This window comes from Lynx rufus, unplaced genomic scaffold (assembly GCF_022079265.1).
Source record: "Lynx rufus isolate CCGP_SWC_20201006 ecotype Redwood Valley unplaced genomic scaffold, mLynRuf1.p SCAF_23, whole genome shotgun sequence".
Classification (NCBI taxonomy): Eukaryota; Metazoa; Chordata; class Mammalia; order Carnivora; family Felidae; genus Lynx; species Lynx rufus.
This window is the reverse complement of record NW_025814838.1, coordinates 8,907,210-8,979,298: the sequence shown is the minus strand read 5'-3', so window position 1 is coordinate 8,979,298 and position 72,089 is coordinate 8,907,210. Positions and strand designations below refer to the sequence as shown.

The 72,089-nt window shown below is 41.7% G+C and overlaps 1 protein-coding gene across 1 annotated transcript; it reads left to right on the top strand.

Moving 5' to 3' along the window:
• Positions 1-12,125: 12,125 nt before the first annotated feature.
• Positions 12,126-58,171, top strand: LOC124517964 (acyl-coenzyme A synthetase ACSM1, mitochondrial-like). Its single transcript, XM_047087735.1, has 13 exons — positions 12,126-12,317; positions 33,077-33,287; positions 34,572-34,779; positions 36,508-36,648; positions 38,667-38,826; positions 42,572-42,651; positions 45,178-45,301; positions 47,508-47,588; positions 48,139-48,240; positions 53,882-54,009; positions 55,524-55,623; positions 56,486-56,605; positions 58,085-58,171. The coding sequence occupies exons 1-13, from the start codon at positions 12,126-12,128 to the stop codon at positions 58,169-58,171; spliced, it is 1,734 nt and encodes a 577-aa protein (XP_046943691.1).
• The last annotated feature ends 13,918 nt before the right edge of the window (positions 58,172-72,089 follow it).

The following is a 72,089-nucleotide window of genomic DNA, read 5'->3' as shown; positions in this document are numbered from 1 at the left end:
TCACTCTCAATCTAAAGGTGTCCTCAGGTCTAAAATGAGTCTCTTGTAGACAGCAAATAGATGGGTCTTGTTTTTTTATCCATTCTGATACCCTATGTCTTTTGGTTGGTGCATTTAGTCAATTTACATTCAGTGATATTATAGAAAGATATGGGTTTAGAGTCATTGTGATGTCTATATGTTTTATGCTTGTAGCGATGTCTCTGGTCCTTTGTCTCACAGGATTCCCCTTAGGATCTCTTGTAGGGCTGGTTTAGTGGTGACGAATTCCTTCAGTTTTTGTTTGTTTGGGAAGACCTTTATCTTTCCTTCTATTCTGAATGACAGACTTGCTGGATAAAGGATTCTTGGCTGCATATTTTTTCTGTTCATCACATTGAAGGTCTCCTGCCATTCCTTTCTGGCCTGCCAAGTTTCAGTAGAGAGATCGGTCACGAGTCTTATAGGTCTCCCTTTATATGTTAGAGCACATCTATCTCTAGCTGCTTTCCACATTTTCTCTTTATCCTTGTATTTTGCCAGTTTCACTATGATATGTCATGCAGAAGATCGATTCAAGTTACATCTAAAGGGAATTCTGTGTGCCTCTTGGATTTCAATGCCTTTTTCCTTCCCCAGATCCGGGAAGTTCTCAGCTATGATTTCTTCAAGTACACCTTCAGCACCTTTCCCTCTCTCTTCCTCCTCTGGGATACCAATTATGCATATATTATTTCTTTTTAGTGTATCAGTTAGTTCTCTAATTTTCCCCTCATACTCCTGGATTTTTTTATCTCTCTTTTTCTCAGCTTCCTCTTTTTCCATAATTTTATCTTCTAGTTCACCTATTCTCTCCTCTGCCTCTTCAATCTGAGCCATGGACGTTTCCATTTTATTTTGCATCTCATTTAAAGCGGTTTTCACCTCCTCCTGACTGTTCCTTAGTCCCTTGATATCTGTAGTAAGAGATTCTCTGCTGTCCTGTATACTGTTTTCAAACCCAGCGATTAATTTTATGACTATTATTCTAAATTCACTTTCTGTTATATCATTTAAATCCTTTTTGATCAGTTCGTTAGCTGTTGTTATTTCCTGGACTTTTTTTGAGGGGTATTCTTCCGTTTGGTCATTTTGGATAGTCCCTGGAGTGGTGCGGACCTGCAGGGCACTTCCTCTGTGCTGTGGTGTATAACTGGAGTTGGTGGGCGGGGCCGCAGTCAGACCTGATGTCTGCCCCCAGCCCACCGCTGGGGCCACAGTCAGACTGGTGTGTGCCTTCTCTTCCCCTCTCCTAGGGGCGGGATTCACTGTGGGGTGGCGTGGCCTGTCTGGGCTGCTTGCACACTGGCAGGCTTGTGGTTCTGGGGATCTGGCGTATTAGCTGCGGTGGGTAGGCAAGGTGCACGGGGGCAGGAGGGGCAGGCTTAGCTTGCTTCTCCTTAGGTGATCCACTTCAGGAGGGGCCCTGTAGCAGCGGGAGGGAGTCAGACCCGCTGCCAGAGGGGTGGCTCCGCAGAAGCACAGCATTGGGTGTTTGCTTGGAGCGAGCAAGTTCCCTGGCAGGAACTGGTTCCCTTTGGGATTTTGGCTGGGGGATGGGCGAGGGAGATGGCGCTGGCGAGCGCCTTTGTTCCCCGCCAAACTGAGCTCTGTCATCCTGGGGCTCAGCAACTCTCCCTCCCTTTGTCCTCCAGCCTTCCCTCTTTCTGAGCAGAGCTGTTTACTTATGACCTCCCAGATGCTAAGTTCCGCTTGCTGTCGGAACACACTCCATCCAGCCCCTCCGCTTTTGCAAGCCAGACTCGGGGCTCTGCTTGGCCGGAGGGCCGCCCCTCCGCCCCGGCTCCCTCCCGCCAGTCCGTGGAGCGTGCACCGCCTCGCCGCCCTTCCTACCCTCTTCAGTGGGCCTCTCGTCTGCGCTTGGCTCTGGAGACTCCGTTCTGCTAATCCTCTGGCGGTTTTCTGGGTTATTTAGGCAGGTGTAGGTGGAATCTGAGTGATCAGCAGGACGTGCGGTGAGCCCAGCGTCCTCCTATGCCGCCATCTTCCTAGTAACCAAAAGGTCATGATTTTAAATGTGGTTTAGGAAATTACCCAGACAGAGGAAGAATGAGATGGAAAGTTCATAGGGAATGAGAGGAGCTATTTGCTGAGGATGGGTCCTTGGATAACAAGAATATCTAAAGAGAAGAAATAGAAAGGGGGCCCTGTGGACAATATTGACAAAGGAGACTCAGAAAAGACAGGATGTGATAACATAAACAAGAGAGCAATTGAAGAGTTTCTTGACATCACCCAGAATGGCCATGAGTCAGAACTGAAAAGGACCTATTGCATTTGGTAGCAAGCACATTAGAAAACATGTTTCCAGAAAACAAACAATAAACAAACAAAACCCAAACAGTTTTGGTGAATGATTAAGTGAGAAAAAATTAGCTTTGGATTATCAGTGACAGATAAAAAAGATGGAAACAGCTAATGTAGTCTACTATATCCAATAAACATTAATTGGAAGGGGAAGGAACAGAAGAAAAGATACAGAATCAAAGAAGCAACTTTTGGAGGAGGGAGGGACTTCAACAAGTGTGGCCAACATCGCTTTTCTCCTGCTGTTATGGGCTGAATTGTGTCCCCCAAATTTTGTATGCTGAAGCCCTAGCCCCCATTACCTCAGAAGGTGACTGTATTTGGAGATAAGACATTGAAAGAGGCAGTTAAGGGGTGCTTGGAGTGCTCAGTCAGTTGAGTGTCTGACTCCTGATTTCAGCTCAGGTCACAATTCCAGGGCCTTGTGATTGAGCCCTGCATCAGGCTCTGTGCTGAGCATGGAGCCTGCATAAGATTCTCTCTCTCCATCTGCTTCTCTCCCTGGCTCATGTTCTCTTTCTCTCTCAAATTAAAAAAAAATTAAAGATGCAATTAAGTTAAAAGGAGGGCATTAGAGAGTGCCCTCATGCAACTTGATTGGTGTCTTCAAAAGAAGAGCAGGTTAGGGGACATAGAAAGGTACCAGAAGTGCATGCATAGACAGATGACCATGTGAAGAGGTAGCAAGAGTCTGGCCATCTGCAAGCCAAGAGGAATCCAACCCTGCCAGCACCATGATCTTGGACATCCAGCCTCCAGAATTGTGAGAAAATAAATGTCTGTTGTTTAACCCACCCAGTGTGTAGGGTTTTGTTACAGCAGCCATAGCGGGCTAATCGACCCACTCAGTGGCCTTCCGCACAGTCACCTCTACACCACCTTGTTCCTTGCTAAAGGAACCCTGATTTTGTCCAGAACCAGAGTGAGCTCACCCTGTCCATTTCTTTTCAATTAACTCAACTAGAAGGTCTCAGTTACATGAAAAGATGTTCAACATTGCTCATCATCAGGAAAATGCAAATCAAAACCACAATGAGATACCAGCTCACACTGGTCAGCATTGCTAAAATTAACAACTCAGGAAACAACAGATGCTGGCGAGGATGCGGAGAAAGAGGATGTCTTTTGCACTGTTGGAGAGAATGCAAACTGGTGCAGCCATTCTGGAAAACTGGAGGTTCCTCAAAAAAAAAAAAAAAATAGAACTACCCAAGGACCCAGCAATTCTGCTAACAAGAATTTATCCAAAGGATACAAAAATGCTGTTTCGAAGGGGCACATACACCCCAATGTTTATAGCAGCACTATCAACAATAGCCAAATTATGGAAAGAGCTCAAATTTTCATCAACTGATGAATAGATAAAGAAGCTGTGGTATACATATACAATGGAATACTACTTGGTGGTGAAAAAGAATGAAATCTTGCTATTTGCAATAATGTGGATGGAACTGGAAGGTATTATGCTAAGCAAAACAAGTCAGTCAGAGAAAGACATTATATGACTTCACTCATATGTGTAATTTGAGAAATTTAACAGATGATCATAGGGGAAGGAAAGGAAAAATAAGATAAAAACAGAGAGGGTGGCAAACCACAGAGACTCTTAAATACAGAGAACAAACTGAAGGTTGATGGGGTGGGGGAAATGGGTGATGGGCATTAAGGAGGGAACTTATTGAGATGAGCACTGGGTGTTATATGTAAGTGATGAATCACTGGGTTCTACTCCTAAAGCCAAGAATACACTGTATGTCAACTAAACTGAGAATAAAAAAAATAAATAAATAACAAAAAATAAAAGACATAGAAAGATTTTTAAAATTAATTAATTAATTAAAAAAAAGAGAAAGTCTCAGTTTGCTACTTCTCTGTCCTCTACTCTATGGTGGTAGAATAGATTTATTATTCACCGAATATTCACTCTCTGCTCACTCCCTACTCCCACACAACGTATTCAGGAAGGAATATGGTTCTCTGCTTGATGAGGTTGAGCTTGGTCCTGTGGCTTGCTTTGGTCAATGGAACATTAACAGAAATGATGCAAACAGAAGTTTTAAATGCGCTTACAGGGTTTGGCTTGATTTTGGGGTGCTTCTGCTATCCACTATAAAAAGAGCCACTGGTCTGAGACTAGAGAGAAAGCAGTAAATGTGTGTTAAATAAATGTGTGCCACTGTTTATTATGTAATATTATCGTAGCAATAAATAACTGATCAAACCTTAATTTCTCCCTTTTCTAACAAAAGAGAACAAGACTGGTCTCAAATATTTGGCAGGGAACTGTACTGGAATTGGGGCTTAATAACAGCAACAATTTTTGCTTTCATTGTATTCATTTTTAGTTTCCTGCCTGTGACAAGTAAAATAATTGCTTAATTATAGTAGTGGTACAGAGTTTTGTTTGGATTACTCTGGGCTTTTTCTTGTTCACTTAATTTTTAAAGGGAATTGATGTAAAGAAAAATACTGAATAAATAAGAATAGAGGTAATAGTGCATGGTTGTAGTAAACAAGAAGGAAGGAAGAAAGGAGGGAAGGAAGGAAAGAAACAAAGAAGTAAAGAAAGAGAGAAGAAAGGAAGGCAAGGTATGGCTAAGTCTGAGATACAGTAAGAATGGGGCAGGATTGCAGAGAAGAAGAAAAGGATGAGACCAAAATGAAAACCTGAGAGAAAAGGCAAGTAGTGTCACCTACCTACAAGGAAGTAGCTAGCCAAGGATTGGTGGGGAAAAGAGCCAAGTTTTCTTTTTTTTTTCTATTTAAAGAATATATATTTTTAAGTTTTTAAAATTTAAATTCCAGTTACTTAACATACATTGTAATATTAGTTGCAGGTGTACAATTTAGCGATTCATTATTTAAATATAACATCAGGTTCTCCTCACAAGGGCCCTCCTTAATCCCCATTTATCTATTTCACCCTTCACCCACTCTCACCAAGAAATGGACTTAACTATAGAGAACTAACTGATGGTTACCAGAAAGGAGCCAACCTTTAGAGTTGAAGGCACCATGAGTACAATAGAGATCCGCGGAGATGAGGCCTGTGGAGGCACCTGGTGGGGTTCAGGCAAACCACTAGGAGAGGTGCAGTGTGAGGGGCAGAGTGGGTGCCAAGAGAATAAATGCTGTCTTAGCAATCAGAGGCGCAGTCAGCCTGGGCATGGCAAACCGGCTCTGAGAGTTCGGATCAGAAGTAACCTCTTACTTAATTTTAGTTACCCTTCAATTAAACCTGCAGGTGGCCAACAGAGCCAGTCAGCCACAGAAGGAGGGATAGAGGAGAAGGACTGAGCCTGAGCAGGAAGGGGGTGTTTGCTTAGAAAAACAGGGGTTTAATTTACAGAAACTAAGATCCAGCTTTTTGATGCCCTCATGATTTTTGTTTTTTCTTTTTCAGTCGTTCTTCTCTACACACGTGTGGGTAACATTCCATCTCTCGCATGCCTCCAGGGTCTGGTTACTCTGAAAAGAAGAGGATCCTGGGGTAAGAGATACAGAGACCCCTGGGGGTGTGAGCTGGATGCGGAGCCTATCTCACAATTGGTTTGGGAGGTCCAGAAATCCCAGCAAACTGTACAGAGAGGTAAGAGAATGTGGTATCTAAAAGCTGTAATGCAGAATGGGCCCGACAGAGAATGAGGCTGATAGTGTCTCTTGACATATTTTGATGTTATTATCTCTACACGGGGTTTCCGGGACTACTGAGTCAGGGGAAGAGAATATAGAGAACTTCCTAGACCAGACGTGACTAGTGTCTGCCTAGTGTTCATTGTCCAAGACCTGAAATTCAATGGCCTTATTCTGACTGTGAGAGAGGCTTCAAAATGAAAAGAGAAGTGTGCATGGAATCTTTAGAGAATTCCCCTATCTGTACCATCGACCCGTTGTTGCAGATTTGCAAACTAAGGCAAATGGGGATAGGAAAGCTGGTTAGTGTCACAGAACTGGTAACTGGTAAAGCAGTACCAAAACCCAGGCTGCCGGGCTCCAGAGTTGGTCTTCTTGACCACAACACCAGTGTTACATTTCCATACAGGAGATCCACTGAGATCCAGAGTGTGTAGTGTGGACTTTTCCTCCTGTCCCCACCATCTTCCCAAAAGTGACTGCATCTTCTGCTTGAATATCAAGGTCTTTTATGCTCTGATACTTTGGCTGTTTAATTTTTAATCTATGCCCAGTCAACTATCACTGCCTTCTCATCCACTCTTCTCTGTAGAAAAGCCTATCTTGAGCTGAGAATTCATCATGAGTGAATCAGCCAGGAGGAGGACAACTCACCTTTTAGAAACCAGGCTTGCCTGTCAGCCCTGGCAGGGATATTCTGTGTGTCTCCAGCAATCTTTGTTGTGACTTCAAGCAGAGGTATTTTTGTCCTTGGTTCATTGGAGGGTGGGAGGGTAAAAAAGGGTCTGGGAAATTTGGGTCAAGGTTCTGGAGATCCCCATCCCCCCACAACACCCCAAAAATGTCTCTAGTAGAAAACTAACAGTGCAAGCCACTTCATGCAGCAATTTGGGCTTATTCAATGCAGCATCAATATCAATCCAGCATCTACATACCTCAGCCAAGTGCTGTACAAACTTTACCAGGTGCAGTCCTTTCAAAGATCTCAAGGGACAAATCTGATTAGCAACCCACTCCTCTGTTTTTCAGATGAGAACGTCAAGGGTTAGAAGAAGCAAATGACTTGTCCATCAGCCATTTTGTAAGAGGTTGATCCAGAATTTCAGCTCAGGCCTTGGGATTCCAAAGACCCTGCATTTTGCTAGTACACCAAAGTATTTCTCTCCAAATCCCAAATTAATAAAAACAGCCACAATTGATTATGCCAAACACTGTGTTACATGCTCATCATAAATTATTCTCTAATCCTAACAAAGGCAACAAAGACAAGACGACCCTAAGAGACAGGTATCCTTATTATCATTCCCATTTTGTACATAAGGAAACAAGGGTAGATAAAGGAGGTCAGTGAAAGTCAAAGAGATGGTAGGTGGCAGACTGGAGACTTAAACTCAGACCTTTCTGCTTCTAGAGCACAGTCTTTGTGCCACTTGGCTGTCACTTAAATGTGAGCATTGGAGGTACAGGGTTGGGACAGAGAGCAGGTTAGCCACAGAGAGCTAGTGAGAGTTCTCCATTTGACTTTATTTATTTATTCACACCGCAGGTCATCATCCCATAAGAACTGGGATGACTTCAAATACTTTCTTTACCCAACTGATTATCTCCCATGGAGGACTGTGATTGTTTTCTGCCCTTTTCTATCTGAGCATCTCCTCCTATTTCTAAATCATCCAATTCTTGCCAAGTTCTCCGCCCCAGAGGTGGAAAGTTCTTTTATGTGTACAGTGTTGGGGACTTTTCTGATCAGAGAGAACTGAATATGCCAAGTTCCCATTTCTACACTAGTCCAGGACCAAGCCCACCTCTTGCCCAGAGAGTACCAGGTAAGACGGGTGAACGATAGCATCTTTGTGAGGTGTGTGTTTGTGTGTGTGTGTGTGTGTGTGTGTGTGTGTGTGTGTGTGTCTATGTACGTAGGACAGGAAAGTATTTGCATAGTTTAAAATATGAAGACCAAATTTCAAGTTCTGACTGTGTCATTTATAGGTTGGCTGACTTTGGGCAAGGCTCTTAACTCTTTTCACATTTAATTTCCTTAATTGCAAAAAGAGAATGGGGGTATCGTGAGAAGGATAAAGGAGATTATACATGTGATAGGCCAAGTGCAATGGCTGGCATAGAGTGTGATCTGTTTCATGTTAGGCAGATCTGAATGTGATGGGCTGTGAAGGAGGGTACATAGAGAAGTAAGAATGACCCAGAAAGTGAACAAGTGAAAGAAAATTTCACTATGCAGAAGTTAGTTCATATTATATAAAGTGAATGTCTTTCATTTAAAAAATATTTTTAATATCTAATGGGGAGTTGGCTTCAGAATTTGCTGGGAATTAGCACTTCAATATTTATTTAGCCCTTATTGTATATTAGGCACAATGCTGGCAAGATAATGTATACATATTATATCACTAATCCTTGTAATAGGTAACCCCAAGGTAGATATTACTAGTGTGCCCTTAATTCCAGAGACATAAAAACAGTGGCCAAGTTTACTGAGCTGGTAGCCAGTGGAACTAAACTTGGCTCTGTAACTCCAGGATTTCCTTTGCCATGCTAAGTGTGTTGCCTCATAAAATAAATAGCTTTTTCAGTCCAAAATCTTGTGAAATCAAAGCTCAGTTCCAGGAACTCTTCAAGCACTGTGTACCTAGGCAAATAATGGTGGGCTTAGCCACCTTTCAAAGCCACAATTCCATAGTGACTTCAAAATATACTTTAAAGCACTTCTTTTTTTTATGGATAGATTTGACCTTTATTCAATTTTTATTTTTTTAAATACGAAATTTGTTGTCAAATTGGTTTCCATACAACATCCAGTGCTCATCCTAACAGGTGCCCTCCTCAATGCCCATCACCAACCCTCCTCCCCCTCCCACCCCCCATCAACCCTCAGTTTGTTCTCAGTTTTTAAGAGTCTCTTATGGTTTGGCTCCCTCCCTCTCTAACTTTTTTTTCCTTCCCCTCCCCCATGGTCTTTTGTTAAGTTTCTCAGGATCCACATAAGAGTGAAAACATATGGTATCTGTCTTTCTCTATATGACTTATTTCACTTAGCATAACACTCTCCAGTTCCATCCACGTTGCTACAAAAGGCCATATTTCATTCTGTATCATTGCCACGTAGTATTCCATTGTGTATATAAACCACAATTTCTTTATCCATTCATCAGTTGATGGACATTTAGGCTCTTTCCATAATTTGGCTATTGTTGAGAGTGCTGCTATAAACATTGGGATACAAGTGCCCCTATGTGTCAGCACTCCTGTATCCCTTGGGTAAATTCCTAGCAGGCTATTGCTGGGTCATAGGGTAGATCTATTTTAATTTTTGCAGGAACCTCCACACTGTTTTCCAGAGTGGCTGCACCAGTTTGCATTCCCACCAACAGTGCAAGAGGGTTCCCGTTTCTCCACATCCTCTCCAGCATCTATAGTCTCCTGATTTGTTCATTTACTTTAAAGCACTTCAAAAGATTGTTCATTAATTTATTCCTGTTCCTTCTCTTTAGACTCTAATTCCAAAGATTAAGCACGTGAGAGTTTCCCCAGAGAAAGTGACAACTAATAATAGCTCCTGATTCCGGAGCACTCATCTGCACTGAGTCCATGCCTAAATGCTTTAGGTGGGATGTCAGCCATTCACCACCACAAGTGTAGGAAACAGGTGCTGCCAGTATTTCCATATTTTAGACAGAGGTTAAGAAAATTGCCCATTTACCTAGGCGGTGAGTGAAGTGGCTGGAATTTGAAGCTATGATGTTTGACTCCTAAGGGCACACTCTTGGCTACCACAGTCCTCACTGGGCACTGTGTTTGGTCTTCTCGTGGAGATTAAATTAGAGTTGCAAACACATTTATAAGATGATGCCAACGTAATTTCTTTTTATTTGATTAAGAGAGGTGTGTTCATTTGCTGGGACTGCCATAACAAAGTACCATAGACTGTGGGGGCTCCAGACACAAATGTCTTTTCTCGTAGTTCTGGAGGTGAGAAGCCTGAGATCAAGCTGTCTGAGGGTTGGTTTTTCTGAGGCCTCACTCCTTGGGTTTTGGATACCTATTTTCATGTTTGCATGTCATTTTCCTTGCTGTGTGTGTCTGTGTCCTAATCTCCTCTTCTTTTAATGCCACCAGTCATACTGGATTTGAGTCCATCTACTGGCCTCATTTTAGCTTAATCAGCTCTGAAAAGATTCTGTCTCCAAATACAGTCACATTCTGAGGTACTGGGAGCTCAGGACTTCAACATATGAATTTTAAGGAGATGCAATTTAACCCCTAATAAAGGATGAATTAATTTCCTCCTTATTTCTCTTGCTTTTGTTGTTGTCTTTAGCCACTAACTCAGGGGTCATTTGCACTGACCCTGAGCATTTTAAGGAAGATTCCTGAGGCCATTTATATAACCATGCATAAAAATCACAGATGAGTCTTGTATTCCTGCTCTGAATCAGTTCACATTTGTGGAGGCAGGTATGTGTTGGACAAAAGAACATGAAAGGCATGTTTCTAGAACCAGCTCTGCTACCGCACTTGCCTTGCAACCTTGGGGAAATCCCTGTCCCTTTGGAGATGTTGGCCCAAATGAATGATTTTAAGCTCAAATATGCACAGAGGCTTGACAGGTACAGTAAGTGGAGAAGCGAGCTGGTGCGGGAAAAAAAAGTCATGGTGAAAACCATGTCAAATTGGAGAACATTCCATGTAAATTAAGCATACAATTCTCAGCTTCAGTCAGTTAGTGCCAGTTTGAAATAAAGGCCCAGTATTGCCAGACCTCCTACATTTTCAAGAGAAACCTTCTGGGCTTTTAAATGAAACCTCCCAAGGTTTAAATGTTGACCATTTAAAATTTCCCTCCAGGGACGCTTAGTCAGTTAAGCATCTAGATCTTGGTTTCAGCTCAGGTCATGCTCTCACAGCTCATGAGTCCAAGCCCCATGTTGGATTCTGTGCTGGCAGTGTAGAGCCTGCTTGGAATTCTCTCTCTCTCTCCCTCTCTCTCTGCCCCTTCGCCACTCAAACTCATTCATTCTCTCCTCTTTCTCTCTCCCCCCCCCCAAATTAATAAATAAGTAAACTTTAAAAAAACTTCTAAATTTCCCTACAAAGACCAAGAGCCAGCAGGAGTATGTCTAAGGGCCAGGTCTGGCTCAGCTGATATCTTAGGGTCTTTCTAGCCCAAAAGTGCTCTGATAAAACAAAAGATGGTACTGTTGATTGACAGGAGGTAAAAAGAAAGGGGCATACTTTATTTAGTTCATGTGGCCCAAGGATCCATGCTGACAAGCAAACTCTAAGTGATGAACTTTTCAAGTATCCTATTTTATGCAGACATTCACTCTATCGCATATATAGCAGTGCCTCCCCAACTAGGAATTCAAAGTGGGGCTCTGGGGGCAGCCTCAAAATTGGGGTTAGATTATTATTGGTCTAAAGCACCTGAAAGTAAATTGAGCCAGGTTTTATCCATCTATTCTGTGGTCTGTCATCATGATTGCTGAATCCAAGGGGGAGGAGACTTTATTGTTTGCAGACATAAAGTGCTTGGATGGCAAAACTGCTTGCGAAATGGTTTCCTTCAGCCAGCATTCTCATGGAAAGATAGTTCTAGCTTAAGGCAGTTTTTCACAGTCATCAATAATAATAAATGAAGTTTCTGCTTCCATGTGAAGGGTCTTTGTTGGGATCTGGAGTGGCAAAAAGTTTCATTTCATGGGTCAACTCTGATGGGTTGGTGATAGCTGCCTGGAATGATGTCCTGGGAAAGTTCCCTGCCCCCCCGTCTGGCCAGATATCAGTCCACTAGCACAGGTGTTGTGATATTAGCCTCATCATTCCTGAGTATGGTGCTGTATATTTGTCAATATTCTTATAGTCTCAAGTGACAGAAATGCAATCTCAGGCAGGAAAAATTGTTGGCTCACAGAATCCGGGAGAAAATATTAACAAGAGAGGGGTAGCGATGCAGATGGGTCTTGTGTCGTCCACATTCTGGTGATCTGAAACAAAGCTATTCTCTCACAAAGCTATTGCCTTCATTTTGTGGAGGAAATTACTATTCCATGGTCAATCTAGTACTATCTCTTCCCAAGGCAGGTGTTGACCTGAGAATTCTGTGTCGGCTTCCTGAGGCCTCTTCTACCATGCAGAGGCTGATGAGGCTCCAAGTCCTCTGGGGCATCCGCAAATCCTACCATGGCTTTCACCCTGCCCCTTGGTACCTTTGCTGCCGGTCTTTATCAGGAGCTGGAACCCTGAGATGGAAGGACTACGATAGACCTAAGGAATTTAACTTTGCAAGTGATGTCCTGGACTATTGGACTCAAATGGAGCAGGTAAGGAGGCACTCATGATGGGAGGTGAGAACAAGAATGGCCTCATTGACCTTATCATGATCCTAGTAGACTGAGGGGCACAGAACCAGAAATGGCTTCTGCCTCAGCTTAGAAGTGTTGTGGGAAAAGCTTACATTTGGGGGTTCAATTCTCAGCCTAGTCACGTTCTCAATCCTCTGAGCCTCAGTGGTTTTATCTATGAAATGGTGATAATCTCATTTTGGAAACAAGATAGCAGGTGAAAATATCTGGTACACAGTCACATAATTGTGACCAAAGTTTCTAAGGTCGGTAAGTTGACCTTAGTCTGAATTCTTACCTTCAACTAATGAGACTATGAGCCTAATAGGAATTTGTCTCATTACACTTGGTCTTCACTTCAGGCTACACTCAGAGGGAAGGGACAGATCACCTGACTGTACACATGAGCATCTGACACATGTAGCTAGGTCATGTCATCTGTCATTCTTTGAGGATGGCATATGTAACTGGATTCCTCCCTATCAACTACCTACTTGAGTGTGTCTTTAGGGTATGTATAGGGAAAATAGTCCATATGGCCTCTAGAGATTACACATGTCCACAGAAAAACCCAACTGTTCAGTTTATCTCTCTCCAAGAGACAGACCAAGAGAGGTGAAGTAGGGACATTAGGAGTTGAGATAGACAGTTCATGGGGCTCCAGCTACTAAGTCCCAGCTGGTGATGTCCACAGTGAGAAAACTCACCCAACACTGTCTTTGGACAGAATTTACCTGAGATGGAGTCAGAGAGTTAATATAATTTTTAAATTTCCCATGCACCTGCATTATATGTTAGTATTCAACTAACATGTGGGCTTCTTCCCCACCTCCTTCTTTTTCCTTTTTCTGAACTTCCATAATAATGCCAAGGGAGGGCATAGGCACTTTTTAAAGTGCACTTGGCATTTAATACTATGAGTAGGTGAGCATTTTCATCACCCCCATTTTCTAGATGAGGGAACTGAGGTGTCAAGGGTTTAAATAACACACAGAAACCAGCACATGCCTAATAAGGGAAAGAACAGGATTTGGGTCCAGGCTATCTAATTCTGTAATACATTATTTAACCTGGTATCACAATTTGATGATGCCAAACATCTCTTCCCTCAGATTCTAAGCTGACTTTCATCACTGCCCTGACCAGTAATCTAGTTAAGAACTTTTGACCCATGAGATGGGCTGGAGAGGGAGGAGGTGGAGAGAGCAAGAAGTGATGCCTTCACTTTCCCCTTGATTTATAGTCCTTATAGGTAGTTAACACATCAACCCATGGAGAGAACCACCAAGTAAATATGACCTCAGGATGCCTCATCTTTGTTGCGTTTTATATCATCCTTGTTGAACCTTGCCCATTTATCCATGTCTCCAAGTTCTCCCCACCCCCAGCGTCCTCATCCCAATAATATTTATTCTGCCAACACTTCTCATCTGTCTGTTGCCACTTTGCTAATTGCCTTGATCTTGGTCATTGTGTCTCTAGTGATGCATGGGGCCTCTCCCCTAGCTTTCCCTCAACTGAGCCACCCAGTGCCCTGGCAAAGAATTGGTTATAAAACAAAAGAAAGTACCTGGTAAGCCAGACAACCTATGTCCAGAGGTGGGATACAGGCCACCAACTTATAACCCCTGACTCATGTTAGAAATTAAACGTTTTGGGGGCGCCTGGGTGGCGCAGTCGGTTAAGCGTCCGACTTCAGCCAGGTCATGATCTCGCGGTCCGTGAGTTCGAGCCCCGCGTCGGGCTCTGGGCTGATGGCTCAGAGCCTGGAGCCTGTTTCCGATTCTGTGTCTCCCTCTCTCTCTGCCCCTCCCCCATTCATGCTCTGTCTCTCTCTGTCCCAAAAATAAATAAACGTTGAAAAAAAAATTAAAAAAAAAAAAGAAATTAAACGTTTTGTTACTCTAGACTCCTAACATATTACACACAACTTGATTTGATTCCTAGAGAAGCCTCCCAAATCTGTTCATGAGAGGTTTCATTCTGTCCAAATTCATTCATTCTCTCCCTTTGATACTACATCCATCCATCCATCCATCCATCCATCCATTCTGCTAAAACTTAGTGAGCCCCTAACATGTGCCAATTACTATTCTAGGTAATGGAGATAGGAAAGTAGATAAAATGTGCAGCTCTTCATTTTTCCTCTATAGACAGTGTGATTCCCCACTTCATGTCCTAGGAGAGGTGAATACAGTGTCAGCAACCTTACGTTTTGTTTGTTTTGGTGAAACTCATGACAAACAATTTCTTCCTACCAACCCCTGATGCAATTTTATATTAAACATTGCTTAATACATATAGTCAAATATATATTAATTGTAAACTCTGGATCTGGTGTTCTTTCTTATCCATCAAGAAAGCGGGACACAGGATTAAAAATGCGAGAGTGGCTAATGTCCGGGGGAGGACAAGAGTCCCGAGTAAGGATCCTCGTTCTGTTTTTATTAGGATCAGAAGGCTTACAAACATGGTGATGGGTGTGCACAAAAAGACAATGAAATCATGAACATTAATTCATGGATGTGAGGGAAATGGGATTTTGAAGATATGCGGTGTTAGGGGTTTGGGTTAACACAAAACAGAATCCTGGTGCTGGGCTGAAGGTTGTTTATAGCAGACCTGAGGCACCACCTCTGTTTACCTAAACTGGTCTAGGGGACAAGAAAGACAGAGCATTCTACCTCAGGGTCAACAAGGCACCTTTCTTTTGCTAATTAGCTCCACTTGGGGCAACTTTGCAGTGGTCTGTAGCCTTATTTACCTATTTATCTAATTTGGTCCTTCCTTCCTGTGGAAGCAGCTTTCTGCTATAGTACTAAGTTGGGGGACATTTCCACCCTGAATACCTAATCTTGTTTACCTCATCTGGGATGTTTTCATCCTGAGATTCCCTATTCCTATACCTTTGTTCTATACTGGGACTTTTGCCCCACTTTACCTAATCTTATTTATCTACTCAAGTTTACCTAAACTTGGGTGTGTACATGCTATAGCTTTCTAATTCTTCATGCCATCAGTGCAGACTCAGAGAATTCCTAAGCTGATTCCTCACAGTTAATCACAAAGCATAAAAAACAACAACAGCTGAATGCCCTTGCCCCACATTGCCTGGCTCTTTGTCCCATAATATTTGCCCAAATAAATTATGTGCTGCCAAACATTCCAAGTTCCTTAACATTTAACAGTCAGATCTGCTGAGATTTCTCTGAGTCAGCGAGTCTGTGTTTAGTGGCTCCTGAATTTAATTCTGTACTTTTACTTAAGAAATTAATAACAATCCGAGGACTGGTACAGTTTAAAAGGGTCTTTGTGTTCTTTTTAAACTATTAGACTTTTGTCCCAGCATCCCATAAAGGAATCCTTCATGATATTCACAAAAAGTGTTTATCTTTTATAATTCTAATACACATATAGTGTCTTTGGCACTGGAATGTCAGTTCCATGAGCTAGGGGAATTTTTACTGTTATGTTAACTGTTGTATCCCCAGCATGTAGAACATGCTGGTACATTCAACTAGTTGTTGAATGAATTTGAATGCATGCACCCTGAGCAGCAGCACAACCAGCACAAGGTCAGCAATGTTGGTGGCCATAACTTGGTTGTATTTTAGCAATGAACCATTAACTTTCTCGTGGATGTGTTGTAAATATGTACATGGGAAGAAGGGAGGCTTTGGCACAGGGTGGCTTCATGTGGAGAAATCCAGAGTACAGAAACCAGAATCAGTCTTTGGCGCTTCTTTTGTAAAGTCATTTCTCATAATACTAAACAAGACTTCCTCTACAGCAGCAGTCGGAAGAGTTGAATGGTTGCTCTCTGTTGAGAGACTCATGGCTCTCCAGTTTACCCCAGAGGAACATGGCAGGCTTCTCTCATTTATTTTACTTGCGTGTCCCCTGTAACCTCTGAGTTTACAACCGCTGGTATAAAAACAAGATTATCCCAACTTATCTAAAAGCATCCGTTTTTCAAGTCAAATTCTTAACACACTAGAATGCATACCAAAACTTTTAGGCATAAAATATGGGGTTTTCATTGTAGGGAAGCTCTTAGTAATGGATTTAATTTCTTTAATAGATACAAGGTTATTAAGGTTTTGATTCTAGGGGCACGTGGGTGACTCAGTCAGTTAAGTGTCCGACTTAAGCTCAGGTCATGGTCTTGCAGTTCATGAGTTTGGACCCCACATCATGCTCTCTGCTGTCAGCACAGAACCTGCTTTAGATCCTCTGTCCTTCTCTCTCTCTCTCTGCCCCACTCCCACTCACATACTCTCTCTCAGAAAATAAACTTTAAAAATAACATTTTGATCAAAGAGGTTTTTGCCTGCTTTCTGCTCGAGGATTTTGATGGCTTCCTGTCTTACATTTAGATCTTTCATTCATTTTGAGTTTATTTTTTGTGTATGGTGTAAGAAAGTGGTCCAGGTTCATTCTTCTGCATGTCTCTGTCCAGTTTTCCCAGCACCACTTGCTGTAGAGACTGTCTTTATTCCATTGGATACTCTTTCCTGCTTTGGCAAAGATTAGTTGGCCATACGTTTGTGGGTCCTTTTCTGGGTTCTCTATTCTGTTCCATTGATCTGAGTGTCTGTTTTTGTGCCAGTACCATACTGTCTTGATGGTTACAGCTTTTAGTATAGCTTGAAGTCTGGGATTGTGATGCCTCTTGCTTTGGTTTTCTTTTTCAAGATTACTTTGGCTATTTGGGGTCTTTTCTGGTTCCATACAAATTTGAGGATTATTTGTTCTAGCTCTGTGAAGAATACTGGTGTTATTTTGATAGGGATTGCATTGAATATGTAGATTGCTTTGGGTAGTATTGACATCTTAATAATATTTGTTCTTCCTATCCAGGAGCATGGAATCTTTTTTCATTTTTTTGTGTCTTCTTCACTTTCTTTCATAAGCTTTCTATAGTTTTCAGCATATAGACTTTTTACCTCTTTGGTTAGATTTATTCTGGGGTGCCTGGGTGGCTCTGTCCGTTAAGCTCCAACTTCAGCTCAGGTCATGATCTCATAGTTGGTGAGTTCGAGCCCCACATTGGGCTCTGTGCTGACAGCTTGGAGCCTGGAGCCTGCTTTGGATTCTGTGTCTCCTTCTCTCTCTGCCCCTCCCCAACTTGTGCTCTCTCTATGTCTCTCACAAATTAAATAAGTGTAAAAAAATTTTTTTAAAAAGATTTATTCCTAGGTATTATATGGTTTTTTGATCCTGGCCACAGCAACTTCTTACTCAGCACATCTCCAGAGGCAAGGGAGACAAAAGCAAAAATGAACTACTGGGACTTCATCAAAATATAAAGCTTCTGGGGTGCCTGGGTGGCTCAGTTGGTTAAGCGTCCAACTTCAGCTCAAGTCATGATCTCACAGTCCATGAGTTCGAGCCCCGTGTCGGGCTGTGTGCTGGCAGCTCAGAGCCTAGAGCCTGCTTCAGATTCTGTCTCTCCCTCTCTCTCTGCCCCTCCCCTGATCATGCTCTGTCTCTCTCTGTCTCAAAAATAAATAAAAACATTTAAAATAAATAAATAAATAAAAATAAAAACCTTCTGCACAGCAAAGGAACAATCAGCAATACTCAAAGGCAACCAACAGAATGGGAGAAGATATTTGCAAATGACATATCAGATAAAGGGTTAGTATCCAAAATCTATAAAGAACTTATCAAACTCAACACCCAAAAAACAAATAATCCAGTGAAGAAATGGGCAGAAGACATGAACAGACACTTTTCCAAAGAAGACATCCAGATGGCCAGCAGACACATGAAAAAATGCTCAACATCACTCATCATCAGGGTAATACAAATCAAAACCACAATGAAATACCACCTTACACCTGTTAGAATGGCTAACATTAACAATTCAGGCAACAACAGATGTTGGTGAGGTTGTGGAGAAAGAGGATCTCTTTTGCATTGTTGGTGGGAATGCAAACTGGTGCACCCACTCTGGAGAACAGTATGGAGGTTCCTCAAAAAACTGAAAATAGAACTACCCTATGACCCAGCTGTTGCACTACTAGGCATTTATCCTCAGGATACAGGTGTGCTGTTTTGAAGGGACACATGCAACCCCATGTTTATAGCAGCACTATCAACAATAACCAAAGTATGGAAAGAGCCCAAATGTCCATCGATGAATGAATGGATAAAGAAAATGTGGTATATATATACAATGGAGTATTCCTCGGCAATCAAAAAGAATGAAATCTTGCCATTTGCAACTATGTGGATGGAACTGGAGGGTATTATGCTAAGTGAAATTAGTCAGAGAAAGACAAAAATCATATGGTTTCACTCATATGAAGACTTTAAGAGACAAAACAGATGAACATAAGGGAAGGGAAACAAAAGTAATATAAAAACAGGGAAGGGGACAAAACAGAAGAGACTCATAAATATGGAGAACAAACAGAGGGTTACTGGAGGGGTTGTGGGAGGGGGGCTGGGCTAAATGGGTAAGGGGCACTAAGGAATCTACTCCTGAAATCATTGTTGTACTATATGCTAATTTGGATGTAAATTAAAAAAAATAGAACATAAAATTAAAAAAAAAGATTTTGATTCTATCAGTTTTAGCAAGTTGCTTTTTTAGTAATTTGTTAATTTCATCCAAATTGTCATATTTATTGGCATAAAATTATTCATAATTTTCTCTTGTTGCTATTTTAATGTCTGTAAGAATTGCATTTGTGTGCACTTTTTCATTCCTAATATCGTTACTATGTTATTTTTCTTTTTTTCCCTGGGTAAGTCTTTCTAAGAGTTTATCAATCTGATACATCTTCTCAAAACCAGCTTTGGCTTTACTGATATTCTCAATTGCATATTTATTTTTCATTCCACAGATGCATGCTCTTATCTTTATTATTACCTTCTTCCTACTTTCCTTTGATTTGATTTGCTTTTCCTTTTTCAGCTTCTTGATGGAAGCTTATGTTCTTACTTTTTGGCCTGCCTTCTTTTCTAATGTATGTATTTAAAAGTATATATTCTCCAGTAAGCATTCCTTTTAGGAATGCACCACACAAATTTTGACATGTTGTATTTTATTATCATTCAGTTGAAAATAGTTTCTATTTGCCTTTTTGATCTTTCTCTGACCTCTAGATTATATAGAAGTGTACTAGTTAGTTTCCAGATAGTTGGGGATGGTTTTCTCATTATCTTATTGTTAATGATTCCTAGCTTAATTCCACTGTGGTTAGAAAACATACTCTGTTTTAAACTTTTGAGATTTCTCGAGATTGATAAATGTTCCAAATGCAATGGAAAAGAATTAGAATTATATCATCATTGGGTAAAGTGTTCTATCTATGTCAGTTAGGATATAAATTCTATTAGTCTATCATATTCTATCATTAATTTACAGAACTCTTTGAATTTCAACTTAAAATTCATTGGAAATAAGATTGAGGCAAATTTTTTCTATAGACCATAAACTCTTATATATTTATGTATGTATGTATGTGTAGATATATATAATTTATTTTGAGAGAGAAAGAAAGTGCATGATAAGGGGAGGAACAGGGAAGAGAGAGAGAGAGAGAGAGAGAGAGAGGAAGAGAGAATCCTAAGCAGGCTCCAAGCTGTCAATGTAGAGCCCAACATGGGGTTTGATCTCACAAACTTTTCCAATTTTCCTTCTTCAAAATATATTTTAGTTAGCTATTAGCAAAGAGTAACTATGTTGATAAGTAATTGACATAGAATAAAATGCACACGTTTTTAGTGTAAAGTTTGAGTTTTAGAACATTTCCATCATCTAAGAAGTTTCCTTTTGTTTTCTCTTGGTCCCTACCCCCACTCTGAGCCCCAGGCAACCACTGATCTGCTGCCTTGCAGATTATATTTCTTTTTCCTAGAGTTTCATAGAAATGGAATAATGCAGGACGTGCCCTTTTGTATCTGATTTCTTTTTTTTAAGTTTATTTATTTATTTTGAGAAAGAGAGAGTACAAGCAGGGGAGGGGCAGAGAGAAAGAGGGAGGCAGATTCCCAAGCTCCAGGCTGTCTACACAGAGCCAGATTTGGGGCTTAAACTCAAACCATGAAATCATGACCTGAGCCGAAGTCAGTCACTTAACCAACTAAGCCACCCAGGAGCCCCATAAACATTTTATGTTTTGAAACTGTTTCTCAATTTCCTTTGGCTTCAAACTTTATCTCATAAAAATTTAAATTTAAAATCTAAGTTTAGGAGCTGTTTTTCTCTTCTTGAAAACAGTTTTATCTCGATATCACATTATCAGGTTAATCTTTAACACAAAAATCTATAACTATTTAAGCAGTATCTTCTTCAAGTTGCAAAGGTAAGGTCTAAAACACTGAGTTCCGAGCAGCAAATGTTTTCCACCTTGATACACAAGCTTTTCCATCATTTTTCAAACTCCTACAAGAATATTACATACTCTGCTCCCTTTATATAAGCAGTGCATAACTAGTGATTACACTTGCTAATATTCTTCCATCTGTTGGGCAAGAAGGTTTTCATAGCACTGCTTTTTTCATAGATCTGAATACTTACATATGCATATACATATATATTAATCTTATCTTTTCTCAAGTGAGATACACTCTTTTGTTCCGATCATATGGGACAAAGGTGGTAGGATCATGTTTGCACATATGTGGAAAAAGATTGCTGGAAGAATATACGCCAGATAATTATCAGTGCTGACCTTCAGAGAGTGAAAATGTGAAGAGATATTTGAAGACATTTTTCTATTTATAAGAAATGTTTCTGTTCATAAGATTCTGCATTGCCTGAACTTTTACTCTGGACAGTTTTTGGAAATTAATTTTTAAAAAATGAAATCTTTTGGGGTGCCTGGGTGGCTCAGTCAGTTAAGTGTCCAACTTTGGCTCAGATCATGATCTCACAGTTTGTGAGTTTGAACCCTACCTCAGGCTCCCCAATGACAGTGCAGAGCCTGTTTGGGATTCTCTCTCTCTCTCCCTCTCTCTCTGCCCCTCCCCCATTTGTGCTCTCTCTGTCTCTGTCTCTCTTTCTCTGTCTCTGTCTCTCTCTGTCTCTGTCTCTCTCTCTCAAAATAAATAAATTAGCTTAAAAAATGAAATCTTTTTAAAAAACATGCTCATTATAGAAAGTTTGGGGGAAAATAAGAAAGTATATTTAAACAAGAAAATGAAAATTGGCAAAAAATATTAAAACCATGTATGTACATGTATGTCTTGTTCCCCATTGTATCCTTTGGTCTAAGAATAGTCCCTAACAAATAATGAGAATTTAGTAAATATATATTAATTGAACAAATGAACTGAGAACAAACTGAGGGTTGATGGGGGGTGGGAGGGAGAGGAGGGTGGGTGATGGGTATTGAGGAGGGCACCTTTTTGGATGAGCACTGGGTGTTGTATGGAAACCAATTTGACAATAAATTTCATATATTGAAAAAATATATATATATATATATATATTAATTGAACAAATGAATGGTTACTACTATATACATTTGGATTAAAATGTAAATATGGTTTTGCTCTTTTTAATTAATATTGTATTGTGAAATTATTATTCCAAAACAATTTCTGCAAGTTGTTTGATGGTTTTATCATAATCTATCATGTGGAAATAGCAATTTTGTAGACAGAATATAGTTGGATTCTTTTTTCATTTTTAATACATTCTGGCAGTTTATGTCTTTAGACTGGGGAGTTTAGTGCACATCCATTTAAAGTTATTGCTGATAAGGAAGAACTTCCTATTGCTATATTGTTAATTGTTTTCTTGATGTCATAGCTTTTGGTTCCTCATTTCCTCCCTTACTGCCTTTCTTTGTCTTTAGTTAATTTTTTTGTAATATGCCTTCAGTCCCTTCTCATTTCCTTTTGTATATATACTGTAGATAATTTCTGTGCTTATTATGAGGAGTACATATAACATCCTAAAGTTATAACAATCTATTTTAAACTAGTAACAACTTTATTTGCATACAGAAATCCTAATTTTTTCCAGCTCCCTCTTACCTCCCCATGTTGTTTTATTGATATCACAAATCAGATATTTATATATTGTGTACTCATTAACATAGACTTATAATTATTTTTTATGCTTTTGTCTTTTAAATACTGTGAAAGAATAAAAAATGGATTTCAAATCAAAATTATAATAATACTTGTTTTTATATTTGTCCATGTATTTTATCAAAGAACTTTATGTTTTTGTATTCAGGCTACTCTGTAACATCCTTTTATTTCAAATTGGACTCCTTTTAGGCTTTTTTTTTTAATTAAAAAATGTTTTAATGTTTTATTTTTGAGAGAGAGAGAGACAGAGTACGAGCAGGGGAGGGGAAAAGTGAGAGGGAGACACAGAATCTGAAGTAGGCTCCAGGCTCTGAGCTGTCAGCACAGAGCCTGACTCAGGGCTCAAACTCATGGACCGTGACATCGTGACCTGAGCCAAAATTGTTTGCTTAACCAATTGAGCCACCCAGGTGTCCCCTTTTAGTATTTCTTATAGACAAAGTTTAACCATAATTTTGTTTATCTGAGAATGACCTAATTTCTCCCTCATTTTTGAAGGACAGTTTTGCCAAATAGAGAATTTCTTCTTTTTTTAAATTAATTAATTATTTTTAAATTTACATTCAAGTTAGTTAGCAAATAGCACATCGATTTCAGGAGTAGATTCCTTAATGCCCCTTACACATTTAGCTCTTTCCCCCTCCCACAGCCCCTCCAGCAATTTTTTGTTTGTCTCTATATTTAAGAATCTCTTAAGGTTGACAGGAAGATGGCGGCATAGGAGGACGCTGGGCTCACCGCGCGTCCTGCTGATCACTTAGATTCCACCTACACCTGCCTAAATAACCCAGAAAACAGCCAGAGGATTAGCAGAACAGAGTCACCGGACCCAAGTGCAGACGAGAGGCCCACGGAAGAGGGTAGGAAGGGCGGCGAGGCGGTGCGCGCTCCACGGACTGGCGGGAGGGAGCCGGGGCGGAGGGGCGGCTCGCCAGCCAAGCAGAGCCCCCGAGTCCGGCTTGCAAAAGCGGAGGGGCCTGACGGGCTGTGTTCCGACAGCAAGCGCGACTTAGCGTCTGGGAGGTCATAAGTTAACAGCTCTGCTCGGAAAGCGGGAAGGCTGGAGGACAAAGGGAGGGAGAGCTGCAGAGCCCCCGGACGACAGAGCTCAGTTTGGCGGGGAACAAAGGCGCTCGCCAGCGCCATCTCCCCCGCCCATCCCCCAGCCAAAATCCCAAAGGGAACCGGTTCCGGCCAGGGAAATTGCTCGCTCCAAGCAAACACCCAACTCTGTGCTTCTGCGGAGCCAAACCTCCGGCAGCGGATCTGACTCCCTCCGGCTGCCACAGGGCCCCTCCTGAAGTGGATCACCTAAGGAGAAGCGAGCTAAGCCTGCCCCCCTGCCGCCGTGCACCTTGCCTTCCCACCCCAGCTAATACGCCAGATCCCCAGCATCACAAGCCTGGCAGTGTGCAAGTAGTCCAGACGGGCCACGCCACCCCACAGTGAATCCCACCCCTAGTAGAGGGGAAGGGAAGGCACACACCAGTCTGACTGTGGCCCCAGCGGTGGGCTGGGGGCAGACATCAGGACTGACTGCGGCCCCGCCCACCAACTCCAATTATACACCACAGCACAGGGGAAGTGCCCTGCAGGTCCTCACCACACCAGGGACTATCCAAAATGACCAAGCGGATGAATTCCCCTCAGAAGAATCTCCAGGAAATAACAACAGCTAATGAGCTGATCAAAAAGGATTTAAATAATATAACAGAAAGTGAATTTAGAATAATAGTCATAAAATTAATCGCTGGGCTTGAAAACAGTATAGAGGACAGCAGAGAATCTCTTGCTACAGAGATCAAGGGACTAAGGAACAGTCACGAGGAGCTGAAAAACGCTTTAAATGAAATGCAAAACAAAATGCAAACCACCACGGCTCGGATGGAAGAGGCAGAGGAGAGAATAGGTGAACTAGAAGATAAAGTTATGGAAAAAGAGGAAGCTGAGAAAAAGAGAGATAAAAAAATCCAGGAGTATGAGGGGAAAATTAGAGAACTAAGTGATACACTAAAAAGAAATAATATACGCATAATTGGTATCCCAGAGGAGGAAGAGAGAGGGAAAGGTGCTGAAGGGGTACTTGAAGAAATAATAGCTGAGAACTTCCCTGAACTGGGGAAGGAAAAAGGCATTGAAATCCAAGAGGCACAGAGAACTCCCTTCAGACGTAACTTGAATCGATCTTCTGCACGACATATCATAGTGAAACTGGCAAAATATAAGGATAAAGAGAAAATTCTGAAAGCAGCAAGGGGTAAACGTGCCCTCACATATAAAGGGAGACCTATAAGACTCGTGACTGATCTCTCTTTTGAAACTTGGCAGACCAGAAAGAATTGGCACGAGATTTTCAGGGTGCTAGACAGCAAAAATATGCAGCCGAGAATCCTTTATCCAGCAAGTCTGTCATTTAGAATAGAAGGAGAGATAAAGGTCTTCCCAAACAAACAAAAACTGAAGGAATTTGTCGCCACTAAACCAGCCCTACAAGAGATCCTAAGGGGGACCCTGTGAGACAAAGTACCAGACATCACTACAAGCATAAAACATACAGACATCACAATGACTCTAAACCCGTATCTTTCTATAATAACACTGAATGTAAATGGATTAAATGCGCCAACCAAAAGACATAGGGTATCAGAATGGATAAAAAAACAAGACCCATCTATTTGCTGTCTACAAGAGACTCATTTTAGACCTGAGGACACCTTTAGATTGAGAGTGAGGGGATGGAAAACTATTTATCATGTTCCTGGAAGCCAAAAGAAAGCTGGAGTAGCCATACTTATATCAGACAAACTAGACTTTAAATTAAAGGCTGTAACAAGAGATGAAGAAGGACATTATATAATAGTTACAGGGTCTATCCATCAGGAAGAGCTAACAATTATAAATGTCTATGCGCCGAATACCGGAGCCCCCAAATATATAAAACAATTACTCATAAACAGAAGCAACCTTATTGATAAGAATGTGGTAATTGCTGGGGACTTTAACACCCCACTTACAGAAATGGATAGATCATCTAGACACACGGTCAATAAAGAAACAAGGGCCCTGAATGAGACATTGGATCAGATGGACTTGACAGATATATTTAGAACTCTGCATCCCAAAGCAACAGAATATACTTTCTTCTCGAGTGCACATGGAACATTCTCCAAGATAGATCACATACTGGGTCACAAAACAGCCCTTCATAAGTTTACAAGAATTGAAATTATACCATGCATACTTTCAGACCACAATGCTATGAAGCTTGAAATCAACCACAGGAAAAAGTCTGGAAAACCTCCAAAAGCATGGAGGTTAAAGAACACCCTACTAACAAATGAGTGGGTCAACCAGGCAATTAGAGAAGAAATCAAAAAATATATGGAAACAAACGAAAATGAAAATACAACAATCCAAACGCTTTGGGACGCAGCGAAGGCAGTCCTGAGAGGAAAATATATTGTAATCCAGGCCTATCTCAAGAAACAAAAAAAATCCCAAATACAAAATCTAACAGCACACCTAAAGGAAATAGAAGCAGAACAGCAAAGGCAGCCTAAACCCAGCAGAAGAAGAGAAATAATAAAGATCAGAGCAGAAATAAACAATATAGAATCTAAAAAAACTGTAGAGCAGATCAACGAAACCAAGAGTTGGTTTTTTGAAAAAATAAACAAAATTGACAAACCTCTAGCCAGGCTTCTCAAAAAGAAAAGGGAGATGACCCAAATAGATAAAATCATGAATGACAATGGAATTAGTACAACCAATCCCTCAGAGATACAAACAATTATCAGGGAATACTATGAAAAATTATATGCCAACAAATTGGACAACCTGGAAGAAATGGACAAATTCCTGAACACCCACACTCTTCCAAAACTCAATCAGGAGGAAAGAGAAAGCTTGAACAGACCCATAACCAGCAAAGAAATTGAATCAGTCCTCAAAAATCTCCCAACAAATAAGAGTCCAGGACCAGATGGCTTCCCAGGGGAGTTCTACCAGACATTTAAAGCAGAGATAATACCTATCCTTCTCAAGCTATTCCAAGAAATAGAAAGGGAAGGAAAACTTCCAGACTCATTCTATGAAGCCAGTATTACTTTGATTCCTAAACCAGACAGAGACCCAGTAAAAAAAGAGAACTCCAGGCCAATATGCCTGATGAATATGGATGCCAAAATTCTCAATAAGATACTAGCAAATCGAATTCAACAGCATATAAAAAGAATTATTCACCATGATCAAGTGGGATTCATTCCTGGGATGCAGGGCTGGTTCAACATTCGCAAATCAATCAACGTGATACATCACATTAACAAAAAAAAAGAGAAGAACCATATGATCCTGTCAATCGATGCAGAAAAGGCCTTTGACAAAATCCAGCACCCTTTCTTAATAAAATCCCTCAAGAAAGTCGGGATAGAAGGAACATACTTAAAGATCATAAAAGCCATTTATGAAAAGCCCACAGCTAACATCATCCTCAATGGGGAAAAACTGAGAGCTTTTTCCCTGAGATCAGGAACACGACAGGGATGCCCACTCTCACCGCTGTTGTTTAACATAGTGCTGGAAGTTCTAGCATCAGCAATCAGACAACAAAAGGAAATCAAAGGCATCAAAATTGGCAAAGATGAAGTCAAGCTTTCGCTTTTTGCAGATGACATGATATTATACATGGAAAACCCGATAGACTCCACCAAAAGTCTGCTAGAACTGATACATGAATTCAGCAAAGTTGCAGGATACAAAATCAATGTACAGAAATCAGTTGCATTCTTATACACTAACAATGAAGCAACAGAAAGACAAATAAAGAAACTGATCCCATTCACAATTGCACCAAGAAGCATAAAATACCTAGGAATAAATCTAACCAAAGATGTAAAGGATCTGTATGCTGAAAACTATAGAAAGCTTATGAAGGTAATTGAAGAAGATTTAAAGAAATGGAAAGACATTCCCTGCTCATGGATTGGAAAAATAAATATTGTCAAAATGTCAATACTACCCAAAGCTATCTACACATTCAATGCAATCCCAATCAAAATTGCACCAGCATTCTTCTCGAAACTAGAACAAGCAATCCTAAAATTCATATGGAACCACAAAAGGCCCCGAATAGCCAAAGGAATTTTGAAGAAGAAGACCAAAGCAGGAGGCATCACAATCCCAGACTTTAGCCTCTACTACAAAGCTGTCATCATCAAGACAGCATGGTATTGGCACAAAAACAGACACACAGACCAATGGAATAGAATAGAAACCCCAGAACTAGACCCACAAACGTATGGCCAACTCATCTTTGACAAAGCAGGAAAGAACATCCAATGGAAAAAAGACAGCCTCTTTAACAAATGGTGCTGGGAGACCTGGACAGCAACATGCAGAAGGTTGAAACTAGACCACTTTCTCACACCATTTACAAAAATAAACTCAAAATGGATAAAGGACCTAAATGTGAGACAGGAAACCATCAGAACCTTAGAGGAGAAAGCAGGAAAAGACCTCTCTGACCTCAGCCGTAGCAATCTCTTACTCGACACATCCCCAAAGGCAAGGGAATTAAAAGCAAAAGTGAATTACTGGGACCTTATGAAGATAAAAAGCTTCTGCACAGCAAAGGAAACAACCAACAAAACTAAAAGGCAACCAACGGAATGGGAAAAGATATTTGCAAATGACATATCGGACAAAGGGCTAGTATCTAAAATCTATAAAGAGCTCACCAAACTCCACACCCGAAAAACAAATAACCCAGTGAAGAAATGGGCAGAAAACATGAATAGACACTTCTCTAAAGAAGACATCCAGATGGCCAACAGGCACATGAAAAGATGTTCAGCGTCGCTCCTTATCAGGGAAATACAAATCAAAACCACACTCAGGTATCACCTCACGCCAGTCAGAGTGGCCAAAATGAACAAATCAGGAGACTATAGATGCTGGAGAGGATGTGGAGAAACGGGAACCCTCTTGCACTGTTGGTGGGAATGCAAATTGGTGCAGCCGCTCTGGAAAGCAGTGTGGAGGTTCCTCAGAAAATTAAAAATAGACCTACCCTATGACCCAGCAATAGCACTGCTAGGAATTTATCCAAGGGATACAGGAGTACCGATGCATAGGGGCACTTGTACCCCAATGTTCATAGCAGCACTCTCAACAATAGCCAAATTATGGAAAGAGCCTAAATGTCCATCAACTGATGAATGGATAAAGAAATTGTGGTTTATATACACAATGGAATACTACGTGGCAATGAGAAAAAATGAAATATGGCCTTTTGTAGCAATGTGGATGGAACTGGAGAGTGTAATGCTAAGTGAAATAAGCCATACAGAGAAAGACAGATACCATATGGTTTCACTCTTATGTGGATCCTGAGAAACTTAACAGGAACCCATGGGGGAGGGGAAGGAAAAAAAAAAAAGAGGTTAGAGTGGGAGAGAGCCAAAGCATAAGAGACTGTTAAAAACTGAGAACAAACTGAGGGTTGATGGGGTGTGGGAGGGAGGGGAGGGTGGGTGATGGGTATTGAGGAGGGCACCTTTTGGGATGAGCACTGGGTGTTGTATGGAAACCAATTTGTCAATAAATTTCATATAAAAAAAAAAAAGAATCTCTTATGTTTTGCCCCCTCCCTGTTTTTATATTGTTTTTGCTTCCCTTCCTTTTGTTCATCTGTTTTGAATCTTAAATCATCATATGAGTGAAGTCATATGATTTGTCTTTCTATGACTGGCTAATTTCACTTAGCATAATACTCTCTAGTTCTATCCATGTAATTGCAAATGGCAAGATTTCATTCTTTTTGATTGCCAAGTAATACTCCATTGTGTGTGTGTGTGTGTGTGTGTGTGTGTGTGTGTGTGTGTGTGTATATATATATATATATATATACCACATCTTCTTTATCAATTCATCCATCAATGGACATTTGGGCTCTTTCCATACTTTGGCTATTGTTCATAGCACTACTGTAAACATTGGGGTGCATGTGCCCTTTCAAAACACCTATATCCCTTGGATAAATACCTAGTAGTTCAATGACTGGGTTGTAGGGTAGTTCTATTTTTAATTTTTTGAGGAACCTCCAGACTGTTTTCCAGAGTGGCTGCACCAGTTTGGATTCCCACCAGCAGTGCGAAAGAGATCCTCTTTCTCCACAACCTCACCAACATCTGTTGTTGTCTGAGTTGTTAATGTTAGCCCTTCTGACAGGTGTGAGGTGGTATCTCATTGTGGTTTTGATTTGTATTTCCCTGATGATGAGTGATGTTGAGCATTTTTTCATGTGTCTGCTGGCCATCTGGATGTCTTCTTTGGAAAAGTGTCTATTCATGTCTTTTGCCCATTTCTTCACTGGATTATTTGTTTTTTGGGTGTTGAGTTTGAGAAGTTCTTTATAGATTTTGGATACTAACCCTTTATCTGATATGTCATTTGCAAATATCTTCTCCCATTCTGTCAGCTGCCTTTTAGTTTTGCTGGTTGTTTCCTTCACTGTGCAGAAGCTTTTTATTTTGATGAGTTCCCAATAGTTCATTTTTGTTTTTGTTTCCCTTGCCTCCGGAGACATGTTGAGTAAGAAGTTGCTGCGACTGAGGTCAAAAAGGTTTTTGCCTGCTTTCTCCTTGAGGATTTTGATGGCTTCCTGTCTTATGTTTGGGTCTTTTATCCATTTTGAGTTTAGTTTTGTGTATGGTGTACAAAAGTGGTCCAGGTTCATTTTTCTGCATGTCACTGTCCAGTTTTCCCAGCAACATTTGCTGAAGAGATTGTCTTTTTTCCCTTGGATATACTTTCCTGCTTTGTCAAAGATTAGTTGGCCATATGTTTGTGGGTCCATTTTTAGGTTTTCTATTGCATTCAATTGATCTGAGTGTCTGTTTTAGTGCCAGTACCATACTGTCTTGATGATTACAGATTTGTAATACATTTTGAAGTCTGGGATTGTGATACCTCCAGTTTTGGTTTTCTTTTTCAGAATTGCTTTGGCTATTTGGGGTCTTTCCTGGTTCCATACAAATTTTAGGATTTTTGTCCTAGCTCTCTGAAGAATGTTGGTGTTATTTTCATGGGGATTGCCAAATATAGAAGTTGTTGATTGACACCTTTTTACCCATCACGTCAAATATGTAATCCCACTTATTTGGTGGGTCTTCTGGCCTGCCACTAATAATCTTATTGAGGATTCCTTATGCATGATGAGTCACTTTTTTTTTTTTTTTTTTTTTGCTGCTTTCAGGATTCTGTCTTTGGCTTTTTTGTTTGATTATGTGTCTCTGTATGGATCTCTCTGGGTTTTCTTGGAATTGTTTGAGCCTCTTGTATTTGTACATCCATATAATGAATGAATGAATAAATAAATGAATGAACACTACTATATAAATTTGTATTTAATACAAATAAAGTTTTGCTTTTTTTTCAGCCATTGTTTCTTCAAATAAGCTGATGGCTCCTTTTGTCTCTTCTTCTAGGACTCCCATAATGTGTATGTTGGTCTGCTTGTTTGTATACTATGTGCTTTGGGCTCTGTTTACTTTTCTTTATTGTTTTTTTTTTTTCTCTTTGCTTCTCTGACTCCATAATTTAAAATGACTTGTGTTCAAGTTTACTGACTCTTTCTTCTTCCTGCTTGGATCTGCTGTTGAATCCTTCTCGTAAAGTTTTCAATTCAGTTATTGTATTTTTCAGATCCGCAGTTTCTGTTTGGTTCTCTTTTATAATTTCTATTTCGGGGCGCCTGGGTGGCGCAGTCGGTTAAGCGTCCGACTTCAGCCAGGTCACGATCTCGCCGTCTGGGAGTTCAAGCCCCGCGTCGGGCTCTGGGCTGATGGCTCAGAGCCTGGAGCCTATTTCTGATTCTGTGTCTCCCTCTCTCTCTGCCCCTCCCCCGTTCATGCTCTGTCTCTCTCTGTCCCAAAAATAAATAAATGTTGAAAAAAAAAAGATTTATAATTTCTATCTCTGTTGGTATTCTCATTGTGTTCATATATTGCTTTTCTGATTTGCTTTGGTTCTTTGTCTGTTTTCCTTCAGCACTTTCAGGATAGTTAAGACAATCATTTTAAAGTGTCTGTCTAATAACTGAAACCTGTGTCCCTTTAGGGTAAGTTTCTGGAAATTTGTTTTGTTCCTTTGAATGGGCAACATGGCCTTGTGATCTGTTGTTGAAAACTGGACATTTGAAAAAAGTAGCCACCTCTGTCTGTCTTTGCAGCCTAACTTCATGCAGAGAAAGCCCTCCAGTAATCTGACCAGTATGAAAACTTAAGGTCTTCTTAGACCTTCAGGTCTTGGGCATGTGTCTTTCCTAGGCCTGTGCATGTGTGCTTTTTTCTCAAATTTCCCAGACATGATACTGCTTTTATATGTTTTAATTGCATTAAAAGTCTCATATCTGCTTCTTCTTGGGGCTCAAATGTTTTATTGTCCTCCTCTGCCTGTAGTCTCCCTCCGAGGTGGCCACAGTTCTACAGTTTCCACTCAGTGTGGCATCTGCCACTGCTTTCACCCACCTCCAGTCTGATATTCAAACTATGTCACAATTCCTATCTGAGCTCTGATTCAGATGAGGCAGAAACCAGTCTCTCAGACAGCCTCCACACAGGGCAGAATACTGAAACAAATTCCAAGGCAGGGGCTGCAAATTGGGTGGCTTCCTCCTGACCATACTGTACAACACAAGAGAGGGGATGGGACAAGGGTAAGCAGCAGAAAACAACCTAGAATTTCTTACCATTTAGAGTAGGGATTTTTTTTATTGTTTGGGCATTAATTTGCTGCAGATCCTTGACTATTTCTAGAGTTTCTACACAGCTATTGTAGTCTGTTGTTTACTTGACGTTTCTGTGAGGAAACAAGGGCTACCTGGAGCTCCCAGGTCTGCCTTCTTGCTTATTTCACCTCCAGAGGTACGTTAATTTTAAAAATAAATTCCCCCAAATATTCAGGAATTAAATTAGTCTCTTCTTTTGTTGTAATAATGGTAATAATGATAGTAATTTATTTTAATGTTTGTTTTTGAGAGAGAGAGAGACAGAGAGAGAGAGAGAGAGAGAGAGAGAGAACATGTTGGGGAGGAGCAGAGAGAGAGGGAGACAGAGCATCTGAAGCAGCCAGTTGTGCGCTGATAGCAGTGAGCCTAATACGGGGTTCCAACTCATGAACCATGAGATCATGACCTGAGCCGAAGTCGGGCGCTCAACTGACTGAGCCACCCAAGTGCCCCAATAATGATAATAATTTCACTGAGTACCTACTATGTTCCCAGGCACTATCATATACATTTCACCTCTTTAAATAACTAATTTAAACTTTACTACTTTCTAGGTAGTATTGTACCCATTTCATAGATGATAAAACTGAAGCACAGAGGAAACATACCATCTATGTGGAACTAAGACAGACACATGGGGAATGCAATTTTAAGGTTTTAATAGGTAACATGGAACTATTCCTGGTTTTATGTGACTTGAGAGGAGGTAGTTACAGTAGACCAGAAGAAGTTGGCTGGATCATACCCTACCCACTTCCCTTCATTCTATAAATGCTTTAAAATTGGATCTCAGTTCTTGAGCTACATTTTCATGTAGCTAAGGTAGTGGGCTGGCCAAATAAGTGCCCTTGTCCTTTAACATAGGAAATAACACATGATGTATGATCTTGACCAGGAGGGCAAGAGAGGTCCAAACCCAGCCCTGTGGTGGGTGAATAATCAAGGTGATGAAGTGAAGTGGAGTTTCAGAGAGATGACAGACTTATCCCGCCGCGCAGCCAATGTCTTCACCCAGACCTGCGGCCTGCAGCAGGGAGACCGTCTAGCCTTGATCCTGCCTCGAGTGCCCGAGTGGTGGCTGGTGGTCATAGGCTGCATCCGAGCAGGTCAGTGACCCAAAGAGACCCCAACAGACTTTAGGTCTAGCCTGGAGCCAATGGGTCCTGAAATATTAACATTTCCCTGCCCTTTTTTCTTATTCTTCATAGTCTTTTTCTTTCTCAGACTCCTTCAAATATTCGTTTGCTACTTCTCACTGTCTTCCTCAACTTATACACCCTCAAACACAATGTCATCACTCTCTAATTCATACACAGACACAGACACATAAACAAACACACACACACACACACACACACACACACACTTTCTCTTGCACAGTTTCATTTTTTTTTAAAAAAACATCAATTGTTAACATTTTGCTCCCCTCCCACACTGAGACATTTAAGTATCAGTTGCAGACATTGTGGCATCCATAAACACCAGATAAACACCCATAAACACTGGAGCATGCATCTGCTATGATCCATGACATTCTCCTCACATAACCACAACAGAGTTATCACACAAGAGGTATAACTTTGATATAATATATATCCGTGGCCAGAATTCTTCAATTGTCCCAACAGTGTATTTTATACCCATTTTTTGTTTGTTTAAATCCAAAATCTGATAGAAGGTCATGCAATGCATTACATTGTAAGGTCTCCTCAATCTCCGTTAATCTAAACTTTTCTGCATGACAACATCTTGGAAATGTCTAAGCCAGTTGTTTTTCAGAAGTTCCCACAAAATTTGTATTTCTGACTCTTTTTTCAAGATTATATTCAGATAAACATTTTTAGTGGGAGTACTAAAAAGACAACATGCTTATCTCAATGCTTTACATCAGGAGATACATGAAGTTGGTTTGTCCTATCATCGATGATATTATTTACAAACACTTTTGTAAGGCACAATTTCCCTTTGTAATTGTTAAGTAATCTGTTCTGTAATACTTTTGAGACTGTGTGAATATCCTGTTCCCCAACTGTCTTTCACCCTATTACATGAGAATCCATTGATTATTCTTGATTGAATTGAATATTATTATGGTGGTTTTAAATGAGAATTTTCTAATTGTGTTATTCCCTCCATATTTATTCTGTGGAGATTTCCCTTCCCCCTTTTAATTGCATATTTATGTATCTATATAATGTAGAATTGGTGTGGGACTCCAGAATTTTTTTTAATTGCTTTAAAATGCATGGTCATATATTTCCTCACAAATAAAATCCTACATTAATCCATCAAGGTGGTCCATGGACCATACTTTGCACAGCAAGAAGCTAGCAGATTTCTATGCAGATAAGCCAGGCCTGAAACCCAAAAGTTCCTTTTTTCATCCCCAGGAATAATCTTCATGCCAGGAACCACCCAGATGAAAGCCAAGGACATTCTCTACCGATTACAAGTGTCTAAAGCCCAGGGCATCATGACCACAGATACCCTTGCCCCAGAGGTGGATTCCGTAGTTTCTGAGTGTCCTGCTGTGAAAACAAAGCTCCTGGTGTCTGACCATAGCCGTCATGGGTGGCTGGACTTCAGATCGCTGATTAAGTAAGTTTCAGATCTGATGAATGTGTTTTCTAAGGAAGGGCAAGAGAAGACCATTCACTCCCAAGTGCTGGTAGACAAACATTCAGTGGGAGAAGGTCACCTGGACTGATGCCAGAAGACTTCTCTTCCCAGCTGTGCCCCCAATTTGTTTTGTGACCCTGGGCTGGTTCCTTCCCCTCTCTTGGATGCAATTGCTTTATTTGTAAAATAAGAGTATTGAATTCTATGCCTCTGTCACTACAGTCTAAAGCAAATGAGATGAGTCAGAGGGTTATTGTGTTGAATCTTCCTTGTAGGTAGGGAATCTGAAATATTATTTTTATATAACAAACAAATATATGAAGAGGTTGAATGAACGTATAAGATGAATTTTTAAGGGAAACTTGAGACTGCAAGAAAAATTGAGGCTGTGGCTGGTAGTCAGCTGGAGGAACAAACAATTTCCATCTCTCAGGTGCTGCATAGCTTAAAGGACACCTCCCAGGGAAAGTTAGGGAAGTGTTGGAAGTAAGAAAGACCCCTTCCACCAACAACTCTGATTCTGTAAACCTTTAGACATTTTTTCTATCACCTGAAAACCATGCTGTGTTTGTTTTCTTAAAGTAACCCCTCAGTTTTTAAAGTTCTTTACTTCAGCCTCAAAAAGCAAATATTAGGCTGAAGTCACATCTTACACTGGATTTTAAAGTCAGAGAACTAAAAGAAAATGGCTTAAATAAAGAATATTCTTGGGGTGTCTGGGTGACCCAGACAGTTGAGCATCTAACCTGATATCAGCTCAGGTCATGATCCGAGGATTGTGGTACTGAGCCCCGCACTGGGCTCTGTGCTGAATGTGAAGCCTACTTAAGATTCTCTGTTTCTCTCTCTCTCTCTCTCTTTAAAATAAAAAGATTTAAAAAAGGATATTCTTTAGATTCCCTTAAATTGCCAAAAGTCAATATGGTACCATTTCTCAGCAAGAGTTGGTGTTACTGGCAGCCTCGGGATCATTTGCAGTTACTATGATTGAACACCATAGGGAATTGGCATTTATAAGCATAGACCCAAAGGAGAAACTGTCAATTCTGAAGCCCCCAAGAATCAAGGCACACCGGGGGGACTCCAGGCTTACCTACCATCTCAAGTTTACACCAGGACAGATGTGCATTTATGTTTCTTTTACTCTCCCTCATTTTCTTTTCCCTGCCCCTCATAGCCAAGATTATGGGGTTAAATTCCTATAAAGCTACTTCATCTAAAAAAAAAACAAAAAACAAAACAAGCTTAGCAGTGTGGTTAAGAGCACAGTCTGTGGATCAGACTGAATTTGAATCCTGGCTGTGCCACATGCTGGCCAAATGTAACCTTTCTGAGCCTCAGTTTCCTCCTCCACAAAATGGGCACAATAAAAGCAGTACTTCTCTTTTAGGGTTGCTCTGAAGATTGAATGAGTTCTTATTTGTAAGTCACTTAGAGCAGTGCCTGAAAGATAGTAAGTGCTATTTCAATGTTTGTTACGTTAAAAATATTCCACTATATTTCCCCCCTTTTGTAAATGAATAAATGTCAGTCTACTTATCCAAGTCACTCGCAAATTCCGTTTGATTCTTAATACAAGGAGAACTGGTTTTTCCTCCAGTGTTGTAAACCTCCATTTTTCTGACTCCAAGCCCCTCATATTGGATCCCCAGGGATCCCAAAGCAGGAAACGTGACTTCTCCCCTTTTGTACTGAATCCCTTTGCAGATCAGCATCCCCAGATCACACCTGTATTAAGTCAAAGACGCTGGACCCAATGGCCATCTTCTTCACCAGTGGGACAACAGGCCTTCCCAAGATGGCGAAACACAGTCACGGACTTGCCTTGCGATCCTCTCTGCCTTCATGGTAGGAAAGAAGGCATTGACTTAGATGCTGGGCCACAGATCTGGGGTGGTGTGTGTATGTGTGCATGTGTGTGTGTGAGCACACGTGTGTTGGGAAAAGAGCTCTAAGTAGAATTGACTCCATCCTGTTTCTTCCCTCTGGGCTCTTTGGTTCAGACTCCTGAGAGTCTTGAGATGTAGACACTTGGAATGCTAACGGTTTGCTGACAGAGGCCTCTGATGACAAAGGAGGCACATTTAGGTCCTGCCTGAGCACCTTAACAAGAGGTGTGTAGGAAATGTGTGCCCGCATTCAGCAAACCACACAAATGACAAGCCATTGTGTCCCTCTCAATTGACTCAGGGTTTGGTGGTAAAAGACACAATGTTTGAACAATGCCACCTGAAGTGGCAGGTCCTTTCCTCTTCCCAGTTATGAACACATGAAACTTGGAGTTACCCAGTCGTGAGCTCTCAGGAAAAAGAATACCTGGAACCAAGCCACAACATGCCACTCCCCCTAACCTAGAACAAACAGTCATAGAGGCTGAAGCTGTAGCCTTGGGTTAATCACTTAATCAACGTTTAACTGAGCCTCTTCTCCCATCTGTCCCTACCTCAGATAGTAATATTCACACCAGATCAAGTTCTATATATTTTCTAACTTATTAACCAGACCAGAGGGCAGACAAGGCTTTTTGTGGACAGTGACTATCTGTGCAGATGCAGCAGTTTGCAATGGTAGCAATTGAGTAGCGAAACCCTGGAGGAATAGGGGTGGAAAGAAGGCAGAGGCTTTCTGTGCAGTCTGAATAACAAGAGCACAGGCTCAAAGATATTAAAAGTAGCATTATAGAACTACAGACACTTGAGGATAGCTGGTGTGGGGTAAGAGACATATGGGAGGAGTTGGGAACCAGTGAGCAGGGCTCAGGATCTTGTGGGCCTTGGTGTAGAGTTTAGAGTTTTTTAGGCAGATGATGGAGAGGTATTGGAGTAATGGGATGTATTTTAGCAAGGGAAAGACCTGATCAGATTTGTGTTTTGAAAAGATCACTGTGGCTGCAAGATGAAGGGAAGCAGAAGGGGTTAGGATCTGCTGGGTTTGAGGTGCCTGAGGGACACTGCAGAAGAGATGTTCAGTGGGTAGTTGGGTCTGAAACTGAGAAGACAGGTCTTCCCAGCTAGTAGTATTCTGTGGGTGAGCCACAATCCTAAGAGGGCTGGGATGAGGGAGGGTGGATTGTTTATTAAAGTTAATAGTAAATAGTTAGTAAAGCTCCTGTTAATAGTAAAGCTCCTCAAAGCCATAGTTTAGTAAATAGTAAACTGTTACTAATAGTAAATAGTAAAGCTCCCATAGCTATGGGAGGATTGTGTTTTCTCAAGGAATTATGCACACAGACATCCCTCAGAATCACTAAGATAGGATAGAGAAATGAGAAACCTTTCCCACCCTGCTTTCTAATTATTGCCTATTGGATAATTGTTTCCAGTCCTTGCCAAGATGGGGTATTAATTAGGGGTCTTTCTCTCTCTTTCTTTATTTCTATCTCTCTCTCCCTCTCTCTCTTTCTCCATCGTAAATGACAGAAAGCCCAATCTCAACCTCTTTAAGCCTAAAAGTGAATAAAGGAATTTATTGGATCATGAGGCAGGGCACTCCAGGGTTTGGTTTCAGACATAGCTAGAGTCTCTGGATCAGGTTTTTATCTCTCCATCTGATGTGTTTTGTTGCTCTTCTAAGAAAGACTTATCCCTTGTTATGCCCAAATGGCTGCCAGCATTACCTAGGACTATATAAGTAACAGAGTCAATTCCCAGCCTTAAGGATCATTATAACTAAACCCATTGAAATCACACATGACCAGAAAATAGGATTTGGCATGCTTTAGGGACCTGGGGTGGGAGTGTGTCTAGAGCCCACTCAAACCACATGCACTGAGAATGAGAGGTGAGTCACCCCTGAAAATCAGAGTCCCCAGCCCTTGATCACATTCTCATGATCATCTAGCTGAAGTCACTGTATTTTGGAGTTAGCAGGAAATTTCTACAACTGAAGACATCTGATGTCTTGTGGTGCATTTCGGACCCAGGCTGGATTCTGGCTGTCTTGGGGTGCCTATTTGAACCATGGACATCAGGGTCTACACTCTTCATCCATCATCTGCCCCAGTTTGACCCCAAGGTCATTCAACAGGTAAGAAGACAAACCTTCCACTATCAACAAACTCCTAGAAGAAACTCATGTTTCAAACTCAAAAGCTGGCCTGCTGAGAAATATCTTATGTAGCAAAAAGTCTCATTAGCATAATATAACCCTGGGTTTCTCGAAGTGCAGAACACCTAATTAGTTACTGTATAAGAATAACACTACATGAAACCTTGAAGAAAATACATATTCCAAGCCCTTCCCCAGGCCTATGGATCAGATTTTGTGGGCTTGGAACCCTGAATAAACATTTTAAGAGATTAAACCAACCAGAGAAAGCTCATGTCTCCTGGATCCTGGACCCTGTATCTGCCAGACCAGATAGCTGGTGTGTGTGTGTGTGTGTGTGTGTGTGTGTGTGTGCGTGTGTGTGTGTACGTGTTTTGTTGTTGTTATTGCTGTTGCTCAATTTAATGAAGTGTTTAAAAACAGAGCCCCTAGAAAATGACAAATCTGGCTTCTCATGCCACATTTGACATTTATTTGTGGTTTACTTGCTACTGTGAGCCTCAGTTTCCTCATCTGTAAAATGGGAGTTTTAATAATTCCTATGTCACAAAATTGTTGAAATATAAATGAGATGGTACAGGAGAAGTGGGTGAAGTGCTTAGCCCTGAGTTGGCACTCAGAGGCACCCGGCATGCAGTGATGGCTGCTGTTCCTGTTAGGTGTATCTCACAGTAATAACTCAAGTCACCCATGTGAACCCTCTCGTTGTACTTCCAGTCACCTGAAAATGTGTTTTCCATCTCAGAGGTAGACCTGCCTCTCCACCTCTCAAAGTTCAGTCCCCTCCCCACAGCCCCTGCAGATCTTGTTCTTTTCTCTGTCCTTCTGTTAGGAGCCCTTCTCATTAATCTTGCATCCATTAAACCTTTTCTCCTGTATTTTCAACCCCTCACTTCCCCGTCTCCATTAATCTATCATCCATTAACTCTTTTCTCCCGTGTTTTCAACCTCTTCGTCTTCATGAACTGTACTCCCCCTTAGTCCATAAACATGTTCAAAGTTCCTCATCCTGAAAAATACCTTCCCTTTACCTGGCTACACTGGACCAACCCAGTCTTTCCTCCCTTGGTATCAAATTTCTCCATAGAACATTCTCCGCTTGCTCCAGCCACATCTTCTTCACCCACCTTACTCCTAAACACTGCAGCCCTACAAGCATCTGTCCTCACCCTTCTTCTTCCTTCTAAAAAATCTCCTCTACTTCCATTTCACCAGCATGGGCATCCATTCAAGGGGCTTTCAAAACTGTACCTTGGGTCTAGTCTTCTCCCTCCATGCAAATTCCCCCTTGTTTTTCTACCCCAGGTCCATCTGATGATCCCTCCAGCACGTCAGACTACATTTCCCATTTCTCATTCCTCACCTCATGTCAATATCTGCCTCTCCATCATTGTTCACTGCTCACATCCTGCCAGTCTCTGAGGCTTAAAGCTGCACAAAGAACACCAAATCCACCTTTCCCCTCCCCTCCTCCACTAGTACATGGGTGTCTCCAAGGTCTCAGTGTGTTTTAAGCTTGAATTAGTTCAAATTATTAATTACACAAATTTACATACACACACACACATGAAGACACAAACAGCAGCATTTGAAAGTTTAATTATTTTGATTTATTTTTCACTTTTGGGGCGCCTCGGTGGCCTAGTCAGTTAAGTGTCCTACTCTTGATTTCAGCTCAGGTCTTGATGTCAGGGTTGTGAGTTCAAGCCCCACATTGGGCTCCATGCTGGGAGTGAAACCTACTTAAAAAAATGAGCAGGACATGAGCAGACATTTCTCTAAAGAAGACATCCAGATGGCCAACAGACACATGAAAAGATGCTCACCATCACTCCTTGTCAGGGAAATATAAATCAAAACCACAAGGAGATATAACCCCACACTGTCAGAATGGCTAAAATCAAAAAGACAACAAACAACAGGTGTTGGCGAGGATGTGGTAAAAAAGCAACCATCATGCACTGTTTGGTAGGAGTGCAAGCTGGTGTAGCCACTGTGGAAAACAGTATGGAGTTCCTCAAAAAATTAAAAATAGAATTACCACATGACTCATTAATTGTACTAGTGAGTGTCTACTCAAATAATATGCAAACACTATTTCCAAAGGATATATGCACCCCCATATTTATTGCAGCATTATTTACAATAGCCACATTATGGAAGCAGATCAAGTGTTCATCCATAGATAAATGGATAAAGAAGATGTGGTATATGTATGTGTGTCTATATATATGATGGAATATTACTCAGCCATAAAAAATAATGAAATCTTGCCATTTTCAACACCTTGGATGGATCTAGAGGGTATAATGCTAAATCAGTAAGAGAAACACAAATACCATATGATTTTACTCATACGGAATTTAAGAAACAAAAGGAACAAAGAAAAAAGAGACCAAAAAACAGACTCTTAACTATATAGAATAAACTGATGGTTACCAGAGGGGAAGTGGGGGGGACGGGTGAAATAGGTGAAGGGGATTAAGAATATATTTCTCATGATGAGCAATGAGTCATACATAGAATTGTTGAATCAGTATATTGTACATCTGAAACTAATATAACACTGTATGTTAATTATACTGGAAAGAAAGACAGGGAGACAAGAAAGGAAGGAATGAATGAACAAAGGGAGGGAGGGAGGAAGGACAGACGGATGGAAGGAAGGAAGGAAGGAAGGAAGGAAGGAAGGAAGGAAAGAAGGAAGGAAGTTGATTGGACTCAGAAAGAGAGGGACTGGCGCCCCTAGGTGGCTCAGTTGGCTGAGTGACTGACTCTTGATGTTGGCTCAGGTCATGATCCCAGGGTTCTGGGATCGAGCTCTGTGTCAGGCTCCACATTGAGCAGAGAAGCTGCTTGAGATTCTCTCTCTCTGTGCCCATTCCTCTTCCCTATGGTTCTGCATGGAAGGTATATATATTCCCATTTTACAAATAAGGGAACAGAATTGCAGAGGAATTAAGTAACAGGATTGAAGTCAGGCAGGCAGACCCCAAACCCACATTCTCTCCTCTTCAGTGTTCTTGCCCTCCCAGGGTATCTCCACCCTGATCCGAAACTGAAAGACTCCCACTTCTAGCAAAACAATGGTGAATACCAGACATTTTAGACTCTATCTGATCTCCAACTAAGGTCAATCATCCTCAGTTTGCTTCCTGCCCTTCACCTGTCTAAATCTAACCTCAGTCTTCCTAAAGTTACTTCTTGTGCCTCTCCTGTCTAAATAAACCATCTTTTGACTATACCTAAGTATTTCTTCAACCCTGGAGATTTTGCTCCTGTTACTCGTTCTACCTGCAAGAACCTCCTCCATTCCTCTGCCTATAGAGACCATATCCATTTGTTAAATACCACAACTAAATGCCACCTGTTCCATGAGGTCCCTGGATCACCCAATCAGAAGGAGTATTTCCCTCTGCTATGTTCTCCTTCCAGTGTCTCTTATGACATCTACCAATTTCTGCCTTACCATTTGAGTCCTGTTTTATCTCCTCTATTATTAGTACAAACTCCCAGTTTGAATATTATCTAACTCTTTTTTCATTCCCCCCAACAGTGCCTGATACATACTATGCACAAAATTCATGCTCAATATAGGGATATTGAAAAAAGTAACAAATGACTACTGGGCTGTCTTACAGAGGAGATCCGAATTAAAATGTTAATAGCCGATATTTTAAATCCTTACTATAAGAATAAAATTCCTTCTCTCCTCACTTTCTAGACATTGTTCAAATACCCCATCACCCTGTGCCTTGCTGTGCCAGCTGTGTATCGAATGATTCTACAGCAGATTTCTACCAGGTATGGTAGAAGTGGTGGTGGCTGGCTGGTCATAACAATCTTTGGGTAGGAATTTAAGGAATCCAACCTACTGTGATCTGACTTTTTAACTGTGGTTCTTTGAGGGGTGTGCAGGTGTGTGTGTGGTAAGTTAAGTGTTGACTAATTATCATTAGTCAGTCTAATTGATTCCTTAAAGCAGGACTAAGAGATCCAAATGAAATGCTAAGTGAGTCTTGCATTATTGTAGGTTTATTGTTTTTTGAACATTTTTCTTATGAAAGGACAAACATACAGAAAAATACATAACACATAAATTTATAGATTAATGAATTGTTGAAAACAAAACACCTATGTCACCACTCACATGAGTCACAAAAATAGAATATTGCCCACACCCCAGAGATATCTTCATGACTCCCTATGTCCACTAAAGGAACTCATATCTTGACTTTTGTGGTGTTAATTTCCTTATTTTCCCTTACAGATAACCTCCTAAGGAAATAACCCTAAACAAATTATTATATTTTACTTTCCTTTGAACTTTATGCATGTAATCATACATTATTCTGGAATATCTGGCTTCTTTTTTCAACATTATGTTTTTAAGATGTGTGTATGTTGCTACATGTTGCTGTAGTTAATTTTCATTGCTGTATAATATCCCATTGTATTAAAACATTGCATATTTTTTTCAGTTCTACCATTAATGGACACTCGGGTAGTTTTTATTTTGGGGTTATTGATGATTAGTGCTGCATTGAATTATTGCACATGTACCCTGGTGCATATAAGCGTGCATTTCTGTCACATTTTTCTGGAATAAGAATTGCTAGTTCACACTGACACTACATTCTACAACCCAATTTTTCAAGATATTGAACCCATCTATGCTCCAACTAGCAAGGTAGGAGAATTCCCATTGTTCCATCACATTGGCATCATCTGTTATTGTCAGAGTTTTTCATTTTTGTCAATCTGATGGATGCATAGTTTTCTCTTCCTATAGTTTTCTTTTTGCATTTTCCCATGTTTGTGAGTTAATTTTAGCTAAACTGGAATCTGCTCTTTGAAACATATGGGCGTTTATGAATCTTTTAAAGACTCTGAAATTAAAATGGTTGCTCCAAAAATCAGAGTAACATGTTTTAAATATAGAATTAAAATATTAAGGTGTTTTTTTTTAATTTTTTTAATGTTTTTATTTATTTTTGAGACAGAGAGAGACAGAACATGAACGGGGGAGGGGCAGAGAGAGAGGGAGACACAGAATCGGAAGTAGGCTCCAGGCTCTGAGCCATCAAGCCCAGAGCCGGAGGCGGGGCTCGAACTCACGGATCGCGAGATCGTGACCTGAGCTGAAGTCGGACGCTTAACCGACTGAGCCAACCAGGCGCCCCATAAATATTAAGGTGTTTAATGACTACTCTTACAAAGCTAATTCTGATACACAACTTGATTTTATTCATGAAGCCTCATGCTGGTTGGACTCAGTTTGTGTTTCAAAACTCATAATTAGCAACTTTTTGAAGTGTTCGTCAGATGATTATCTTTGTCCAAATCCAGTAAAATCCAACCATGTCATAACTAGTGACTGCATCACACTCTGCCCATTTTATCTATTTTGAATAAAGCTGAATAATGAAGAAAACACCTCAGTAAAACCAGCCCTCCTGTCCATCACCCCTGACTCTAAAGGCACTAGGACAGTGTGATGAGGATGGAAAGGTGGACAAGATGTCTGCTGCCTCTCTCATCCCCAAGAGCTGACCTGGTCCAGCCCCAGGCCAGCTGGTAATCAGATCTCAATCGCTTCTCCCCATGTCTTTCAAGGAATGCATTATTATTTTATGTCTGTTTTTGTCTCATTTATGGAAAATTTGATGAGGAAAATGAAGAGGATTTATGTCACACAGTGTACCTACTACAAATGTTGACAGCCAACTTTTCTGCCCTTCCTGAAATTCCTTCTCTCAGGGCTGTTACCTACAACCCTTCTCTCTCTTCCTACACTCATCCTGGTCTTCCTTGATGTCCTGAGCAATTCATTTCCACCCCTTAACTTGCATTTTCTGCTCAGAAATACAAAAGCCCTTCAGTTCACATGACTCCACTCTTCATAGAAGGCAGTGCAGTTCTGTTATCATCCTAACAAGCTTTTGGGGAGTCTTATCTTCCACCCATTATGGTTTATAAAATATCCTTCTTAGCCACAGAGGATGTTAAGACAAGGCCTGAAAAATACGTCTTTGCCATCTTTCTACATCAACTTCCAAATTTGGTCCAAACTTTTGACCAAACCCATTAGCCTCACCACCACCACCCACCCCTTGCCAGAAGAGTTAATATGAACCACCAGGAAATGAGTGACTTTCCCTTGGCTTTGACCTCCAGTAAATTGCCCCAAAGACAAGTAAGAACATGAGGAAGCAGGAGGATAAATAATCCAGATGGCAAGGCTATGAGTGAGCTCTTAACACTCTGGGCCTGGGACAGAGCATCCAAGACCTGACCACAAGTTCTGTTGATACCTTGCCCTTCCCTTAGTCTCAGGTTCCCTGCCCTGGAGCACTGCATTACTGGTGGGGAGGCTCTGCTGCCAGAGGAGCAAGAGGAGTGGAGAAGACGGACAGGCGTTCTGCTCTCCGAGATCTATGGACAGTCAGAAACAGTAGGTAGACAGTCCTTTCTGGGCCAGTCAGGATGTGCTTAGCCATGGAGCCCAGCAGAGGAACTGAATCATGTGTGTGCAGAGGCCCCACTCTGCTCACAGCATTGCCTGAAGATGATGGGGCTTCAGAGTTTTACGCTAGTTTGCCCCAAATCAGTTTGCACAAAGATAATTCACAGGTAATCAATGTGTCAAGAGGCCAGTGTGCTGAAAACTATTGGGTGAGGACTTTGAAAGTGGTCTAAGGACATGACGCCACTGTCCCTGTGATCATTAAGCTCTATGGAGCTCATCAAGGGTGGAGGGATGGGAGGTTCTATCCAGTAACAAGGAGGCCATCATCCACAAGTTCTGCCCACTTCACCATCCCTTCCTAAGGTAACAACCACAACAGCTAGGAGTTGGCCCCAGAAGTTCATTTCTGGGGGTTTAGGTGAACAGCACACAGGTTTGATTGTGGGACACTAGCTGGAGTGGAGGAGGGAGCAGAGACTTTCTGTATATTCCAAACACACATGCACACACACACGCACACACACATACACACACAGTGTGATTCTCAAAGGCGTCACTGAGCAGCCATGTGGTGGGGCATTCAGAGTATCATGCATGTTGTAAACCACAACAACTTTATCAATGATAGTGGGGGTAGGTATCCCTCGTCCTACACATTCTCAAGCCACTTCTATTGCTGGACAGAGCCACTTCCCCAACCTCCTTATTATCCCCGAGGCTGACAGAGGGATGGCTGCCATCTCAGGAGCTGCAGCAAAATGGCTATTTTAGCCTCAATTAATATACTTCACTGACTTTTTTTTTGGAAAAAAAATTCTTTTAAATAATCAGTTAATTGGTCTGCTTCAGGGTGAGATATATTAAGATTTCAAGTTTGTCCTTGTATGGTTCATAGTTTATATTTGGACAAGGTGGAGGGTGGTGGAATGGGAACTACCTACACCCATGACATCCCTTTACATCAATTATTTGCAACAATAGACAGAATACTCCCTTATACTTGACTGGTGCTGTATTTCTCAATGTACTTTCATACCTACTGCCTCGTCTATGGAACATTTTCCATATGCCTGTACCGTGAGCAACAGCATAGCAAAGGGGAAAGAGCTTCCCCTCCCAGGAACTCAGACACCAGTTCAGCCTTGCCAATCACGGCTTCGAGACCATAGGCATAGCATTGAACCTTCCAGAGTCTCTGCTTCTCCATCTCGAAAATGGAAATATTATCCAGTCTTTCTGGGTTGTAATAAGGGAGATGAAAGGATGTATATAAAGCTCTGGCTACAGTGTCCAACCGCTTGTACATACTCACCTTGCAGTTACTCTTGTATTTAAGCAGGGGTTGCACTAGAATGCTGGGGGGTGGGATATAGAAATGAATGGGGGCAGTCTCTATTCTCAGGATGCTTGTTATCCACTGAGAGAAACAGACAAGCAAAAATAAGTATGATGCTCTGTTGGCTACAATGGAAGTATGAGGGGAAAATACTACAGAAGAATCTCCCAACTGACTTTTCTTGGGGGCTGAATAATAGCAGGTAGTAGTTGTTTATTGAACATAACCTGGTGTGCCTGGCACTGGGTGAAGGGTTTTCCGTACACCCAGGTACTCTGGGAGGTAAGTGTTATAATTACCCACCTTTACAGAAGAGAAATCAAAAAGGATTAATTGGCACACAACTGGAGTGAAGATTCATATCCATGAAACAAATCCTAGTCTGACTTAACTTTAGAAAAAATGACATTTTAGAGTACCATAAAGGAGGAATATGGTGCATCAGGAAGATAAAGGGGGTGGGGCAGTTCTCTAGCAGAAGGGACAACACAAACAATATGAATACTCTCAACACAGCTCTGAATAATTGAGACTAGGTTCCTGTCACTGATCAACAGCCCCGAGTAAACATTAATGGTTTCATGGCCTTCCTCCAGCAAATGGACACATGTCTGACATATAGTGGGCCCACCACACCTGATATTACATGCCCACAGGTGCTGTGAACATCTGCAGACCAGAGTTGGGTCAATGCCTTGCACCTTACCTTGAATCTGGGCCTTCTAGCTTTCTCATAAGAGCTCTTTGCACAGCATCAAATGACATTGGTGAGCCAGGATGCTGTGTATAGTTCTTGATGCTTTGTAATCAGCCAGGACTCTTTGACCAACCCCATTTTCTTTCTTTTGTAAACAGGGAATAAGTTGTGGCACTTTACGGGGAATGAAGATCAAGCCAGGTTCCATGGGGACAAGTATCCCCCCCTTTGACATCCAGGTTTGGTCCTAAAGACATTGGCCAGGAATAGTTAGGGCTTAGCTGGGATTGGACAATTGTGTGACACCAGGTGACAGAACCAGCTGTTCCCACCCCACTCCCCTGCCCCAGTTGCCGTCCTTCCTCCTCTCCTCCTGTTTTCCCTCTGATTTCCTTGGGAGGCTTCGTTTGAGAGCTGCAGTATCCTGGGCAGGAATGCAGCTGAGCCTGGCAGCTGGAGGCCTCACACACAACAGATGGGACCAGAGCACCTGGAGCACCCTGGCATCTCTCTCCATCAGCTGGTGCTTCTAGTTTTTGCTCACCTGTGTCTTCCAGCTTGACGATGCATTTGCAATGCTTGTATATCCATGAAACAAATAGACCCATGACTGGAATTTCACCATTTGCTGAATTCAAACACTTTTGGCAGTTTTAATTTATTTTCTGACAGGGCTTCTCCCCGCCATTTATTCTCACTGGTGTCACAGGAATAGTCAGCTAACGTTTGGGTGTGGCAGGTATGTTGGGGTGGCCCTGCAGGGCGGGATTCACAGGCCTCTTGCTCCAGATCATTGATGAGAAGGGCAACATCCTGCCGCTCAACACTGAAGGCAACATTGGCATCAGGATCAAGCCAACCAAGCCCATGGGCCTCTTCATGTGCTATGAGGTAAGTGGTGACCCTCACCTGACCCCTTCCAGGCCCTGAAAATCCCTGCAGGGAGCTGTGTGGGTGCTGAGTGAGTGGGGGTGATTCAGCTCTGCACCCTGAGCCTTCTTCATACCTCCTGTCATTCACTCCAACACAGTGAAGCCTCTTCTTTAAAAAACTTTTTTCAGTGTTCATTTGAAAGAGAGAGAGAGAGAGAGAGTGTGAGTGGTGGAGGGGCAGAGAGAGAGGGAGACACAGAATCCGAAGCAGGCTCCAGGCTCTGAGCTGTCCATACAGAGACCCACGAAGGGGCTCGAACTCACAAATCGTGAGCTTATGACCTGAGCCAAAGTCAGAAGCTTATCCAATTGAGCCACCCAGGTGCCCCCAATGAAGCCTCTTCTAATTAATCTCCCATGTTCCCACATCCCTTCCTGTCCTAAGCCATCTGGCGTTTAAGTGCTGATGGGGTAGAAAGAAGTCTGGTTTCAGAAGCAGCATACTTGGGTAACAATGATCTTTTGTGGTTGAGAGTGCAAGCTTTAACTGGGTTCACATCCTACAGTTCCATTTACCAACCACAAATCTGTTAACAATGCTGAGTCTCCAGTGGGCACTTTTGTCTGCACTTCACAGAGAAAGAAACTGCAGATTGGAAGAGTTGTATGTCTTCTGCATGTCAAATAAATGGCCGCTCTAGGATTCAATCCCACATCTTTTTGGTCCCCAGCACCTATATAAGAAATTGAGGGATTACATAAAACTGTGACAGATTCTAAGGATACCTGAAACTCTTAACCAGACAAACCCTAGCCTGGTTAGTAGTGGCCACTAAGAAGAAATTCTCAGCTTCCAAGATTGGCCAGGGGAGGGTGGACAGACCTTGAAATTGACCTCAGACCCATCTCCTTTCTCCACAGTAACAGCCATTCGTATCACTGTTGTCACTCCATGGCCTATGGCAGGGGAAGCGGGGCACTGCTTCTTTTGAGATATTATTGCCCAAAAGCAAATATACAGACCCTAGCCTTTATTCACTGTAGCACAATTTTAAATGTGTATAAAAGAGAAAATTGTAAACACAGAGTAACACGTATATACTTCAGTGGTTCTCAACCCTGCATTTGAGGAGATTTAAAAATATTAATTTTTGGATCCAACCACAGAGATTCTGGTTAAATTAAACTGGGAAAGTCCAGAGCAATGACAGTTTTTTCTTAATTGGAAATTATATATTTCGTTTTACAAAGATCTCCTCAGTCTATGCCCAAACCTGTATATGTATGTCATTTCACATGCTCTCATGACTATATGTTGTCACCCCTCCACTGAGATTTGTTTGCTTTTTTCCTTTCATTTTTTTATTGAGATAAATATATATAATATGAAATTTATCCTTTTCACCATTTTTAAGCACACAATTCAGTGGCATTGAGTAAATTCACAATATTGTGCAATAATTACCACCATGCATCTGCAGAAAATTTCTTTCATCCCAAACAGAAACTCTGTTCTCATTGAACAACTCCCTCTTCCTCATATTCCTAGCGTTGGTAACCTTTAATATACTTTTTGTCTTTAAGAATATGCCTTAGCCAAAGCATAAGAGACTGTTAAAAACTGAGAACAAACTGAGGGTTGATGGGGGGTGGGAGGGAGGGGCGGGTGGGTGATGGGTATTGAGGAGGGCACCTTTTGGGATGAGCACTGGGTGTTATATGGAAACCAATTTGTCAATAAACTTCATATATAAAAAAAAAAAAAAGAATATGCCTCTTTTAGGGGCACCTGGGAGGATCAGTCAGATAAGCGTCCAATTTCCACTCAGGTCATGATCTCACGGTTTGTGAGTTTGAGCCCCGTGTTGGACTCTGTGCTGACATCTCAGAGCCTGGAGCCTGCTTCAGATTCTGTGTCTCCGTCTCTCTCTACCCCTCCTCTGCTCCTGCTCTGTCTCTCTCTCTCTCAAAAATAAACAAACATTTAAAAAATGTAAAAAAAAAAATATGCCTATTTTAGGCACCTCAATTAAGTGGAATTGTGCAACATTTGCCCTTTTGTGTCTGGTTTCATTTCACCTAACACATGTTTTCAAGGCTCCCTCATGTTGTAGCATGTACCAAATGTCATTTTTTAAGGCTAAATGATATTCCATTATATGTATGTACTATGTTTTGTATATCCATCAATTTCTTAATAGACATTTGGGTTATTTCCACCTTTTGGCTACTGTGAATAATGCTGCAATGAACATTGGTGTGCAAGTATCTGTTTGAGTTCCTGCTTTCACTTCTTTTGGGTGTATACTCAAAAGTGGAATTCCTGGATCATATGGTAATTCTATATTTACTTTTTGAGGAATTGTCAAAATGTTTTCCACAAGTGGCTGTACCATTTTCTATTTCCATCAGCAACGCACAAGTGTTCCAGTTTCTCCATATCCTTGCCGATATTTGTTACATTTTCAGGTTTGTTGTTGTGTATACAATGGTCATTCTAGGGGCGGCTGGGTGGCTCAGTTGGTTAAGCATCCAACTTCGGCTCAGGTTATGATCTCATGGTTCGTGGGTTCGAGCCCCGCGTCGGGCTCTGTGCTGACAGCTCAGAGCCTGGAGCCTGCTTCAGATTCTGTGTCTCCCTCTCTCTCTGCTCCTCCCCCACTCAGGTTCTGTTTCTCTGTCTCTCAAAACTAAATAAACATTTAAAAAATTAAAAAAAAAATACAATGGTCATTCTAATGGGTGTGAAGTGGTATAGTATGTCATTATGCTTTTGATTTGCATTTCCCTAATGACTAATGATGTTGAGCATCTTTCCATATTCATATTCTTTTTTAAACTGTTTTTTAAGTTTATTTATTTATTTTTGAGAGAGAGAGAGAGAGAGAGAGAGAGTGCAAGCAGGGGAGGGCAGAGAGAGAGAGAATCCCAAGCAGGCCCTGCACTGTCAGCGTGGAGCCTGATGCTGGGCTTGAACTCACAAGCTGTGAGATCATGATCTAAGCTGAAACCAAGAGTCAGACACTTAACCGACTGAGCCACTCAGGCACCCCTTCATATTCTCATTGATCACTTGTGTATCTTCTCTGGCCAATTGTCTGTTGAAGTCCTTTGCCTATTTTTACAATTGGGGTTTCTGTTGTTGTTGATTTGTAAGAGCTCTTTATTCATTTTGGATATGAATCTCTTATCAGATATATGCTTCCAATATGTCACATATATTACTTCCATTCAGTGCATTGTCCTTTTACACTCTTGATAGTATCCTTTGATGTAAAATTTTAAAAATTTGATAAGGAACATTTTATCTATTTTTTTTTTTGTTTAATGTGCTTTTGGTGTCATAGTCAATAAATAATTGCCAAAAACAAAGTCATGAAGACTTTCCCCTATGTTTTCTTCTAAGAGTTCCAGAATTTCAGTTCTTCTGTTTAGGTTTTTGACCCATTTTGAGTTAATTTCTGTGTATGGCATATGGTAATTTCATTCATTTGCATGTGGACATCCTAGTTTCTCAGTGCCATTTGTTGAAAAGATTAACTTTCCCACTGAATGGTCTTGGCATTCTTGCCTAAAATCCAGTTGGAAGGGAACCTAAAAAGAGATGTCATTCAATGTTTTTAAAATGGTTTTTTTTAGGGGGCACCTGGGTGGCTCAGTCCAACTCTTGATTTTGGCTCATCATGATCTTATGGTTGTAAGATTGAGCCCTACTTCAGGCTCCACTCTGGGCGAGGAGCCTACTTAGGTTTCTCTCTCTCTCTCTCTCTCTCTGTCTCTCTCTCTCTCTCCCTCTGTCCCTGCTCTCTTGTTCACTCTCTCTCCTTCTGCCTCTCTCTCTCTCTCTGAAAAAAAAAAAAGCTCAAAGTAAAAAAATAAAACTTTTTTTTTTTCTGGAACCTCTTAAAATCATTTTATGTTCCACGTGAGGGATGATGCTAACACACTGCTTAGTGGTTGAGTACAGAGACTGAAGAGTAAGAATTTTAAATTCAAATACCAGCCCTTCCACTGACCAGCTGAGTGACTTTGAGCAAGTTGTTGTGCTTTTCTGAACACTCATTTCTTCTACTAAATGGGCTGTAAAAATCTAGCCCCACATGAAGCCTGTACATGCATGTTCAGAACAGTTCTATTCACAACAGCTTCAAACCAGAAACAAGCCAAATGCCCTTCAATAGGTGGACATCCAAACTGGAGTTCGTCCATAACATGAAATACCATTTAGCAATAAATAGGATCAAAGTACTGATGAATGCAAGAAACTGGATGAATTTGCAGAAAATTATACGGAATGAAAAAATTAAAAAAAAAAAAAGAGCTAGACCCAAAAGGTTGCATACTATTACGGGATTCCATTTATGTAACATTCTTAAAATGACAAAATTATAAAACTGTGGAATAGATTAGCCACTGTCAAGGGGTTTGGGATTTGGAGGGAGGAGGGAGGGAAAGCAGGAGGGAGGTCAGTATGATACAAAAGAGCAATGATCCGGGGCGCCTGGGTGGCGCAGTCGGTTAAGCGTCCGACTTCAGCCAGGTCACGATCTCGCGGTCCGTGAGTTCGAGCCCCGCGTCGGGCTTTGGGCTGATGGCTCGGAGCCTGGAGCCTGTTTCCGATTCTGTGTCTCCCTCTCTCTCTCTGCCCCTCTCCCGTTCATGCTCTGTCTCTCTCTGTCCCAAAAATAAATAAAAAAACGTTGAAAAAAAATTCAAAAGAGCAATGATCCTTGGGACTGTGGGAGCCTTCTGTGTCTTGACCATGGTGGTGGATGCAGGAACCTGCACATGTGATAAAGTTGCAAAGTACTGAATACACCAGACACACACATAAGTACAAATAAACCACTGGGAAATCTGAGATTGGTGGATTGTAGCAATGTCAATATCCTGGTTGTGATATTGAAGTACAGTTTTGCAAGATGCTACCATGCGGGAAACTGGGTAAATGGTACACAGGATCTCTATGTTATTTCTTATAACTGCATGCAAGTATACAATTATCTTAAAGTAAACAGTTTAATTTGAAAAATACCAGCCTTATAGGCTTTCTGGGAGGATCGGGTGAGATAGTATTGGGGGAAGGAAATTCTTTTAACAAAAGTTTTTGACACCTCTCATTTTTTCAGACACACTGTGAATGCTAAGTTGAGAACAATAAATAAAAGGGTCCATGCTCTAGTGGAAATTTTATTCTACTAGAGCTCCACACAAAAATTTGTCCTTAAAATTGGCTCATTATTGTCCACTAATTGGCAAGTAGTGTGCATTGAGTACTTGGAGGTAGTGAAAATAGACTCAGAAAGATTACAAAACTTGTCTCAGTGCCAGGTAGAACAAGGAGCAGAATTTGAACCCAGATCTGAGTACCAGGTTGTGGGTCATCATCGCTAAAGTAATTGCCTTCAGGGATGCCTGGGTGGCTCAGTCGGTTGGGCATCTGACTTCAGCTCAAGTCAGGATCTCACACTTTGTGAGTTCGAGCCTTGCATCAGGCTCTGTGCTGACAGCTCAGAGCCTGGAGCATGCGTCAGATTCTGTGTGTGTGTGTGTGTGTGTGTCTGCCCCTTCCTCTCTCTCTCTCAAAAATAAACAGTAAAAAAAAATTTTTTTAATTTAAACTAATTGTCTTCAACAAACGGGTGCTGTTATCTTTTCAGGACAACCCAGTAAAGACTGCAGAAGTGGAGTGTGGGGACTTTTACAACACTGGGGATAGAGCAACTATGGATGAAGAGGGCTACATATGGTTCCTTGGGAGGAATGATGACATCATCAGTTCCTCTGGGTAGGTATGGCTGATCTGAGCCAGGAAGCATCACTCTCACATGCCTGATGGGATCTAGCTTGTCCATACATTTGTCCATGTGTTGGTGATTTGACCCTCAGGCTAATTCTGAACAAAACTTTGTCTATGAGGTCCTTTTCTGGGGCTATCTGTGTATCTTCCCCAAGCCCTGCATCCAGAAGAATCAATCAAAATGAAGTCCAACAAGGTCTTCAAGAGGAACATAAGACATTATACAATTTAGGGGCACCTGGGTGGCTCAACTGGTTAAGCATCCAACTTCTGCTTGTGTCATGATCTCGCAGTCTTTGAGTTCAAGCCCTATGTCGGACAGCTCAGAGTCTGGATCCTGCTTCAGATTCCCTGTCTTCCTCTCTCTCTGTCTCTCCCCCTCTTGCACTTTGTCTGTCTGTCTGTCTCTCTCTCTCTCCCCAAAATAAATAAACATTAAAAAAAGACATTATACAATTTAAAGGATTTAGAAGGAAGACTTTACTTTGACCCCTACTGGTTGAGGAAGCTTATTCTATGCTTGGCTTCTCTGATCGGACACAGCATTTCACAGAAAAACTTAATAATAAGTAATAGCAATTAACCTCTATGGAGCACTTCCTATGTGGAGGCACACTCCGCAGTGCTTTATATAATCCAGCTCTCAATGCTAGAAGGTACATGCAATTATGCCCATTTTGCAGATGAGGAAACTGAGTTACCAGTGAAGAAAGTTTCCTAAAGTTTCACAGGGAACGGGCTGCAACCCAGATTTGAACTAGTTATCTGGCTCTAAGTCTGTTGTCCCTAACACGTATGTGATTTAAAAGATTTTTGGCATATTACACTAGAGTAACAAATCCTCTTGGAGATTTCAGGGAGTGAGTTTGTTTCCTTTTTTAATTTCTTTTTTTTTTTTTAATTTTTTTTTCAACGTTTATTTATTTTTTTGGGACAGAGAGAGACAGAGCATGAACGGGGGAGGGGCAGAGAGAGAGGGAGACACAGAATCGGAAACAGGCTCCAGGCTCCGAGCCATCAGCCCAGAGCCCGACGCGGGGCTCGAACTCACGGACCGCGAGATCGTGACCTGGCTGAAGTCGGACGCTTAACCGACTGCGCCACCCAGGCGCCCCTCCTTTTTTAATTTCTAAAACATGCTAATATCGTGGGGAATAGGATACAGAGTTTACATGAATGTTTAAGGTAAAAGTTGAGGCTGCCAATAGGTTTCATGCCAGGGGAAGCTGCTTGAGCCAAGCCCTGGAACCCAGGGAGGACTAAACCTGGGCCCTCTTCCCAGACCAGAGGCAGTGAGGTGAGAAACCCTGGGGAGCATGTGAGTGTTGTATTGTGTACATGAAGTGCAAGACAGAGGAAGGTCACAGGTATCTGGGCTCCCTGAGACAGTTACCCTACATGGCAAAGGAAGATGTGACTCTGCAAAATATGACACTTGAAGGCCTGGGTCACCCAGCCCTGCCAGCTGCTCAGAAACCAAGAAGGAGTCATTGATCCTCCAGGTACCGAATCGGGCCAGCAGAGGTGGAGAATGCCCTGGCCGAACATCCAGCAGTGGCTGAATCAGCTGTGGTGGGCAGCCCAGACCCGATTCGAAAGGAGGTAAGGAGGAGGACACAGAGGTCATCTTGTCTGTGCGTGGGCACCTGGAAGGCCGGTGCAAGAGAGACATCCCCCAGGCCTTATTTTCCCAGCCTCCCACCTAAGGTGAAGGGAGGGCAGAGAGCATGTGCATGTGCATTTACACCGTGTGGTCACCAGAGGGCACTGGGCCAAAACTGTGACAAAATGGTGCTTGTGAATCCTGCACACTGAGGCCTCCAATCTGCTATTGAATGAGCCCTTGCTCTGTGCCAACTCATTTCCCCCTCACAACAGCCTAATTCTTTAAGGATTCTGATAAAAAGAAACAAGCATAAAGAGATTAAGTAACTTGCCTGATCACAAAGCTCTTAAGTGGTGGAGGTGGAATGGGAATTTGAGTAATCCTTCTCTGGATCATGCATTCATTGATTCAACAGGTGTGTGCTGACTACCTACTATGTACAAGGCCCTGTGCCCTGTAATAGGGACATAAGTAATATAAAACTATCTAATTCCCAACATTTATTTCATGCCCACAGAACTCTATCTACAATAATAGTAAAAATGGTGATGATAATGATAGGAATACAAATAATTTAAACTGGCTTCATGTTTTGCATGTAATATCTCAATGAATCTTGACATAAATGCAACGAGGGGTGAAGCTGTGCTATCCCCACATCACTGAGAAGGAAATGGAGGCTGAGAGGTTATTTTCTAAGACAAAGAGTAGAAATTGGAAGCATGGAAACTGGTAGTTATCTTCTGCAAAGGCTCAACTCTCCCCTTGTTTTTCCATTTACTTAATAAACATTTACTTTTTAAACTATACAATTGGTTGCCACTCAGCCTGAGCCTTCACTCTGGTTCTGCGCTACAGGTGGTGAAGGCATTTATTGTCCTGACCCCGGAATTCCTCTCCCGTGACCAGGACCAGCTCACCCAGGAGCTGCAGCAACATGTGAAGTCAGTGACAGCCCCATATAAGTACCCGAGGAAGGTGAGTGAGGGCAGATGGATGGGATGTGGTCCCTGCCAGTGGTTCCTGGGGCTCTGCTGCTCCAAATCCGCTAGGGTGGCCAAGGAGAAGCTTATGTAGCCAACAGAATGAACATTTTCCTATGCAGAAGAAGCGGTTCAACTCAGGGATATGGGGGAACCAACTTAATCAGAGGGAAACTTTGTCCTGTGTCAAAAACATGGCTGGCAGGTCAACGTAAAGAAAAAAATTGAGATAAGTGCCCAGAGACATCAAGATTATTTGTAATCTTTGAACATTTGGAAAAGAAATTCCAATCAATAACTGCTACACATTTTAAAAACATTATTCGTAGTAAGAAATACATTCTAAATTGCAACCCAGTACATGTATAGGTACATAACAAATAAAGGCTAACAAAGTAATATTAATTCTAACATACAATACATTCTGAGAGTTTTTATTCTACTTCATTTGTTTTCAAGGCCATGTGCAACCTATGGAAGTGTTCAGGAATAGAGAAATGATTACATTATTTATGGTATTTAATGTAGTCCTAAAATTTAAAAAGACAATGCAGATCTTTTATTTGTAACTTGAAAACATCACAGTATCTTATTAAGAGAAAAAAGCAGGCTGTAAATGAATATACCTAATATCATATTTGTTGGAAAACAACAGTTTGAAAGGGTACATATGCCACAAATTAACATTTCCTTCTTTTGTAATAATACGTTGCTGCATTTTCTGAATGTTTACAATCAGGACATAAAGCTATACAGCTAACATTTATTGGCATTCACTATGTGTACCAGGTCCTGGACTCAAAGATTTACATTTTTACTATTTGATTTAATCCTCTTCAAACCTGAGATGCTGTAACCACCCATTTTACGGAGCAGAAACGGAGGCTCAGAGACTCCCAGTAAATTGCCTGAGGTTGGAGTTAATAAAAGGATGGAGCTGGAACTCAGACCCACGTGTATCTGACAAGAGATCATGCTTTGAATGTTGGGCTGTCCTGCCTCTTAGGAGGAAAACAGAGGATGCATGAAAGTTAGGATGGACTAGAGGTTATTGTGGGTAACAAATAGCCCTAAAATCTTAGAACCTTATAATAAGGGAAGTTTCTTCCTTGCTCGTACCACATGTCCACCATGGTCCCCCTGGGACCAGGATAAAAGAGCACCCACCAGAGGTAACTACCAGGTGACATAAGAGATGGACAGAGAGGTGACCAGACTCACTTGTTCCCAAGTGTTGTGTTCAAGGTGGCACACTTCACTCCCACTCACATTTCACTGGTCAGAGCATGTCACAGGGCTACGTCCAGCTTAGTGGGTCAAAGGACAATGTGACATACTTGGTGGAGCCTAGTGAGGCCACTACATGGTGCCAGCCTGTCTGGGGGACTGTGCAAAGGCAAAGAAGGGAGGTGGGGCATTGGTAGTAAATGATAGCAGGACTAAGTCAGGATGGGTTTGCTTCATCCTCAACCAGGTGGAATTTGTCTCAGAGCTGCCCAAAACCATCACTGGCAAGATTAAGAGAAGTGAACTGCGGAAAAAGGAGTTTGGTCAGATGTAATCAGCACACTCAGAAACCACTCTATAATCTTGACCAAATCCCTGGCTGCCTCAGTTTCCCCGCTATGGAGAGGGTGAGGAGGGGAATGTAGAGCACTGTTTTGCAAGAGCATCAGGAGTGCCCATGTTCTAGCATTTTTGTTCTCTTAAATTAATATGTTATTTTCTTCCCTCCACATCCCTGGGTAAGTGCTCCAAATGTGGTCTGGTAATAAAACATTGACATCAGCATCCGAGGCGACCTTGTGTTGTGCTTTTATTCTGTGAATAAACTGGCACTAAATGCTATCCCTCCATAATTCTCCCCAAGTTGCATCAGAGAAAACTCTGGTGCCAGATTCTCCCTCCTGGTTCCAGGGGCCCTGGGTGACTCCTTATGCCCATTCAACAACTAGGACACAGAGGTCAGGGGGACACTCCTGTGGCCCCAGGTGTCCATCTCTGTCTGGCTTGCCCATGCCCTGCTGAGGATGAGGCCAGGGCCAGAGCTAGTGAGGTGGCTGGGGAAGGGGGAAAGGGCCGAGGGCAGCCCAGCGTGGTGATTCCACTTGTTCGCAAGACCATGGCTCCCTGCTCCATCCACCTTTCCATGGATCTGCTGCCACTGCCTCTGAATGCTGCTGCTGCTGCTGCTGCTGCTTCCGCTTCCTGGCCTCAGCCTGCGCCAGCACAGGTGAGTGAAGGATCTGCCCTTTGGGGACTCAGGAGTCCTGCAGGACTCCTCCAGCTCTTTTCCGGGGTGCCCAATCCTGCATTCCTTCCATGGGGCCCAGAAGCTCTGTTTCCCCAGCCCTGCCTTGGGGCCCCCACTCACTCACCCTTCCCAGGGCCTAGGTATCCCTCAGACTCACCAGGGTCTAGGAGCCCTCCCCACACTTTATAACCTCCTCCTGCCATCTGCAGCCCTCCCAGCTGCTGGCCTGTGGTCCTGTGAGCTGCCCTTCACTCCATCCATCCTTGGAGACCGAGATGGCACCCAAAGTGGGGGGCACTGGAGGATGGGAGAAAAATGGGCAGAGGGAGCTGAGCCTGAGGGTGGGGGAAGCACATATTGTCTTTTGCTCACCCACCCCAGGATCACCCTTGAAGGGTTCCCTCTGCAGCTACTTACTTCTGAGGTGCACAGACACACACATGCACAGAGAAAGAAACAGACACCGCAAGCACAGATATGGAACACAGGCATGGAACCACCCACAGCGTCATCTGGGACTCAGGTATAGGGCTCATGGACAGGCTCACAGACAGACCCAGACTACAGACATAGCCAATGACACCCTGAGAGGAATACACACACACACACACACACACACACACAGACACAAACACAGATACACACAGAGGGCTACACACACACAAAGGGGTACACACACTCCTTCAGGGTCACATGAAATAGCCCCATGAAACAACCTCAACACACACTGGACACACACACACACACACACACGGAAAACACACACACATACACATACAGGTATGATCAGGAACACCAAAAGGAGCCACAGATTCACACACATGCAACCAATACACACACAGACAGGAAACACAGATACATACAGATACTCCCTCAGGGATACATGTGACCCAACAATATAATATAGCCACAGACAGAGAATTACACAGCAAACATACCCTCATTCAGAGACACAGACACAGATACACATGCATACACAGAAGACTCTTGGGTAGTCGAAAGGCAGAAAACTCATGTCCACAGTCACTATACCCACAGACACAGAACTCACAGGGGCACAATGCAGATTACACACACACACACACACACACACACACACACACACACACACCGTCCAGGACAGCTCTGGCACTCCAGTGGAGGCCACGACAAGAAGAAGGGGTGCACAGACTCTGGCATGACCTGCCCATCTCAGTTGTCATTGAAGGGGTGTTTTCATGGATCCAACCCACCGCTGGGCACCTGCCCCATGTCAGTGCCTTATTGAGGGTTGTGCCTAGGCCTAGACTCCAGAGAGTGGCCAGGGTATGGTGGCCACAGGGATAGGGGCACAGGGTAGGGACAGGGTACACTTAGGTGAGAGTGCTTCATGGGGCCAGATCAAGTGAGGTGAGTCTCCCCAGGACCCTTGGGGTGTGTCAGAGTGGGCTGTGCCCTCTCCCACAACAATAGCACTAATGGCATCATCAGGACTAGTATATGACAGCATTATGGTCACCACACAGATGAATGGCCGTCATCCTGAGGTGGAGGAGCCGGGCTGTGACCTTGCTGCCTGGTTTGGCTCATCTTCTGTACAGGGTGACCTGGAGCAAAGCTGGGTTGTGGTGCCAAGCATCTCCGTGGCCTCTCCTCCCTCTGGAGTCTCCAGGCCCCAGCTTCCCCTCTCCCAACGTCCCCTCCCAGACCCAAGTCAGCAGTGAGCCTTTTCTCAGCCTGGGTACAGCCTTCCCTGTGAGGGCTCTGAGCCCGGTTCCCCATCTGTGCAAGGGGTTGGAGATGGTACCGACCACTGGGTCCTGAGAGATGATGTCTGCAAAGGAAAAGGCTTAGCACAGGCCTGAAACTGGAGGGAACTGTGGTTTCCACCTGTGTTACCTTTAACAGCTGTGCAAATATAAGGCACCAGACTGGGAAGGCACATGCCTCATGGAGGTGATGACACTGATATCCACTAGTGCTCAGCACGTGGCTTTCACTTGTCCTCAGCACAGCTCTGGACACCGGCATGGCCACTCCCATTTTACTGAAGGACACCAGCCCAGGGTCACACAGCTTGTAAGCAGCAGAGTTGGATCTCACTAGGCTCCTGGCCCTACCCCCAGGGACCACGAAGGACTCCCCAGATGGGAGGCTGACTTTGGCGTTGGGGACACTTCCTCACCTCCATGAATGATCTCACTTGTTCAAGGCCCCCAAACTCTGTTAACTGCTTCTTCTTTCCCTGATCCCTGCTGCAGTTATACTTGGTATGACCCTGGCCATGCTTCATGGAATTCCCTAGGCCCCCTTATAGTCAGGGCCCTCTCTCCCATTCACTTTTAGGCCAGTCGGACTCTACCTCTTCTGTAGCTGGTCTCTCCTTGAGACCAGGAGACCAGGACAGCCCAACACTGGGGCTCATTAGGCAGGCAGCAGCATCTAAACGAAATTGAACACTATTGGGTTTTTACACCTGTTCTGGTTTGGTTTTGCTTGTTTTGTATGGTTTCTTTGTATTTAGGTATTTAGCAGTGCCAGAATGGGTCCTGTTACAATACATTTACATAAAAATAAAAGTGAGGGGGTTCAGAGCAATGATTTTCAGCTGCCTTGGGCCTGAATGAGTTGGGGAAACATTGTGTCAATCATGTAGGGAACTATTTAGGAAGCTCAGCTCAGGACAGGGCCCAGGAGAGATGATCACAGTGGGTTTGTCTAGTCACCTGGGTCCCTGGCCCCTGCCCACCTGCTTGGCCCTCCCTGCCCAGCACAGTTGGTGCTGCCAACAATCTGGGTGTTGTCCCAGGTCCCTCAGGAGGGAAGCTGATGAACTATTTTTCTTAGAATGCTCTCATTCCTGGAGACCTCAGGAGATCCCATGTGAGTCAGTTGAATTCTCCCCCTGTAAGGTTCATAATGTACAGCCCATGCTAATCGGTCAGAGGGTCACACAGATAAGTGACAGATCCACCACTGTTTGTGGTGTTAAAATGTCTAGGTCAATTAGAGCTGACGTGGGGACCAGACAGTCTTCTCATACCAATATTCCAGGATATTCCAGGCCAGGAGACATTTTTTATTACATTTTTATCATGCTCCTATCATTCAGTTCAAATATAGCTCTTTTTCTTTGGGATTTCTTGATTCATATTCTACTTCTAGAGGAACTTCTCAATTTCTAAGCATATGGGAATTTCGAGTTACCTCTTTATTAGTGATTTCTAGCACATTGTATTACCAAAACATGCTTTGTGTGATTTCCTTCCTCTGAAATCATTTCATTCCTTTGAAATTTCCCTTATGGCCATAATAAATAGGGTGAATTTTTGTAACTGTATCCTCTGTGCCTAAAGTGAATGTGTCCTCTACAGTGTTATGTACATGTGGACACATATATGGATATAGCTGTGGGATTCAGATGGTTTGCTATCAAGATCTCTATCTTATGGATGTTCTATCTGCTTTGACTTGCTGAGAAAGGGTTAAACCTTCCTGTCTGCTTGCGTATTTGATTGTTCTTGCAGTTCTGTCCTCCTTTGCTTTCTCTGTTGTTCAGCTATTGCCCATGGGAGATGGGAGTTCAGAAAGGAAGGAGAGAACACTCAGAAGGTGACAGGGAGCTGGGCTGGGAGGGCCCAGAAACCGGAAGGCTGGCCAAGTTTCCAGAGAGGAACTGTTGTTGGGATGGCACGTGGTGGCGCACCAGACGGGAAGCGGCTTTTTAAAAATGAGGTCACATGGGGTGTCCATATTGCTCTACCAGGGGTGAGGGCAGCTGATTGGCTGAGAGAGAGTATAAAGGTTCTGGGTTGCTAAGGCAACACCCAGACAGTCTGGTGAGGCCTTGGAAGAAGGATCTTCCTCTGCTCCACCTGCTCCTGAGAGTCCACTTAACCTGCTGTTTGTGTCCTGCTCACCTAGTGATTTACTGACCTGCTGACCTACTAACCTGTGTGAACCCTCCCCCCTCCCCTCTTATACTTGATCTGATCCTGGTCCTGTCCCTGACCCCCTTCTTCTCCTGACACACCCCTTCCTTAACCCCACCCCCTTTTTATACACCTCCCCCCTTTCCCACCCCTCCCCACTCCTCCCTTGCCCACCTACACCCCATCCCCTGTCTCCACCTCCTGCCTGGAACCCTAGAGTCCCCTTAAAGGACCAGGACAGGAAGGTGCAGATGCTGTTTTTCTGGCTCCTTGTGTTTGGGTGTCCCAGTTACCCAAACACAAATGTGAGTAAACATGGGACATTGGTGGATTCTTCCTTCCTATTGGGTTCTTTCACACTGCGGTTAAACAACAGCTTTTCCATGGGGCTTTTGATAGGACCTTCAGAAGAACTTCATTTCTTCCTGAAGACTGAGGACCACAGGACAGGTTTCTCCACCAGCCTGAAGTGGTTATGGCTACAGCTGTCCACATCAAGTTCTGGGTCCTGTCTGTGCCGCTTGGTCCAGAAAGAGCAATGTTGACAGGATGTAAACCCGAACATAGTAGGTTTATAGTGTCAAGAAGGAAAGATTTGTGAAGATACTAAAAAAGCTATTGAGCTGATTGACTTAAATAGGTGTTTCTATGATGTGTGAATTATTTCATTAAAGTTGTTTTTAAAAATGTCAATAACTCTTATTTAATAGGAACTATGGGTATTAGACTGTCTCCTGGAAGCCCTGTTAAGACCCTGCTTCAAGCTTTGTAAGCTTAGGGTCCATCTTATATGTGGTTCATTTTCCTATCAGCACATTGTTCATATTTGTGAAGTTTGGTAGCCCTGGGAACAGTGGTAACTGGAGCATTGGTGTTGGTACTAGAGTGTTAAAAAGTGAAATGTCTTTGAGCTCTGTGCTTCCTGGTTTGTTGACTTTTAGTAACTTCTGAATCATCCCTTTGCCTCTGGTCTTGGAGGCTGCCCCCAGGGACTCTGTGTCCAACTGTGTTGATAGGAGTCTCATAAGCCCAGCAGAAACTAAGTGGCTGCATCTTGCTTGGACATTTACAATAGGAAAATCACTAGGAGCGACATGATCAGGAAGTGAATGAATTGTTGTCCTTTCTTTAGCTAAGTATGTGCAGAGTGTTGATTTACTCAAAGCAAGAGGGTTCTGAATGTCCTTAGGATTGTCCCAAATATAATGAAATACCTGGTTCCCAGTGTGACTATTTCACTCTTTCATTGAAAAGCAAAACTTGTACTCCTAGGAGAGTGAGAGAGGCAGACAGACAGACAGGGAACACCAAGAGATAAGGAGATTTCTTTAGATTGGCGTGTACCAGATCCTTAGAGTAGGATCTGGAAAGTCCCATTAGTCAGGAATAACCCTTGCATTGAGGCAGGATCATTCCACATGAATGCCCCCAATCTAAATAGAATCTATTCTCTTTCCTTTGAGACTATGAAGAAGGAAAATTCTTGATCGTCTTTATTAGGATTTTTCCCCTGTACCTAGTCTGCCTCTCAGAGATCAGCTCGTTCCCTACATCATCTCTGAATTCTTCCGTAAACTAACTTATCTTGCATTTCCCACCTCCACCTACTCATGGCCATTGACTGTGAGAACCTAGCGTTACTGGCCCCACTGGATCTAATCTAGTTAAGAAGCAGCAGCCAGACAGCGGCCAGATGCACCAAGAGTGCCCACGGCTGAAGATGTTTTACCTTCATGACAAGATGGCCTCTGTCCTTGGTGCATTTAGCCCCATGACCAACTATTGTGCTGACAGCTACTGCTTTCTTTCAGACAGTGGCTACTCAAAGACAGTGTATATTTCCCACCATTACACATTTTCATGACCTCATCTCTGAGAGCTGAATACAAAAATGTTACAGATTTCAGAGACTACTTTCTAGACAGGTTTATGTGCCAAAATTAAGCTTGGTATGCGAATTAGTATGAATTGCATCACAAGTGTTTTGCTCCTAAAAGACTTCTAAGTCCAATTTTTGTAGAATGATATGTGTTCTGCTCTTTTGGTGACCATATCCAGGAATTTTGTAATCTTTTAGAAATGAATTTTCAGAGTTGCTGTCGATTAATTTTGGCACAATACCATGAAATAGAAACATGAATTCCTTTCATTGGCTATTTGGAGATGTGTGTTCAAGTAACTTAAAATCCCACAGATATTATCAAAATATACAAGATCACCTGATTATGCAAATCTTTATGTACCTCAGAAATCTGACATTTTGAGCTATGATTCAGAATCAAGTGAACATTGAAAGAAAACATCAAGAAGTGAACAATAATGTGTAATTTATTTATTTTTTGGAATAATAATCCCATATTATTATGATAACAGCTGCCCATCTCTCTCAGATATATCTGTATCTGTAAACCTCTTTCTATAGAACAATCTCATTTGTATCTCTAGTACATTTTTTGTTTTTCTTTCTCCCATTCTTCCATGAATTTGGGGCATATTTTGGAGATGTTCCAAAGGATTTTATCCACATAATTCATGAATGTACAATAGAAGTCATTGACTTCTTATCTACTATAAATTTGCATTTTCTTACTTTTTCTGTTTTACATTGGCTTATAGATTCTTACTATTACAACACAGTTGCAATGTGTTTGTCAGCAAAGTAAAATTTCTAAGTGTTGTCTATTTTTCCTACAGCTTCAGTGTCGTATAATTTGTATATAATAACAACACCTTTTTAAAGAACATAGTTTGTTGATATTTGACATATGTAAGCAACAATGAGACCATCACCACAGTAAGATAGCAAACACAGTAATCACCCCCAAAAGTTTGTTCCTGCTCCTTTGTAAGCCATCTGTCCTCTTGATCCTCTATGAGGAGACATTTGAGAGGTGTGCTTATAACTTCCTGGAGGCTGGTAGAGGGTTCATAAAGATGATTCTTTGTGACAGATATATTGTAAATATCTTTAAGAATCCTCATTGTCTCCAATATTATCTCAGCCTGTCCATATTTTGCCTGACCATTTCCCCCTTGGCTCTGATGTGTTTGAAATTCTGTGGAAACATAACATTAATACTGCCTCCATGGGAACTTGTGCTTGTCTAATTTACCTCTGGAGAACTTTTTCACTGTGAGTATACTCAAGTACCTTATAGATAGAATTGTAGTCATAAGTAAGCAGAAAATATTATAGCCACGGGACCTTTTATATGCACTCAGTATTATAAATTTCCCTCTACTACATTCAATTTTCATTATCATTTAGATTGAAATACTTTACAATTTCTGTAGAAATGTCTTCTTTGACCTATATGAGCTTTTAAAAAAATTCAACTGTAATTAACATACAGTGTAATATTAGTTTCATGTGTTCAATATGATTCAGTGATTTCATGCACTTGTCAGTTGCTCATCATAGTATACTCTTGATCTACTTCTCTTTCACCCATTCCCCCACCCGACTCCTCTCTAATCCATGTGTTTTTGAGAAGCTTGTTGTTTAATCTCATTTTTTTGGTCATTCTCCAACTAATAACTTTGTTCTTGATGTCTAGTTTGAGCCATCTGTGGTCTGAGAACATTGTATGATTTTGTTTACTTTGTTCAGATCTCTCTGTGACATCTCAAGTACCTGCTATAATTTTATAATGTCTTCAGGGAATGACTCTGGTCAAAGAAGCACTTTTTGCACTTTCTGGAAATGTTTGTGGTCATTTATGTTGCTGCTTGTGTGTTTTCTCTAGCCATCTCCCACTTCCTTTCTGATTTGAAAACCTTTGTTGGTGGTGATGTGGGAAAAATCATAGGACCTGATTTGATGGCATTGTCAGTTCAGGAAATAGCTGAATGCATAAGACATTTCTACAGTGTTTCTGGTGAGTCAGAAGCATATTTTAGTGCCAAGATTTTGCCTTTACTTTTGTTTTGTCTGAAACTCTGAAACAGAGTGATCCTGGACTTTATTATGGCTATTGGACTTTACAAAAAATAATTGCAAGTAAATGGAGCATTAGTTATTAATTTAAAATAAGTCTGTCATTTCCATTATTGAAGATTGGTAGTTTTGTATCTGTTTAATAGAATGGAAACATAACTTTTGGTCAAAAATAAGATATCTACCTTAATTCTCTTCCTTAGAAATGGTTGTTGAAATATCACCAAGTAGAAAAGAAATTCTTTCTATAGTTTGTTATAGTTCTAAGTTTTTATTATACTAGGCCATGGCTACATTTTTCTAGAATGTCTCCTGAGGCAGAGGAAATAAAAACAAAATTAAATTATTGGGACTATATAAAAATAAATAGCTCCTGCTCAGCAATGGAAACAAATAACAAAACTGAAGGACAACTTACTAAATGGGAGAAGATATTTGCAAATGACATAACTGATAAAGGGTTAGTACCCAAAATAATATGAAGAAATTATACAACTCAACAGCCAGAAAACAAATAATACAATTTACAAATGGGCCGAAGTCCTGAATAGGCATTTCCACAAAGAAGATGGCCAACAGACAGATGAACAGATGCTCAACATCATTCGTGGTCAGGGAAATGCAAATCAAAACTACAATGTGATATCACCTTACACCTGTCAGAATGGCTAAAATCAAAAGACAAAAAAAAAACTACTGTTGGCAAGGATGTGGAGAAAAAGGAACCCTCATGCACTTTTGGTGGGAATGCAAATTGCTGCAGCCATTTTGAAAAACAGTATGGAATTTCCTCAGATAATTGAAAATAGAACTAACCTATGAGGCAGTAATTGCACTACCGGGTATTTACCCAAAGGATACAGAACAAAAAAAAAAACTACTACTAAAGGATATATGCACCCCTGTGTTTACTGCAGCATTATTTATAATAGCCAAATTATGGAAGCAGCCCAAGTGTCCATCCATAGATGAATGGATAAAGAAGAGGTGACATCTATATCTATATGTGTATATCTATATCTATATATCTACACACACACACACACACACACAAATATTATTCAGCCATAAAAAGGAATGATATCTTGCCATTTGCAACAACATGGATTGATAGAGAGGATATAATGCTAAGTGAAAGGTAAATACCATATGATTTCACTCATATGTGGAATTTAAGAAACAAAACAAATGAACAAAGGGGAAAAAAGAGAGATGTACCAAAAAACAGATTCCTAATTTTAGAGAATAAAGTGATGGTTACCAGAGGGGAGGTGGGTGGGGTGATGGGAGAAGTGGGTGATGGGGATTAAAGAGTACACTTTCCATGATGAACCCTGAGTAATGTACAGCATTGTTGAATCACTATATGTGCACCTGAATCGAATGTAACACTGTATATTAACTATACTAGAATTGCAAAACTTAAAAAATAATTTATTTTGCTGAACCACACCTTTATTATAATACCACATTGGATTATGATTTTGACTTTTTGTCACAAGCTATACTTTTATAAAAAATATTGTTTCTACATCAAATTTAATTTTGTTTATCACTCATCTAGGTAAAGACTCGAGTATATGAAGGTAACATTTCAGGCTTCTATCTTCCTTGTAATCTTTTCTTTTTAAATCTTTTAAAAAAAAGATTCAAAAGCCTGATGCGGGGCTTGATCTCACAAACTATGAGATCATGACCTGAACCAAAATCAAGAGTCAGATGCTCAACCAACTGAACCACCCAGGTGCCCTGTAATCTTTTCTTAATACAGCTGTTCAATGTGGTTTCTAATTCAGCTAGAGGTAAAGACATTGATTTATCTGGTCTAGTTAGCCCGTTAACTCTTTACAGTTAGGATGTTTGCATCCTAAGCGACAGCACAGATTGAGTTGCCCCCAGCTGAGACAGGTGACCAGGTAGAAAAAAAATCAGATAATTAGGGAGAAGTGGATGAGTTTAATTCTGGACAGAAATGTTTAAGAAGCCAGTGACAGGAGTATTTTGGCATGACCTACCTATTGGGGGAAATGTACAGATTAAGGCACTATCTGAGCCTGTCAAGAAGCTCAAGGCTTAGAGAAGAAGTCAGATATTGTCAGGCTGAGTGTGTGTCACTAGAGAGGTTTAAAACATGTGTTATGAGTCCTGGGTGGAGGGAGCCTCTAATGCTAGTGGAGAGTGAGTGAAAGTGAGCAATATGCAAAATGGGGCTAATGGATTGTGTATGGGCTTCATGGACTTTGCTGATTAAGTGACTTGGCACATAGTGGGTCCTCAAATGCTGGTGTTACTATGGGGAACACAACACTGCTGGTATAGAGAAGGGTGACCTCAGGGCAGCAGAGCTCTCACATTATACAGATAGAAGGTAAGTTTGTAGTTTGGAACCGAATAGAATTAAACACCTATCAGAAGACTCTGGAGTCCTGGGCTCTGTTCTAGGTGCTTTCCATGTGCTATCTACGTGTGAGGTGAGTGTTTCCTGCATGGTGTTTACCAGTAATGCAGGTGGTAATGTTTGCATCTTTGGCTTTCACCACCTTGTGATTTGGGGAGATGAGGAGTTATCCAGGGTTCTAGCCACTACGTAGTAAAGCTGAGATTTTACCCCAGTGTGTTTGATTCCAAGACCATACCCACCTGAGCATCCTGCCCTGGTTCTCATGAAGGGACCCTGTGGAGCAGCAGAAAGACATTGGAGGCCTCTAAGTGCCAAGCAACATTTAGAATAATTTCTCTCTCAGTATTTCTTTAAATGTTTATTTACATATTTTGAGAGAAAGTGTGTGCGTGAGTGGGGGAGGGGCAGAGAGAGAGGGAATGAGAGAGAATCCCAAGCAGGATCCATGCTGTCAACATAGAGCCTTACATGGGGCTCAATCTCACCAACCATAAGATCATGACCTGAGCCAAAATCAACCAGCTAGGCGCCCAGGCTCCCACCTCTCTTGTTATTGCTAATTAATTAATTAATTAATCTATTTATTTAAAAGACTTACTTCTTTTTGAGAAACAGAGTGTAAGTGGGGAGGGGGCAGTGGGGGAGAGGGACAGAAGATTCAAAATGGGCTCTGTTGACAGCAGTGAGCCTGATGTGGGACTCGAACTCATCAGCAGTAAGATAATGACCTGAGCTGAAGTTGGATCTCAACTGACTGAGCCACCCAGGTGCCTCTTTCGTTATTCTTAAAGGGTGGGTGAAGGTGGGGGAAAACCTGGAAGAAATTAGGTGGGTTATTTTTTCTTTTTGACTTTTGTTTTTAAAATAATTGCACTGATTTGTTTATTTGATCACGAAGGATGGAATATATGTAGGTAGGATACTTGACTTTTCTTTGTTTCTCCTCTGGTGATGTCAGCACAATTTGAACTGTTCATATATTCTAAGAAGAATGTTGCTTAATGATGGGATATTAGGGGGCTCCTGGGTGACTCAGTCGGTTGTGCATCTGACTTCTGATTTTGGCTTAGGTAATGATTGCAGGGTCATGGGATCAAGCCCTGTGTTGGACTCCACACTGAGCATGGAGTCTGCTTAGGATTCTCTCTCTCTCCCTCTACCCATCACCCACTCATATGGTCTCTCTCTCTCTAAAAGAAAAAGAAAGAGAGAGGGGGGGGGAAGAGAAAGGAGAGAAAAAGAGAAAGAAAAATAAAATGCCACTAATTAAAACTTGCTTTCTTCAGGGACCACAGTAATGCCAAATGTTTTATGTGACCACAGTGCCAGATCATGTGCCTTTGGTGTTGACACAGTGGGTAATTTGATTTTACTGGTTTTGGTACTAATCTTAAGAGATTGGTTTTTTATCTTTTTGGTTAATTTAGATCAAATTTATGAGAAGATTAAGTACTCCATGAAGGAAAATGCAAACCTTGCAGAAAAAATATCCATTTGTGAACAGAAGGTATAATCATCCTTCCCCCCCCTCCGCCTTTTTTTTTTCATTTTCATGATTTCACCTGGAGTTGTGTTCACTTCTGGTTTACTGATTTTGCTGTCTCCTCTTTCATCCTGATGTCCCGTTTCATTCCATTCTATACCAGGCTAAGTTCAAAGCAATCATCACATATGTGAAATACCACATTCTTTATTTCTGTAATGACTTACCCACCAGAGGCAGGTTTTTATGTGACCATAATTAATATTTTTGAATTCTGAATCTTCTGTTACATATTTGTGTAGATCAATGGAGCAAAGAAATGTGCTCAAGAAACCATGTGGCAAAATAAGTTTCCCTCTTACGAGGCACATAGATGAAGATAAAAATCCCTTCTTTGTCCTGGGGCGCCTGGGTGGCTCATTCAGTTAACCATCCAACTCTTGGTTTCAACTCAGATCCTGATCTCCTGGTTCATGAGTTCAAGCCCTGCATCGGGCTCTGTGCTGACTGTGGGGAGTCTGCTTGGAGTCAGCCTGCTTGGGATTCTCTCTGTCTCTCTCTGTCCCTCCCCTGCACATTTGCTCTCTCTCTCAAAAAAAAAAAAAATTAAAAACAAGTATTAAAATCCCTTCTTTGTCCTTTAAAAATGGAAGTAAAAGTAATGAATAAGTATTCCTGATGACTATATGTTTTGTTGAAGAATAACAGTGAGACACTTGAGCACACTAATGAATTTGTTAATGATATTCAAAGTGTGCATGATTTGTGGCAATCTGAGGTAAATCAGAATGTCAAGAATTGGGACTTCCTGAGTGTTTTGCTACTGAGAGTTAGCATAATTTGATGTTTGAGCCCTTTTGGTCAATGGATGAATTGAGCCCCTCAACCTTCCATGCTGTTCACTGCTGTTTCAAGCAGTAACATCACAGTGCCTAAATAAATAGGTTTTATTAATTATTTATTTACTATATTAAAAAAATAGCATTTTACTTAAGAGTTAGGCAGAACTGGGGTGCCTGGGTGGCTCAGTCGGTTAAGCATCCGACTTCAGCTCAGGTCACGATCTCACGGTCCTTGAGTTCGAGCCCCGCGTCGGGCTCTGGGCTGATGGCTCAGAGCCTGGAGCCTGCTTCCAATTCTGTGTCTCCCTCTCTCTCTGTCCCTCCCCCATTCATGCTCTGTCTCTCTCTGTCTCAAAAATAAATAAACGTTAAAAAAATTAAAAAAAAATAAAAACAGATTTAAAAAAAAAGAGTTAGGCAGAATTTGTTTTCATAACCCTGGCTTAATTTTTATATCATTCAGTGCTGCTGGGAGAGAGCACTAGAGGTTTCTAGCCATGTTGAACAGTTATGTTCCTCTTAATGCAGAGCAGAGAGTTTTGAAAGTGAATCTCGTGACAATATTTATCTTCCATAAAGAAAAGTCACTCATTTGAACTGTTTGGCTTGAAAGATTTTACACTTTCTTCCCTTTTTCTTTGTTATCCAGTG

What these genes read in the sequence shown, in the direction of transcription:
- LOC124517964 (XM_047087735.1), top strand. Translation starts at nt 12,126, where the DNA reads ATGCAGAGGCTGATGAGGCTCCAAGTCCTCTGGGGCATCCGCAAATCC. An exon ending in TCTATGGACAGTCAGAAACA is followed by an intron (nt 45,302 to 47,507) that starts GTAGGTAGACAG and finishes TTTTGTAAACAG; the next exon opens with GGAATAAGTTGTGGCACTTT. An exon ending in TCCCCCCCTTTGACATCCAG is followed by an intron (nt 47,589 to 48,138) that starts GTTTGGTCCTAA and finishes CTCTTGCTCCAG; the next exon opens with ATCATTGATGAGAAGGGCAA.